Here is a 70,782-nt window from a genome sequence, read left to right on the forward strand (position 1 = left end):
GCCGTGCGAAAGTGACCATTTATCATGCGTGCTATTGGTTCGTTTCCCGTCTGGCTCATATTAAGTGTCTCCTGTGACGAGAGCAGTTAAGACTCTCAGACTTAGTTCCACTTTCCTGAGCACCGCTGAGACTTTGGCTGTCCCTCAGCGTTTCAGTGTTAATATTCAGAGCGGGATGGCGAAGGATATTTCACAGTCAAACCCTCAATCTCTGCCACATGCCTGCTATGGTAATTAGCCTACTTAATTAATCTCGGCCGAGTGGCGCGCGCAAGGGCAGGTTCTAATTTAACTATGTCAAAAATGGAGGGTAAACGCCGGGGCGCGAGTATATCGGTACTCTGTGTTCGATTTCTATCGTCTGTTTTCGGCCAGGGGAGACCGACGAGGGAAACCATGGCCACCGTTCGTCCTAGTTGCAACATGGTATCTCCGCGGCATAATGAGCTTCCTCCACGTGTTTTCAATTACGACATTAGGTAGACAGCCATTTTGAAGGCAAACTAATGAGCTGACGGCTGCGAGTCGAGTCTGGAATCCTTAAGTGGACCTGGGGAGGAGGGAGGCTGGCTTGTCCTGCTCTCACCCCCTTTCTCCGCCCCCAGCCCTGGCTCCTGACAAGACAATGTGCAGCAGATGAACAGTCGTGTCAGGAATGCTGTCCGCACAAAGCCTTCCACACTGTGGCTCGGACAAAGCCACAGTGTGTGTGAGGCCATGGGGAACGAGTGAGAGTCACAGGTACATTGAGATTCCAAGATAACAAGACGCAAAACAAAAACAAATGCTATTTCAGGAAGTACAGTCAGACTTCTCGATATGCCTTTGTTTATTAGCTCAAATAAGCAGTGTGGTTTATGAATGCATGTTGATAAAATCCAGGAGGGTGAGGTACGCAGTGGGTAGGTAATCTGCGACTACCCGAATCCGTGGGTGCCGAACCGAGCATTCGGGGGTCCACTAAATTATTTTCTATAACAATCTGAGTGTGTCAATGCATGTGAGTTGTTCCTGGTAGAAAAATTAGATAGTGATGATATACGTTCCAGACACATCTGTAATAAAATAATATTTGTCATACAAAGAGGGATGAAAACACAAAAAACACCTCAACTCCTGTCTATCTGAACACACACACACACACACAGAAATTTAAGTATAAAATGTATTGAAAAAATTGCACATATTTTATCTAATTAAGTGTAAGTCATATTTTATTTGTATAGCATGTGTTAAAACGCGCAGTCACAAATCACTTCACAAATGCATACACATGCAAAAGTGATACTGGATTCAAATAGACAAAAATGTACAGAAGGACGCAAATATGAAGCAAGACAAATAAAATAGAAAAAAAAAACAGAAAACTGGAACAACAACAACAGGCGTATTAAAAGGCTTAACCATTAAATTAGTATTTAGGTGAACATGATTTAAAACAGTACAAAGTTGTGGAAGATGGTTCGACAGAGTTGGGCCAAGAATGCCAATGCGCCACCTTTTGTGCAACCTTGGCGTGAGCTGTGGCAGAGAGAAGGTCCGCAACTGTTTTCCAAGTATTTAATATATGGATGAAAATTCTTGAAAAACTGTAAAAAAATTTTTTTATAATAATAGTAAATAAAAAAAAATAAAAAATTAATTTCAAAAAAATTATTAAAAAAAAAAAATCATTATAAGAACCGGAATTTAGCAGGGGAACAATGTTTAGGCTCCTAATTGCAACTGGGCGCTGCGACTCTCCTATCCCTTTAAAATCATATTTTGAAATAATAATAATAGATTGTTAATTTTACAGTCGATGAAGGACCTTCAAATCGCGCTTCCCTAAATGTGACAAATTCTCCAAATGCACATCTAGCTCCAGGCTGTGCCTTTCACTGCCATTCCTCGACATCAGCACACATCACTGATGGAACGCGACATGACATATCAGCTTACAAAAGCGCAGACCAGCTGTAAATGGTCCCTGAAGTGGGCTCAGCTTAGAAGGCGCACTCAAAGGGCATGCCACAAAGAAGCAGCTCTTGAGACCACTCAAGTTGAACATGGGATACTAATCAGGCTCAACGACTGTGCTGGTCGGGTGGAGACAACAAATATTAGGTTAAAAGTCTTTTGGTTGGTACAGGCTGCTCAGAGAAAACAGTTCTTAGCCGCAAGGTGAAATATCATTCAGGAGCTTCTATTTTACTAGATATTTGCAAAGGCTGTTTTTTTTTAGAGAGTAAGGGTTTCCGAACCACACATTTTTGTAGTCGACTATAATGTAATAAAAGTTGATCTGAAGTAGGAGGTGGTTACTAATTGAACCCGGAATGATTAATATAAAGTGAGTGCTGACTGCAAAGAGCCCATGAGTCCCTACTAATCACAGAATGTGTATTTACACTGACGGTGTCAGCCATTCATCACCAATTAATGTAGCAGATCCATCATCACCACACCTAAATGAGCATCGATAATGTAATCAACGTCGAGCTCTGAATGTGAGTTGGCGAGCAATCCAAACTCTGACGTGCATTTTTTATATTATATCTGGAATTGCTACAAAAGCTGTTCATTTCTTCCAATTTCATTTTCTTGAGCAAGCCAAGGCAGCACAGGTGGGCTTGAGTGACTTTCCTGTCTGTTGTTTGCTGTCAAGAAGTGACATGCATGCCACCTCCAGCGCTTCACGGCATAAACAGCAACCTCGTAGACTGATCTAATTCTACATGATTGACAAGATTCTTATCGAGCAAAAAAAAAAAAAAATCAACATTTGTCAGAGCCATCCCATTTTATGACCTAAATTTCAAGATGCTACAAAACACAGCTGTGTACAAACTTAGGAATTCCAGAATGTAGTCAAGTGAAAATTGACTTAACCAAAAGTGTATTTTACGTATTTTTTTCACCTCAGGGAAAATTTACAATCAGATTGTGACTGATCGGACTGCTCTGAACTTAGCCCTTTTTTTTTCCCTACCAGAATGTGACATGGAAGCATGTTTCTAATTTAAGGCATTCAAGGCAATAATTTTTCTTCTGATAAGAATGACACCCTCATGTGTATAACCCCGCTTGTCTTTTGAACGTCAGCAAACACACAACTTTTTAAAATTGAAAAGTTATTCCGGTCGGCCTCCATAACCTGAACAACAAGATAGACTAGTCGTGCTGTTAACATCATTGATATCGTTTCAGATTCACTGGCGGCAACGTCCAAGCCATAAAAATCACCATTTCAGCTCTTTATAACACGAGCAATTGAAAATTAATGACATACTTGCGAAAACAAGTCAGGCACGTGCATAGAGACAATTGGAAAGACTCGCATGTGACCACCTTGCAAGCCTTCTTGGGCTGCTCATTTTGTCAAAAGTGCACAAGTCATAGTGCAAAGCAGCAGCAAGATTTTGGGCTGCAGACATGTTACACACTTTGAACTACATTACACAAACGTAAATTAAGATACGGTGCTATATAGTTTTAGTTCAACTTAACTCACTCACAAAAAGCTAATTGGCAATCACTTTTTATTTTTCCATCAAATGAAATGTTTCGGTCCAACCCAAACTCTTCTCGTCCCACTTCCATGAGTCTGACTGTGCTAAAACTAAGTCACAATTTGGTGTGGTAAAGTGAGTCTTTCAGCTCCGCCTGCGGTTTGCATCATTCAGTTAGCGCGTGCATGAAATGGAACAAAAGCTAATCATATAGCCGGCGTACGCCGCCGCTATCAGTGTGCTCCCGTCAGCGGTCCGCTGCCATTACAAGGCTGCGCCCGTCATGTGACAATGTGTCAACGCTCATTTTGCGTGTCACTTTGCATTTCGAGCTTGCCGTGGGGACTCTTCTGCGAGACACGCAACTACAAGCCATGACCCAGAGGACAAGTTTTACTAAGCTTTGAAAGTTTGCAAAGGCGCACAGCTCATTCACAGGAAGCAGCAGCTACCGCACCAACACAACCAATCACAGGAAACGCAGTTAGAAAATTAAACTAATTAAATTAAACTAGACCACATACCACCACACCACAGTGCCACTGAACAACAGAACTGACTCACTCTAAATCGCCATGAAACCAATAAGTAGCATAGCTCCTTACACGTTGGTATAATATGCAAATGTTCCCAAAATAACTGACCTACACCGTACTACGTATTTGCACCATTATATTACTATTACCACAAAGCAGCTGCCAAGAGGGTGGAGCAAGATAAACTGCAGCTGAGTGAATGGTTGACATACTGTGTGCAGGATTCTAGACAACCACAATATATCCCACTGGGCTCACTTCGATTGTTTGTTTGCTTATATACAGGTGGTCCTCTGTTTATGACGGGTTTTGTTCCTACGGCAGTGGAGTCATCAGAATTTATATACAAGACGCAATATTAACCCACATGATGCACCAATATCACATTTTTTCAGACCAAGTAGTTGAATACTCTGCGATTGGCTGGCAACCTGTCCAGGGTGTACCCCGCCGACTTCCCCAAGACAGCTGGGATCGGCTCCAGCACCCCCGCGACCCTCGTGAGGAGAAGCGGTTCAGATAATGAATGGATGGATATTTGAATACTCACCGATATACAGATTACCAATACTTTTTAAATGCCATTAAATTTTGCAATTGTGATGGGAATATGCTGTAATTTAAATTCCTCCAACAAGCATCATACAAGTCAAATTTAAAGTAAAACTAACTTCCAATTGTCCGTGTTAGTCCATCTTGGCGCCACTGACGCTAGTTTGGCTCCACACATGAGCAGAGATTATAGGCTGCTAAACGGAGAAAATAAAACTACCTTAAATAAGTTCATTTTGCTTCACGCTTTTTTTTTTTTTAATTCATCTCCAAAGTTAACTCCCAGCTTCCCCCCAAAAATGTGGCCACGGGCAATATTGCATGACTACGACTGCTACTACTACTTCTATACTGTCATTTGGCAGCTGGCAAATATTTCTGATGCATTACCACCGGTGTAAATAGGGAGGCTGTAATGCACAGAAAGTCAACACGCTTAGGGAAATGCAATTTTGGATGCCGGTCCGAGCTCTAATTTTAATATAAACAAGTTGCAGCTAAGTACCAGTCGTGGGACCAGCCAAATTATGAAAAAAAAAAAAAAGTGACTTGTTGGCAGCAAAAAAACGGTAGAAATTTGTTTGAAAACAGTCATCCTTAACTTAAACATTTCAATTAAAAATGGTAACTACAACGGTATAACTGAGCGTTTCTTCTTGTGCTGTACGATGACAAACATTTTCTATTGACTCTTTTCCACATGGATTTGTGGACAGATTTTATGCGGCACGATGCAATAACATATTTTTACACCACTTTGCAAAGTACTTCATGGTGTACCGTTCATAACCTTGAATGTCGGGACTGTCATATATCAAGGACTCCCTGTATTTATATGCGCCGTAAAAGTAGTTCAGCAAAACAATAATGTTCCAATAAAAAGATCAGCTCCAATGAAACCGTTAAATGCCTGCTTGAACGCCATTGAATTGATGACAATACAAATGCCGTAACGTGTGAACGATACCATCGTTGGACAGTATTGGGAACCCAAGTATGGTTGCAAACACACAACATTTGAATGATATCCAAATAAAACCACAATCTGTGTTCTGCACACACCCCCCCAAAAAATCTGCGGCAGCCATGGAAGACAGATGAGTAAGAATCTTATTGCATGCCCCATTGGGATACAATCCACCAGCCACAAACCAAGAGTACAAAAGAAAGAACAGCTTCAACGTTCTTTCTTTTGATTACTGTGTCATATTTCATCATCAAAAATAACAAGGCACCAAAATAAGTGATCTTTAAATTGGCATTTTTTTTTTTTCATCTGTAATGTTAAACTAACACAGCTTCAAACATTCATTGGTTCAATTGTTTCATTTTTCTCTTTTTCTTGAAGTAAACAAGCAAAGAAGAGCGAACAAAAACGTGCGATATGCTGCATTGTCCTCTGCGTTCTTGTGTGTTCCACCGTGTCACTCGGCGATGATGTCACAATTTACAAAGCCGACAACCATAATGTCCACACACCACAAGATGAAAGCAGATGAAATCATATCAAATCATAGAAGAAGCAAGCTGAACTGGGTTTTAGCACTTATATGGGCGGGATTTGCCCGGTGTGATGTCACTCTCGCCAGAAGACGACGTGTCTAGCACCAAAAAATGTCGAGAACGAGCTTAACTTTATTCAATTAATATTCAAAGCGCCATCTTAATCTGATTCCAGCGATTATTGTCCTCCTCGATCAACAAAGACCTCATACGGGGGAGGGCATCATCTCGCCATCCCAATTTTAAACCATTTCCCTAAAGTGACTCTTCTTAATACAAAAAAAGGTCAGACTGGTCCTCTGGAGCAACATCCAATTAGCGTGTTTAAGTGTTACTAATTATAAATCTGACTATAGTGTGAAATGAAGTCAGAAAGCAGAATCTTAAAATGGTAGATTAAAAGACTTCATTATGTTCACTTTATAGGCCCAAGGTATGACGAGAAGAAAAATCATTTTAGGATAAATTACTAACTTGATATGGAATATTAGTTTTTAATATTTTAAGAATAATATTAAATATTTGTGAGAAAATGAATAATTTCACCAATAAATATTATTGCTATTTTTCTAGAGTAAAGTTAATGAGGATAGAAATGTACTCATTTTAAAAGAAAAACATTCGGAGAATGGTACAGTGATTACCAAAGAGAGAAATTTGTCTCACGAACACACTAATAAGCAGTTATGAGCAGTCTAATGTCATTAAACATCCGATCGTTAAAATTACAACTTTTTTTTCTAAAATAAATTCAATTTGTATTAATTTTATTATATATTGCTTGTTTATTTTACAATTTCTTTCTAAAATAAAACAGTTTGTTTTCTCATTTACTTTTTATAGGCGTTTGGACATTCGCTGATTCAAGTGACAAATTCTTATTCACCGACAAGTGTGACTTTTTATTCTGGGAGGGGGGAAAACACGACAATCTTGGAATATTACATTTTCATCTGAAATGTTTTTTCTTTCACAAAAAATACTGAATGCTGTTATTCAACTATTACGTCTTTTGTCCTGAAAAACTTTGTACAATTGCCATTTTGTATAAAAATTGTTTATTTTCACAAGATGACAAGGCAAGAAAAAAAACTCCCAAATGTATTCTTGCAACATTATTTTTAAATACTACTACTTTACTTTCTTAAATATTACAAGTTTAATCAGTAAAAATTAAAACAAATGAAAAAATATGACTATTCATAACACATGGTGGCTTTTGGATTTTTAACATGCAATTTTCACATAGCTCTGTTAGTGTGGCCCTCAGACATACTCCAACGTTCACACGCGACAACAACACAAACTAGGACTTTTGTGCTTCGAAACCAGCAGGATCCAATGCGAGAAAAAAAAGAACAAGTGATGTGAAAATTGAAAGTATTAATAGGGTTTTGTTAGGCTCTTAACATCAAGTGCTGCTTTGAGCCGTTTGGCTTCCAACAAAACAGAGCTCATTCCACAGCGAGTAATAAATGCACAGGCCACTAAACAGATTTAGGTGAGATTTTCTACTCGATGGACATGCAGGTGGGGGTTGTCCTGCTAAGAATGACCATGGAACAGCACCCGACATACCTCGAACATGGCCTGAGACATTACAGGCCACAGGCTGTACACACTGAGCCATAAATTATATGTTGAATAACGGTCATTGCCTCGTCTCCCCCACAGTTGCATGTGCGAACTGGCAAATACGACACACATCACATATGTTGTGTGAGCCGCATGCATTCGTTTTTCAATCCAATCACAAGAACAACGGAAAAGCACTGGTCAAAAAGGAAACATGCACTAGCAACAATGGTGACGGGGCGAGGTGTGGTGAGGTCCACCAAGCTCCGGGCTGAGGAAGGACCGAAGGAGCCAGAGGGGCACCTCTTTCTGTAGGAGCAGATGGTTCTCCTGCTTGTGCCCAACACTTCCTCCCTGTTGGAGCATCTCTCTAACAGATGGGCCCGGGATCCTGGACCAGACCAGGCTAATCTCTCGCACTCCTCCACTTAAAGGCACAGTGGAGCACGCCTGCTTTAGTTTCACTAGCAGGAGGAGGATGGACTGACTCAGTGTACAAATCATCATAGTCAAAGAAAAGAAAAAACTGACCTGCTTTTTTTAATTGTATGTGCACCAGTGAAGCAATGCATGTGAACAAAGGATAATAGGAGGAAATAAGGTGGAGCTTTGTAGCACTGAAGGTATCAACATGGATAAAATTGCACAGAATGTTGTGGCAGAAATTTGCAGTCTTGTTTTTTTTCCCCTCAGTGTCTGTGCTGGCACTTTGGTCGATTTGGCCAGCGAGCATGCAAACACAAAATGCCTCCTCCGCCTCCTCCTCCTCCCTCGCCGGCTCCTGACCACGTCTGCGCTCCGACGAGCCAAAGTTGACATGTCGACAAATTGCAAAAGTAGAAAGCACTCTCGGAATGTCACTTGCTATTCCGCCGCGTCGCTTCACAAAAAGCAAGCGAGTTTTTTTTTTTAAAAATCGCCTCTGAATTCGTTCGAAAGCAACGGAGAGGCACCGTGTCGGCACTTTGCTTGGCAAAATAAAAATGTGCAGCCGAGGAAGGCGACATTTCTCCGAATAGGCTGCTTTCGTGCTAAGCTAATGTCACGTTTGCAGGCGACACGTTGAAATCTTGTGGAAATAAAACAACTATAACGAGGCTACTTTGCCATGCAAGAAGTACACCAACATGAAATTAGACAGCCGTAGCAGCCGAACACTCGCGACCAGGGCTAGCATGCACGAACGGCTAGCTGTAACACGCGAGTTGGTAACAAAGTAATCAATCACAGTTTAACCCAAAACGTTTAAATTACTTACGCTTTTAGTGGATTCTGAATGACAGCCGCCATTTTGCTACAATGTAATGCAATATCGGCGTCTTGCAGTTCTGAGGGAAACCTATGGAAACGGACCAATCAGAGCTCGGGATGAATTCGTCGTCCAATAGACGCGCGGTTTGTGCAGATGGGGCGTGGCTTAGAGGTGGTAAACTGTCAAAATAATTTTAAAGGGTTTTCCCTTCACTAAGTAATTTCACTCAACTCACTGAATAACAGAATATGCAACTACAAAGAGACACAACTTGAGTGAATAAAAAGAAACATTCGTTTGGGCATCCCAGGAACACGTAACGACGTCAGAATGTGGACACACGAAAGCTGTTTAATTATTCATTCAACTAATTATTAATTATTTATTGGCATCATCAATAAGCTTGAAGGGAATGCTTTTCCTCACTTTATATGAGGCTGCAGCGGTGAGAGAAAAGTACAGCAAGGAATGCAAACACTGTCTTTTCCTCCCACATACGACTGCAGTTAGTGGTCAACACAAACTACGCCCCAAAAAACACATCAGAAACACAAAGGCGAGTCCCACTTCATGTTTTGACACGTTTTATCTTTGTCAAATATTGTTCATCTATACACACGATTTTAAAACACCACAAAAGATATGTGAAGCAACAGATAGCACTTTTTTTTTTTTTTTTAAATAGGAATGAACTCCAGTTATGTGACATGATGTAGTTCCTATTCTATCCTGTGCAATGTTGTATCATGTGGGAGTGCGATACATTTTGTCAAATCTATTTTGAGTCACACATTCAGTCTTCTCAGACCAGAAAACTTAAGAGGTAAAGATTTGCATGATACACGTTCATCAGTATCATATTTTCTTTGCCTCCTAATGTCTATATGTAGCTGTTTTTTTTTTTATTCATTGAAATTTAAAATAAACGCAAGCCTTTTTAAGGCGTTAATCTTCCATGACATTACGTATTAGGGTGAATAATGACACGTGACGTCTACAAGGTATGAAATGGTTTACAGTAAATGTCAAGTGGGGGAAAATACTGCTATATATTTCCAATGACAGTTAAAAACGAAAAAAAAAACAAAAGCATAAAAACAGATGTGATGGACATAGTCAGGGCATGAGAAATACAAATGGTAGAATTAGTTAAAAAAAAAAAGCATCCGTCAATAATTTTAAAAATCCAAATTAGCATGTGAAGTTTTTCAAACATACACTGTCTGGTAAGAGATGAAGAGAGCTACCACAGCCAAAACAACATATTCACACACTCACAAAGTAAAATACCATAAGGCTTTCATACATACGCATGCACATCAGACTGCTGTTTTTCCTTTTTTTTAACATCACTTCTCAAACATAAATACATTTCAAGGCGCTAACAGTTCTATGTCATCATACACCCACAACTGACTTGGTAAAATATAAATATACCAGCACGGACACAGTAACCTGAATGATTTGGCACGGCAGACCTATCCAAAACTTGGACATCTGTTATTTTGGCCATGGAAAGCAACAGCCTATAACAGCTGAAAAAAGGCATAGTGCAAAAACTAAAAATTTGCAACACGGCATGCAATGTAACCTGCACGCATATAAAACGTCTCTTGGCCATTACGTATACATTAAAGAAAAAAATGCTCCTTGACATAAGAATGGCTGGAATCTAATAACACTCTCAACTAGCTGGTATTTTTTTTAAATGATACATTTTTTTTTTTAAATATTTTCTCACAGTAGAAAAATAGCTCATCAACCATCTATCATACAAAAGAGGACATGAGTTCAAATATACACGTTGAATAATCAAGAGTGCAAATGCAGATTACACTCTGTCAAGTAACTCACAGATTCTGGCTGCTCTACAAAGGCCACATGGACGCTCACTTTTCCAAATTTGGTAAGTGTCCTCTATGTACAGTATAGCTAAGCACATCCTCTCCACAGATACAAGACAGAACCGCTGGAGAAGCAGAGGTATGAATAAGCGAGCGGTTCCATCCAAGTATTCTGCGTAAAGGAAGATCGTCTCTGTTAAAGTTCTCCGGCTTTTTGGTTGCAGCCGGTGCACACGCGCACCGGGTGGTCCCAGCCGCGCGACGGCACCGCTCGACGCTCCGGGGAGCAGTCGTCGCACACTCCTTGGCCACAGGCGCGGCAGTGGTGCTTGGACAGCTTGGCAGTGAATTCGCGTCTGCAGATGTGGCAAGAGAGAATGTCCTGGTCGGGCACCCAGTAGGCAGGACGGGCGGCGTCTTTCACCAGGCCTTCAAGGAGCACAGAATATTGATATTAATGCAGGGGTGTGCAACTAAAAGACATTGGGCAATATACGGCACACGAGAGGATTTGATCCAGACAGCCATGCAGTTCGAAAAACGAGTCATCTCAGAGGAACTGTTGCAATAAAAAAGCACTCAATCTACAATAAGAACAACATGTCTAAAAATGAACATTTATTGCGTTGTGCCCAGCCCTGGGGCCATGTGCAGTGATTCTCAACTGAGTTGTGGCACATTATCATGCTTTGTGAAATGTGACATGAGAAATCATCAAATTTGACAATTTTCCCCATATTTCATTTTCACAAAATATACTACACAAAAAAATATAGATATACTTTTTTTCCTCATCAATTTATGCCAGCGACCTATGGTGACAGGCAGTAAAATTCAAAGTTCTTCAAGTAGATAGCGGAAGGTACAATTAACCTGTGTTTTGCCATTCACACAATAAAATGATAGCTTTGCAATCAACTAAATAAGCGCAGAACCTCAACAATGTTAACATTTTTAGTTATTTTTGGGGAAAATATGTAGAAAATGCATTGTGCCCGTCATGTTGGTTTCTTAATAAGAAGTTTTGTGCCATCCTTGAATGGTATTTTTTATGCAAGAGAGCCCTTTGAACTGGCGGGAAAATTACAGTACGACATTTTGTTTACTTCAAACACTTCGTTGTTGAGTGGATAGGGGATCCTTTATACAGGCATTAAAAATATTGAAAATTAAATATATCAAGAGCACATATTTTGCACGTATGCACATATTTTGTCCATATTTAACATCTAGTCAGGTGCCCGCCAGTAGCACTGATGAAAAATTGTGATCCTCTCTAGCATTTAAGTTGCCCGTCCATCCCTGACATAGACAGTCCTGGCATGATTAATACAGCTGCCCATTACAGAAACATAAAGTAAAAAAGTAACAATTACAGCACAGTTTCAACAACAACATGTCAACCTTTGGGGAGGACTACTACAAGATGTCGGAGGGTGTCCAAGGGAATGCGTGTCTATTCATGCAGAGCACACTTATATTGGCTTGGCTCATAATCTACACTCTCCGGTAAATCTGAAAATTTTACCTGTATGTATGTTTGGGGCCTCGAAGATCAGCTCTTACGATAGATAAATGCCTTGGTCTTAATTTAGGCTTACACTAAAATAAGGGCAAATGAACTATGATTTTATATTAAATACATCTTTTGTTATCAACTCCACTTGGAGTGGTTAACTTACGAGACACTTTGACTTATCAAGCGTTCACTATGACAACTTCCAAGAAAAAAATAAACTAAACTAGAAAAATCAAACAAACAAGTGTGGTGGAAACTTAAATCAGTGATTAACAGCAATGCTAAAAACATCTGTGCATTTTCTTTGCATTTTGAAAATTACACTGCAATGTCGATTTGAATTTCATCGATTGTTTGGCTCTACTTTATGGATTCACTTTGGGAACAGGGGTACGGTCATGCTGGAACAGAAAAGGGCCTTCTTCAAACAAAGCATATGAATGCCCAAAGAGAAGAATTCAAATTATGGGGAGGTATGAAGTGTGCCTTTATTAATGATAAATTTCTGTTGTTTCCTGTTGTGTGCTCTCTTCTTGAGTTTATTGGGGTGGAGTGTTCGTCATACATTATCATTACTGTTTGTTTGACTGTTTATTGAAAGCGTCCCACTGCCATGATCTCCATATGGTGTCGGCTTTTTCGCACATTCACTGTAGCATCTGTGACAGCTGGCTCACTCCGAGGGGAATGGCAGAACACCAGAAGCAGAGTGTCACACTGAAATACTTGACTCCGTGTTATTTCCTGTCTCATTTGAGGTCCTCATTCTGTCGTTCCAGACAAAGTGCAACAGAGTATTGAGTTGAGTTAAGAAGATGGATTGGCTTTCAGGTATGAAACTGGAGGCCTGTTGATTTACACCTACCACAACAGCAAATATTATAAAGGACGTTTCTTACTATGTAAAGCTCTACTTTTAGGTGATTCTATCAAACTTACTTTGGATTATTATCACTTGGGTCCACTTTATGGGCCAAATCGAACAGCAAAATTATATTGCAGGGGCGGGTATCAAGACAGGGTTTTTTTTTGGGGGGGGGGGGTCCACCATTTTTTTCTTGATAACCATTCACAATGCAGTGTATATGGCACTTGCGGAAAGGTAAAAATGCACAATCTATGCAAAAGCTGCATTAAAAATATCTTAAAGATAATAATCACTCAATCACGTTTTAAGATGTTCTAATACGATGATTTTGAGTTGCACTGGTCTAGACCAGCACCGATACGATGCTTTCAAGATTTAGATTGTAAAAGAAAATAGCTGGTGAGTGTACAGGCGCAACATGACATTATTTACTGCTGCAGGATGTTTCTTATAGGAAATTCATAACACCTCAAATGCAATAAACTACATAAAGTTGTTGCATAATCAGTTGGCTGGGTGATGATTAGACTATGAGTGACATTTAAATTCTATACAGCGGGAATGAACTTGAAACGAGACCCCTTAAAATTAAATTAACTCAACAATTGAGCATCTGCTGAATCTCTCGATTACAATAAGACGGCGCAATTAATGACAGCGCGGAATGTTAAATGGCAGCGCTTGAGCACTGATGCCATGCAGCCACCATAAAATATTCAAAGATATTATTCAGAGTGCGTCAATTAATTACTTTAGGGACCATTTGGATATTAAAAGTGTTGACATTTGGGACATTTCAACTGACAAAGCATGTTAAATATCATCTCTCTATCACAATTTAGGAATAATGACATATTAAATTTCTTATCAGTGCAGATTTGCAGGCTGGTCATATTTGAGCAATGACGCACGCTGAAAAAGGATCCCACCTACTGGAGTGTAAAGACGATACGCCTCTGCCACCAGAGGGCAATGCATTCATACGGCAATGTTTACAGGGTCACTCACTCCTGTTACACAACAATCGTCTCCAGGTTTTGCTTTGGGCAACACTCACCAAGTGGGATGTCAATAGCGGTGACTACGACCCCTATGGTGTTGGTCACCGCCTCGCCAACCTTCCTGGCAAGTGTTCCACCTTCCTCCTCCTCTTCCTCGAGAGCTGTATGACGACAAAAATGCTGACTGAAGGGCACTTAACTGTCCTAGGAACACAGTGAAGTGAGAGTGAGGACATGTGAGACTAATGAGTGCGGTTATACCTGCGTGTAAGGCCCTCTGCTCAAAGCACACATCGCACACTCTAACAGGGCCGAGACCCCAGCCACGTTCGGGGACGGGGGCAGCTTTGGAAGAGCAGCCGTCACAAAAACCCTCCCCACAGGCACGGCAGTGATGCTTGGTGTCGTTCTCCAGAAAGACTGCTTGACACTTATGGCACAGCTTATGGGAGAAACAAACAAGCCGCTGTTATTGACCAAGACCTGTTTTGTAATCGAGGGGGAAGGGGGGGTGGGGGCAGGAGACGTAATGTCCACACTTTATCTTGTGAGCACACATAAAGATTGTGTAACAAGCAAGGAACACCACATAAACATCCCTTGGGACACAAAGTGTTGACTAAGGCTGCTGGCGTCGTGTGGCATGGGGAGGGGATATCATGGGTCGCTCACCAAGATAAGGGAATTGGGTTTCCAGTAGGTGGGGGCGATCTGGTCTGTCAGCCAGGAGGTGACGGCCTTGGCAGGCTTGACACTGAGCTCCGACACAGACTGGGCCACCAAGTTCACTCCGTCCAAAAGACGCTGTGCTGCATTGCTGTTGTCCTTTAAAAAGCCTTCCGACTGCACAACACAGGCATTCAATTATTACTACAAAATGAAAACGGTAGTTTTGTCTTCAACTGAAGCTTCACTCAAAATCATATTTACTCAGATATTAGCTGAGTGTCTTTTACTCAAGCGCAGAGAATCAATGGGAAGCAAGGTGTCTATTAACGAGGAAGACTTCATTTGTACCGATATTGCTGTAAGCGAATGGTGTAACGCTGTGGTTTGATGATCAGGTGATGGAGGATTGTTTGTTCTTTTACAAAGGGAATAGAATATGGAGCTGCTTTTTTTGTATCTATCAAATAATGTAACACAGTTAAAGATGGAACTGATATGTGCTTGCTTAAGTTGCTACATGTCACATATACAGTGAGAGACATGCCTGGGCAAAGTCTCTGCTGATATCTATTCAAGTCTGCATTTGTTGTACAGCTATGTTCTCATGCATATTTTTTGTCCTTTGTTTCATTAATTGTATGGTTGGTTTGTTGAAAATCCCTGTTTGGAGACAACATTCAGATAAAGTTTTTTGGCTTTTTGAATTCAACAGGGAAATATATCACCGTCCTGCTGTCATCATGTCCCACTATTTATGGATCTCGTGCAGCTATTTGATTCCTGGCTTCATACCGACAATCAGGGTTGTGGGGGGGTCGAGTACTAAACCAAACTGTACTACTCGATGCGAAACCTTGGTATGGTAAATACAATCTCAGCTCCTTAGGAACTAGCTAACTCCTGGATTTGATGGCAAGCTTTTATGGCCAAATGATTTTGAAAAATAATATACCATAATTGCCATTTTATTCTTCAAAATTGCGATTTTTTTCCCCCCAAGGTCATCTTCCCTTGTACTTTTAACAAAAAACAAGCAAAACAATTAATCTGTATTATAATAAACAAAAACAGATTTATTATACTTAAATATTTTGGTCTTAAAGGTTCGTCTTCTGTTAAAATAAAGGCAATCAGATTACAGCAATAATGCAAACAAATACTGTATGTGGCTTTATGATCACTTCAACTTTTCATGTTTCGTGTAACAATAATATGTAAAAATGTGGACTACACTTCTGAAGCAGTAAACTTATCTAAACAGTATAAAAATACAATACAATACAATTTTATTTATAAAAATAAATATGTAAGATATGTACAGATAAATATATTACAAATAAAGCCTACGGACCAACTGAAATGAAGCAAAGATGTTTTTTTTCCCCAAATCCCCTACATTACGATGTTTATTTGAATTTGATTAAGTGAAGGCTACTGTTTGAGGGTATACAATAATTAGGCTGGAACATGTTCCTCTTACCCCTGGCCAAACATGCTGGATCTCGGTGCGGACTACTGTATCTACTGGGTCCTGGTTGCCGTACCAATACTGACGGCTCCGATAGATCACGCCACAGTTGGGGCACTCAATAACATACCTGAACATGAATACAAAAAAAACATGCACAATCGGTTATAAATGTGACTTTTAACATACGGGTTGAGAGGTCGACTGCCCCTAACGGGTGGAGGGAGCAAACGCTCCACTGGTTCATGCTTGTGGGTGAACTGGATTAAGGTCACTGAAACACAAGTTCGTGCAGGGTAACAATAGCCCTGACAAAGCTCATTTATGACTGACCCTGCAAGCACCAACCCCCCCACCCCCTACTCACCCTGACCAGGCATATTTGGCGAGGCCCATCCAAGGAGAGTCTGAGGAGGCAGAGGTCTTCGGGATGACAATCACTTCTTTGCCTCCTTCATAACAAGCCTGGGGGGAGGCAACAGTCATTTTACTTCTTGACCTTGAATTAGTGAAATACAGTGACTTACACTATACATGGGCTTATTTGTGTTTTCCAGTCCAGGCATGCTACGTTTTGAAATTCCAAATTGTGTGCAAGGGACTAGTTTGCGCAGTGGCATAGACGCATGTTATCACATGGCAAAAGAGAGCACGCTTAATTATGTTTGCGTTCTAGCTGATTGGTTCATATTTATGTTATAGAAATAGTGTTCATACAAATTTACTGTAATTATGACCTTAGTTTAGGTGTGATTCACGTATGAACCCAGTATGGAAAAAAGTCTTGCTACACCCCAGCCAAAATCATGTCTTCATTTTAACAAGATGTTTTGAAATTGATAGTTACAAGCTTACAACTCTATATTTCTCAATTATTGTGTGCGATGGCTTTGTGTCCTTATAGTTTTGTCCAAATTTTGTGGGTCGTGTAACAGTGAGGAAAAAATGCAATCCACTGTGCTCACCTTACAGGTGTAAATGCGATTATCATGCTGAACAGAATAGCGACAACGATGCTTTGCCTCGTGGCAGACTCCTTCTCCGAGGTGGTTCATACTGTTCTTGCAACCAGATCTGTGATGACATCGGTGGGTGGGAACGTTAAGCAAGCATCAACAGTGCGAGACTGAAAGAGGCATAGGGGGGAATTTAACAGACACTGACCCACAACTGAGGCACAAGCTGGAGCAAGTGAAGTACTCATCAGGGAAGAAGCAACTGTGAGCTACCAGCTCATCTCCAATTTCCCCACTGAAGCGCTCGCTTAACGCCTACAAGGAAACCAAACAGAAATTCTACAAAACAGCTCAAAGATGCTACTTTTAAATAACATTAGCATAACATAGATGTTTGTAAACTGGTTTAACATATGAAGTTCAACTCTTTAATAGCATGTATGCAACCCTACCAGCAGGGCTTTGAAGATGACCACAGGGGTGCGTGGAGAACGCGTGGCGTTGTTATCCAGGAGCTGCTCCAGTTTATTTTGCAGGCCGCAGAAGTCAGTGGGCGGAGTCAGAGTCTGTGTGCCCAAGTACTGAACAGAACTGAAGGCCTCCGGGAAACGGGATACCTTCTTAAAACGCTCCAGCAGCAGCCGGTCAACTGATTCGTGTGTTTTATCTAAAACAAAAGATCATTTCAAGGTAATTGAAATCTAATAAAACTGTGCTCGTTGTGTAAACAACACAATTGACCAGAATTTCTATCTACTAATTGTTCCTTTCCCTGTCTCCAAAGTAGTAGGCATTACACCAAGAGGCACTTTATAAGGTAAACAATATGTTGCAATATTAAAATGCAAGCTCTACAGCGGCTATTCAAGTTTGCACATGCGGCATGGCTGTAAGACAATGCTATTTGGCATTGGCTTTATTAAACAAATTGATTATTTTTTCTTGCTGATTAAGCTTACCAGCTTATCTAACATCTTACTGTATTTTTTTCAGTATTTTATCTTTTACATTTCGTGTCAACCATCTATGTTCTTCTCGCACTGGCTCACTGGACATCACACCAAATATGACAGCGGTAATGATGCAGTGTGCCCCCTTGTCTGCTATATGTAAAAAGCTAACTAAATCTATTTAGCATTCCTGGAGCTGAAAATAATCATACATTAATTACAAAGTCCAAATCTCGTGTTCATTCATCAACAAAAGAATATAGGTGTTTGACACGAAATGTAAAAGACAAAATACCAAAAAATACCTTAAAATCCATCCATTATCTGAACCGCTTCTCTTCATGGGGATCGCGGGGGTGGTGGAACCTATCCCAGCTGTCTTTGAGCAGTAGGTGGGGTACACCCTGAACTGGTTGCCAGCCAATCGCAGGGCACACATAGACAAACAACCTTCCGCGCTCAGACTCATACCGAGGGACAATCCAGAGTGTCCAATCAACCTGCCAAGCATGTTTTTGGACTTTGGGAGTAAACCGGAGTACCTTGATAAAACCCAGGGAGAACATGCAAAATCTGGGAAAGGAAGGCCGAGCCTGAATCAAACCCTGCGCCTCTGCACTGTGAGGCCATCGCGCTAACCAGTCGACCACCAAAAAAAAAAAGTAACATACTCCAGGTTGAAGGCAATAGCCCAAATTCGATTTAGTATTACCCTCAGTGGACTAAAAAGAGAAAAGAATGGAACAGTCCCATCATAGGAACAAAAGGTTCCCCATCCCTGTTATTCAGAATATAAGTTGAGCTACCAGAATTCTTACCTGTACCAAGAAGCTTAGTGTGGACAGTTTCATGGAAGATGATCACGGCGGGCCCCAAAGTGGAGAGAGGAACATCCAGGCCGCAGCGAGCCGTGGTGGCCTTCAGTTCCTTTGTGAAATGCTTCAAGTAGGCCTTCGAGGCATCCCCAAGAAATTTGAAGAGGTCATCGTGGAGGCGGTCTGCGTGGGTGCGGTAGATGATCAGGTCAGAGATGGCCAGCACCTTGAGCAAGAGACGGGTCCTCTGGCCCTGTTTGGAACTGTTCCCAAGCAGCCCCTCTGTATCGATGACCACCACATTATGGAAGGGGTCGAAGGCCGCCCACACACCAACTGTGCAGGACTCCTGTGTGGGAGAAGTCTTGAACACCTCCCTGCCCATAAAAAAGGTGTGGTTGAGGGTGTGGGATTTTCCCTCTCCGGTGTTACCAAAGATGGACACCACTTTTAAGAGCTGGCTGGCGCCGCAGTTCAGCTTCTTCACAAATGCAGCGTCATCTTTTATCTGAGAAAATTAAAATCAAACGAATAAGACATTGATGAACCTCTATAATGCACTACTTCTGCACAGCTTACCTGCATTTCCTCATTTTCATCAACAAGGAGGAAACTGGACACATTTTCCAGGAGTTTTGCCCTCAGTGACTTTTTCTCATCAGCGATTTGGACGGCAGGCTGAACAGAAGCTTGGACAGACTTGAGCTCCACGTGCTTTGGTGGCAGAAGATACGATGCGAGCTGGTGTTTCTTCTTGTTCCCTCCACTGTGAGTGCGCTTTTGACACTCTTGGCACAGGTTCACTTTGCAGTTTTGGCAGCGGACCACCGACCTGCTGCGCTTTCCATTGTCCCCCCCTTTGCAGTTGTCGCAGTAGGGGACGTGGCCCGGGCTTATCTGGAGGCGCTCGTGGTTTTGGAGGCGCTCCTGACTGTGAAGCTCGAGATCACAACGAACACACTGCAAGGTCCTGCACTCTTCACACTCAAAGGCGGCCTCCTCAGAACCACCACAGACGTAACTCTCTTGACATGTTAGACTTGTATTGACTCCCTTTTCTGAAGATGATGAGCCATGCCCACTCATCGTTTCTGTCACCTTAAAAATACAGCTGACTGGCTGCCTTTTGGAAAAGCTTTAACAGTGGCACCAGCAATTTCCAACAGCACTTCTAAAGTACAACGTGTTACAAATAATACTGGCTAAATTACTATAAAATACTAAGTCAACTTAAATTAGCTGCATTATGATAAGGTTAATGTATTTTTTTTAAACAATAAAACAAGTTATTTTAACCGTTGTGCATTTCAAGCAAATAGTTCGATTGAAATTCTGCAAGTGAAATAATTTATTACTAGTGAGACAAAAAAAAAACACCTGACTTGCACCAAGCAGTTAGAATGCTTCTACCTAATAGGTTATCACTAAGCGCAAAGCATACACATTAAATTACAATAAACGTGAATAAAATATAGAAAGGTGCTTCCGAAGCCGTTAGCAAACCAAGAAAACGAACTATTCCCTGTGAATGATGATTGTGCAAATAATGCTAACAACAAGCTAGCTACCAGACTGGCCCTTAATCATAAAAATAGCTCGCCGGTTAAAACGACAGATAATTCTCTGGCATCCAAACAAGAAACGCCTTGCTTCAAGCTAGCGGTTAGGTGCGTATTGAAGCTTTGTCTAAATCAACCTCGTCGTTTTTTGTGCAAGCGATCCTCACAGCAGCAGCCAACAAATGAGCAGCTAGCGACATACACTTCAAAACAACAACAAAACTGCAGTCAGTCGATGTCAAAGAGCTCGGATAACCGCGGACACTATCAAGCGGAGAGGGGGGAGTCCTAACGACCTCGCTTAAAAAGTCTTGAAAAAGTGTACCTGTTTTGTCAAATCTGTCCGAGTCGTGTCATTGTTTTTGTTCTTGAGTCCCCTCCCTAAGAGATTTCACTAGCTACGTTATTTCGTCGCCAAATCAGGTCAGCTGATCAGATTATTTTCAGTCACAGGGTCAGCGGAGGACAGCCCGCTGTTGCATCACGGGAAGGGTAGTTCTACGATGGAAAGTACAGTCGTCGTCGTCACCTCAAACCGTACACAATTTACACTACATACAGTGTATAACGGAAGAAGACAGATGGGACATGTTTTATTCATACATGATGTGAAAAACATAAATAAATAACATAAAATAAAAATAAAATGTTTGTCATATTTTTACAAAGTTATGTACTTTTGTCTTTAACAGTTTCTCAGGATGCTAACCAACTCTGTTCAAATCGGCTAAAACGTTATTAAACAGATCATTAAATTCTACATCTAAAATAATATCATAAATCAATATAATCTTATCTCCATTTGGTTAAATTTTCTGTGTTGCCTAAGGGAGGGATGTGACTTTTATTTAAGTAGTGATTACACGTAAAATTTGTAATGTAATGATTTACTTGATAATTTTCACATGGTAAATTATCCTGCTTTTAATTGAGACGTTATCATGGGTTTATATGATAAGTTCCATGTTTCAACGTAATAATTATCATGTTAAAATATGAAATTTATCATATTAAAATGTGATAAATTCATTAAAAAAATAATTAAACTTATTAACGTGATGTGGAACCTTTATTGTGGTGTGGGTGTTATGACTGTGATACCATAATAAAAGTTTAATCACCTACACAAATTACTACATTTATTGCACACAACAAATTGGTTGCTAACTAGTTTTGAAATCAGAATTTACATATATGGCCCCCTGGCATTTGACACCTGTGATCTAACTACATGATAATAATACTTGAGCAAAACAAAAAAAGTCTTGCAAATTACCATATTAATTAAAATCTCCAAATATTTCAATGAGTTTAACAAATTAACAAGGCCTCAACCTAATCTACCAACAGAGGCTGACTTTAAATGGCCTTTGTCTTGTAAACAAGCACTTCAAAGTGTCAGCAGGTGACCATTTGTTCTAAATAACAGTTGCTTTGTGCTGCTTTCCCTCCAATTTCTTCACTGACAGTGTCCCGCACTACTTGTTCTTTTTCAATTGCATGTTGGCGAGAAAAAAGAAGCACAATGCTTTTAAAGTGCATTTATTATACACTCTAATACATATACAAAACGATGAATGACAAAAATAGCAACAAAGATCACAAGAGTTGAGGTTAAGAAAGAAGTAGAAAGTAACAAAAAAAAAATAAAGAAAGACAAAAACAAGAGGAGCTCCTATCCAAAGCTCGGAATGTTCATAATTTACACAACTTTGAAAAAGGTTTGTCTCCCCAGTCCTAGACAGAACAGCCTATCTTCTCACAATATTTTGAAGATTCTCCGCCATCCACATTCACAAAAAGTCTTAACGCATTTAACCAAACCGAGCGTTTTGTTTTTTTCTGTATTGCGCTTGTGCTTCATGGCAGAGACGATGGCGCAGTCAAACACTTCTTTGAGGCGATGCTGGGTCAGAGCCGAACACTCCATGTAGCTGTAAGCTTGAATCCTGCGTGCTAGCCTCTTGGCCTGGTCTGGTGCCACCGGTTTGGCACGCCGGCGGGCCAGATGAACGAGGATGTCCACGTCATAGCAAAGGTCAGACTGGGTGCCCACTAGCACGATCGGGGAGGTGGGGTTCTGTGCTCGTATCTGCGGGATCCACTTGGAAGCAATGTTGTCAAAAGAGACAGGATTGACCAGGCTAAAACATAGGATGAAGACATCCACGTGGGCGTAACATAAAGAGCGAAGATGGCCAAACTCATCCTGTTGAAAGACAAATTCATACATGAAATTAATTTTGGAAGACATTTTCAGTCGCCGTGGAAGGTATTTACCTGTCCAGCTGTATCTATCACTTTAAGTCGCGTTTGCACTCCATTCACATAAACCAAACCTGCAAATTCAAAAACATTAAACATCAGTTGTGTCCCATTAGTAACTTTATATTAATGATCTTGTCCTTACCGGTAAACACGTCAAAAGCCGTCTGCCTGTACTCATTGTTGTACCCATTGAAGATGTAGCTGATGATCATGCTCGTCTTCCCCACAGCTCCATCCCCGACCAGTAGGCAGCTCAACTCTTCCCTTGGCCAGCCTGCCTTCTCATGCCTCTGAGGACCTTGTAGTGCCATTTGTTTTGTTTTTTTTCCTATTCTGCACACATCACCGGCATGCCACACCACTCAAGCGTCCACACAGCATGGTCGCATTACTGTAATGAAGAGGTCTTTTGCCTGTGAGTGACCATCACCCCCCCCCCACACACACACACACACGCACATACACGCACAAAAAAAGGAAGAGGGACACTTTCAGTTCAAAAGAACAAAAGCAGCCAATCAGATGAGTGATGCCCAACAGTCACTGTCCGATTCCGTTTACTTCTCATTAGCATGACCACGCCCACTTTCACTGTTTGCTGTGGTTCTCAGATGTTTCTTAATAGCATCAAAAAATAAATAATTAAAAAAATACTGCATACAAACAGGGACAAGTACAAGACAAATGGATAAGTATGCGGATAAAAATCAAACAAACCATTAAATAATCACGTATGTTTGACTAGAACACAAAGAAAGAAAATACTTTAATTTTGCTTTAATTTCAACTGTTTCCTCCCGAACTATTTTAATGTGATTTTTCAAATCACTTTCAAGATCATTTTCCACACAATAAAATCATCATTAAACTAATAAATAATTATAAATAATTACACAAAAAAATATGGATGGAGGATGATTTAGCTCGACAAATACACTAATGCAAAAAAATATATATATGTATAAAAACGGAAAAAAAGAGGTTGGTTTGATTCCATAATGCAATGTGAGTTTTGGCCTACAGAGGGAAGTGCTGCTCTAGTTTGGAGACTCTACTGAATAGTATAGTAGAGTGAGGTGCTTCACTTAGCTCCACTTTAAACATAGCACCCAAAAGTTCAATTATCATCAGCAATTATCTTCCAACATGTATAATGTATTTATAAATACATTTCTCAAGTCACGTGATTATAGGGTTCTCAAACTGAATTTATGTCTGGGCCGCATCAAGTGCGCCACTAAAAAGTGTTTCAAGTATTCAAAACGTGGTGAGCCGTTCGTCAGAACTGACGGAAAGTTTGTTGGCACCGATGGAAGGTCCGTCAGTTCATCACATATGGACTCTCATTCCACTGGTGTACTGACAACTGACAGAAACTTCGAAACACGTCGCCCGAACCGTCACTAACAGGAATGTTAAGCTTGCGGGAAGGCGAGGTGCAGGAGGACCCAAAGATGCGGGGAAGCTGGGGACAAGGGTAACGTAAAGGGAGATTTATTAGTAAAACAAAACCAAAAGGCAAACTATCAGCTGTAAACGTGAACGAGAACAACGAGCATTAGGACAAGGCAACGCAAGGGTACAGTGATGTCCGAAGATAGGGTAATGCGCCGACGCAGACGCCGACGCGACGGCACGGGGTGTTTAAATAGTCCAGTCATTAGGGGAGCAGATGGGAATCAGGTGTGTGAGGCTAACGGGAAACAGGTGCGTGGCTGGTGGGGAACGAGTGCTGAGGGGAACGCCCCCACTCAGCTGACAGAGGGTAAACAAAACAAAGACAAGGCCTGGGAGAGTGAAAATAATAACAAAAAACCTGACATGACCGACACGGGTCATGACAAGGAAAGGCAAAGAAAGGGGTAGTTTGGGGAGGAGAAGCAGTAATAGTAGAAGTATTTTAATCGGTTAAAACTCTTTCTAAATAAAAAAGATTTTACTGATACTAAAAGAACAGTAACGAACTGTAATTTAGAGATGATAAAAGCACGGTTAAAAACGACGACAGAGAGACGGACTGTGCCGGCCAGAAATAATGACAGATGATGACGATCGGTCAGCCACTGGCGAATCACAAATGTTTAGTGACGGCCCATCTCTGCCCAGAAAAATAACATAACAGTTAAGAACATTAGCGGTTCTTCAGAATGTGAACAAGATTGGTGTTTCGGTACTCTCTCATCGCCGTGGTACTTTGCATACTCCTCAGAATGTCTAGCTGAGTCATGATATGTGATTTCATTTTCTGTTCATTCCAGACATGTTCATTTTTTGCTTGGAATAGGCCCAAAAAAGAAAAAAAAAAAAGCGGCGACCGCGCTACTTTACCTTAATGTTTAGGACGCAAAATATCATACAGCTGCCCCCAAATGGCCCCCGTGCTGTGTGTTTGACACCACTACAGGGTCTCCCAGAATGTTAAAAACATTTGCCTTTCCCATAAATCCAAGTTTTAAGATAGTAATGGATTAATATTTGGAGCTGATTCACCCCTCAGGGAAAATATGTTGCAACTGTCTTGGACTAGATGAGGTTCCACTGTTTTGTCTTGCTATGTGTTGTGTTAATGTGTCTTCTTGGAGGATAACAAATTTGTCGATTCACTTCCAAATGATTATAGTTTAGGAGAATTTTACGCGCATTGTTCAATGTGGTTTTAGAGCAGCGGGAAATGTTTGGGGATGAAAATATGACTTTAAAACAAAGTGTTGTCCCTTATCTGGCTTCTCCTGCAGGAAGCTGTGTGTGCATTGTGTTTTAAGGTCTCGGCTTCCTGTTTGCCGTTGTTTCAAACTCAATCCTTCTTTTGCCCCTTTCGCTCCCACTCTTTCCCACCACCTGTGGTGTTACACACTTTTAAGATCGGAGGGCAACATCTGGGTCCCCTGATGTCCATCATGTTACCAGCTCGGCTCCCTCGGGACACCCCTTGCCAGCTGTTGCTGACAATGCTGTTCCTTCATTCAAGGTAAAGTCCAGCACAGGAAATAGCCCCGACCACCACAACACTATCAAAGAGACCTTTTTCCTCTCTTTACGTGTTATTGGGGTGAATGAGTCACATGATTTGGCTTGAGCCAGATTTAAATAAGAAATTTCAGGACTTGGGACTTGCTCAGCAAAAACTTGTGAGTCAACCTGACTGACTTGGAGACAGTACTCGACTTTGACTTGAACTACTCAGCATGACAAATCTTGCCGGTTAACATTAGAAAATCTGAATTTTTAACATACTGTGCCGAATCTTTCATGTTTGAAAGAGGTGACTTTTTTTGTGTTCCGAGCAGAAATCTGATAACCCAAAAGGCCACCTCACAAAACAAGAGAGAGCTCTGAAAGTAATTACATTTAAATTCAGGCATCATGCTTTTCAACAAATCTGGGAAAAGATAATAGTAACATGCAAGTTTTGCAATTCAAAGATAAGAAACATAACTTTGACATTGAATGTTATCCATTGCTATAAAACCTACAAAGACCGGTAAGCTACATTAATGAAGCAGTTTAGCAAATTGTTAGCTTGTCAAACATGAAGTTTCAGCAATTCAGTTAGTCCACAGACTCTCCACACTCTGCTTTTTGGGCTACAGGTTGGAAATGAAAATATTCAGAAAATGGAGTTAAGGGTTATTGACATGAAAACTGGTTGCAGAGGCCCGTGCACAGTTTAACAGTTGAGTCGCAGCGTGTGGCGGCAGGCCTACACGAGACTTCCTTGTGACTTATTCCCATGGCTGTGGACCATTGGGCTGTTTTTCTTGCTGCGTTTGGAAGCTTTGCCAGTGCCTTGCAGCAGATGTCAGCAGTGCACCAATCAGTGTTGGCAGCCAGCTGACTCAATGTAAACATGTTGTCTGTTAGCATTCTCACGCACTGCACGAGTGTGGCTATTAGTTATGCTGTAGAAATGTATCCTGACATAGAATGAAAGAGGTAATCTTAGTAAAGGTCTGCTGATTTAGGAAGGTTCACTCTTTGTAAAACGCCCCCCAAACATTGCCAAATTCTTCCTATGATTTTAACCCCAAAATATAAATACAATATGTACAATTGAATTGGTTGCTGTTTGTGGTTTGAATTGTTTGAAGCAAACATGGTCTCACAACAAATCTGACAACAATGGAGAAATCTGTCAGATAGGTGTTAAAAGATTAAGCCCCACCCTAAGCCTGAGATCAACATGGCAGACAGCACACAAAACAAGTGGCTGGCACACAGATGAAGTGATCAAGTCCCCATTTGAATAACATCTCCCCCCCATAATGTCACTTTAAGTAGATATTCCCTAGCCTCTTAAAGGCTGGGGATTACGAAGGGTTGGGTGCTTCCATCACACGGAGACACCGCGTCATGTCAATGGTCCTTCCTGGACTCTAGGTGTGACTTGAGGGTCGCAGCCGCTTGCTGTGCGCATGTTTTAACCTAATCTCATCTGCCATTGTTTACAATCATGAGGTCAAAGGTCTCGACCTGCTTGCTTGAATTCTACATAGACACGGTGATGGATTAACTGAAGTGCTTGCGGTCGCTTGCTTTAATTGCCCTTTATGCATTGCGTGACATGTGCATGGCGATGGACTGGTGATCCAACAGGGTTCACTCAACCTCCAGCTTCAGCTTCCACATGACCCTGAACTGGATAAGCAGTATAGGAAATGGATGGATGGATGGATGGAGACATTGCGTGACAGTTGCATGACCTATGTGTTTGGATAAACCTCCGTTTACATCATCTGTATGTTTTAACCTGCTCTTATTCTAGGAAAAATCACCATCGCCCCCATACTGACTGAACATTTATATAATAGAGTGTCAATTCTGTGAGCTTTCTCGGATGCTACAATATGTGGCTCAATGTTAGTAGAGGAAGATCTCGCATTGGCCGCTGGTGTCACAAAAATTGTGTGGAGGAGGTTTGTGGATGCAAACAGGAACGCGGGATTGTGGGGTGGACTTCATTTCATTTAAGGATAACAAAAAGGAAAACAAGGTAATTGGATGAACAAAAATGCAAAAGTTAATACATCTACCATGATGGGGTCCGTTGAGCAGAACTCCAAAGTAATTACCCCACATTAATACTATAGAGCAGTGGTCCGCAGTGGACGAGGTTGCGGTGGGCTGCACAGATGAAATAATGAAAAAAAAAAAACTTGGAGTGTGTCAGGTTTATTTATTATTCAAGGCTGAAAAATATTTTATTTTGAAAAGTGATCGACTTCTAACCGTGACGTGGGAATCTTAACGCATGTCAAGATGCCAATTGCCTCGGTTGCATTACGCTAATATGAAACCCACAAGCTAGCAAAATGAGTAAAAAACAGACCATGTACGAAGCCAGTGCACAATATACGGCGAGCACCTCCACTTGCAGGTCCGCAAAAATTATCGACTCGCATGAACCGGTCCGTGGTTGAGGATCACGGCTGTAGTGGCCCTAATAAAGTGATACTTTCTAGCAACTTAATTGCACCTTTGTCGTTTTATCTTGAAACATGAAACTGGAAAATTGCTGGTAAATACAGTCGCCTGATGGGAAGGTATTGGATCTGCCAACGGAACAGATTTCATCGGGAAAAACTACCAAAGTTCGCTCACAAAAAATAGCATCGAACATGAGACACCAGCAGCAATTGTGCTTAGCGGTGCCATTTCTATGTGGTGAAAATGGCTCTAGTGGACCCGCTTTGTTTGTGCGGACCATGCCAAGTGCATCTTTAGTTCTCGCATCAGGTTTGCTTCTAGTTTGAATAAACATTCTGTAATGTTTCGCAATTTCACCCTTAATCACTGTGAAGTCAACAATCTCTGGCAACGTAATTGCAGTGATCCATGACCTCATCGGACGGTCGGAGGTTTTCGTAAATTGTTGCCCCCTATCTCCAGGGAGGTGCCCTCTCGTGGTTGTCTGTGAAGTTACGTTTGTTTTTCATGTATAAATCACTTCAGAGTATAAGTCACAGGACCAGCCAACCTGTGAAAAAAGGACGACTTATAGTCCAGAAAATAATCTCTTAGATATTTTTGTAAAGGTAAAATGTATTTTATACTAAATTTTTTTTTGTTACTAAAAATTATTTTTCAATTGGAGTTTTAGTTATTTTTGTTGTAACAACTATAACAACAGCAATTTCAGGTTTTTCAGGCATTTGCATGTGACCGATTGACTTTGTTATTGTGCAACTTTCATCTTTTTACGAGACTGCGGAAGTGTAAACATTTGTCTGGTCATACATCAGTGAGTCTCCTCCCACTGGCTTGCACCGCCAACCAGATGCATGTTTGACTTGGATCCAAGAAAACAAAATAAACTACATCTGTGACAGGAACGTAATCATATAAATCAGGGTGCATACTGCCTTGCCTTTTTTCGGTGGATCAGTGCATTTGCAGGAATGGGAATTAATTTGATAACCGGTATTTATATCATTTGGATGGGAACCAGCTTAAAGTAAACCAGCCTGGCCCAATTTCAAAGTGACGTCTTAGTGTTTTGAGGCCTTTGTTGGCCACCAAACAAGCATCCTCATCAATTCAGTCACTCCTGCTTCATTAAACCCCCGCAGGAGCCCAGAGGCGGCAGGACTAATCCTACTTTACCCTCCAGAGAGCACCGCAGGGGGTCTGTCCTTTTGACTCGTGGGATATGCAGCAGTCCTGCTCCACAACTGTCATGCATGCAGCCGTCGTCGAATGTGCCATATGAATTGGACCCTGTGAATATGCATCTAAATTACATTAAGGGATTGATTAAACACTCAATTAAATTGTTCTTAATACTGTCTTGTGCGAGTGGGTTTACAAATAAAATTTGCTTATTTCTGATATGAATCTTTTAAAAAGACAAGATGGAATAAGTGTCCCAAGCAATCTTAAGTATCATTATAAATGCTCTATACAATCTTTGACCTGTTAGATGAATTGTATAATAAGTTTTAGTTCAGACATTAAGGAATGATATTCTTACTCAAGCGGCATGGTGGCCCGACTGGTTAGCACGATGGCCTCACAGTGAGAGACAGCAGCGGGCGTGGGTTCAATCCTAACTCCGGTCTTCCTGTGTGGAGTTTGCATGTTCTCCCCGTGCCTGCGTGGGTTTCCTCAGGGTACTCCGGTTTCCTCCCACATTCCAAAAACATGCTCGGCAGGTTGATTGAACACTCTAAATTTCCCCTACGTATGAGTATGAGCGCGGATGGTTGTTCGTCTCTGTGTGCCCTGCGATAGGCTGGCAACCAGTTCAGGGTGTCCCCTACCTGCTGCCCGAAGATAGCTGGGATAAGCACCAGCACCCCTCGCGACCCTCGTGAGGAGAAGCGGTAAAAGATAATGGATGGATGGATGGATGTTCTTACTCAATTTGTAGGATTTCAATCAAAAATGAACAAATTGTAATTAGTACAATAAATATGATTATGGTTTACTATTACTAACATTATTAATAACTTTTGAAACAAGTTAAATGGTGCGTCGCATAAAAACATATCTAGCATGAGCAGACCTCATCTCTCTGAGTGGCAGCTCGCTCCCACTCAACTGTACACTACTGCCAGACACGTGACGATTTGGCAAATAGTTCCAACAAATAAATATTTTAACTTTTTGTATCTTTGTATATTTTAAACAAATTACATCTATTATATGCATAAAATAATCACACCAATTATATTTAACAAAATTATTAAAGATACAAATAAAATATATCAACATTACATGATATATATACACAACAACAAAAAATTACCAATACTCAATTGGTTTGTACAAGGAGTATGATACCAGGTAAAATGAACAAGTGAACAATAAAAAAAACGAAAAAGAAAAAGTTTAAGGTCAAACAATAAAAGTGAGTCTCATGAAGAGATTTGATACCAGACAATATTTGTGTCTGCCTGTGATCTCCCAGGAGGTCATTCCACAGCTTCAGGGCCCAGACAGCAAAAGCTCTGTCTTCTTTGTCAACAAGTTGGAGCCCAGGAACTGACTTATAAAATGTCTATCTTGCAAATGGGACGGAAGAGGCTGTTTCTAAATCTTCAGAACTCCTGTTTTAATGAGAATGCTAAACGGAGCAGACTATTGCTGCCCAAACAAATTGTGTCACATCATACCGATGGTTTGCATGAATGTAGGTCATGGCAGATATCATGTAAGGTTCTTCTTTAGATCAGGTCATGCTGATTTAAGTCTTTGCATGCCTGCATGTGTTCAATCTGGTTCTTCCTGTGTTGTACAAAACAAAATATAGGGCCACGGCATATAGAATGAATGACTATAGCTTGAATCAAAATAGCTGCTTGTGAAAATTACGGATGAAACACATGTTCACACCTATAGACAAGTCATAGTCCTCAATTTCTCGTTTTGGAATGTGGGAGGAAACTGGAGTACAGTGCATCGAGAAAATAAATGCACGCAAGCACTGGGTGCACATGCAAACTGAGAGTCAAACAGTGCAAACCACCATGCTGCCTATGTTACTCTAAACGTTGCAGCAAAAATGCTATGCAAGTGGACTGCAGCGCTTAAAACGCTTTTCCTTTAAAGTGTATTTCCGACATGAGGTCATATTACTTGCAGGTGGTTTTATAATGCAGAATATTAAAAGTGATTTTTCTGAAACTGAAATTAGGCAAGTTGACAGAAATCCTTCTCAAAGTTCTTTTAAACAAAGCTATGATGACAGGTTTAGGATCGGGAGAATAAAAGACTTTGTTTTCGGCATGTTTTTGTTCTCATGTCAACTCTCATTTAAAAACAATTTCCTCATCGAAGGTAAATCGTCACACCTCTTTTTTTTATTGTTTTTTTTTTTAGAAGGCTTTGACTCTTACATGCCTTCTGTATTCGTCATCATCAACCCTCAGCAATCATCATGACCTAATTCAAGAAATGTACACCGTGGGCTGCCGTGTTTTAGTAGTTCCCCGACATATAATTTAAGATGAAGAAACAAGGCGTGGTGTTTATCTGTTAGTACTACGTTGACACTGGAATGAAATCAAAGTTTTATAGTCATATAGAACTTTCTGAGCAAATTGTTTGCCTCAAATATTATTCATGACTAACCCTGCAAGACAAACAAGAGAGTGAAGGCTTTAGCATGTCTGCTTTCCGGTTTTGACTTCATCCCCAAAAATGCATGTTAGGTTCATTGAGGACATTAAATTCCATGCGACTATGTTTGTTTATGAGCACTGTGATTGGCTGGGTACCAGAACAGGTTTTAAACTGCCATTCTCTCAAAAGCAGCTCGAATAGGACAAGCTGACCAGAGAACGGATGACTGGGTGCATTGTGTAATGAGATCACATTTAGATTTAGTCAAAACGCCTCAAATGTGTTTTTGTTTTGAAGTCAGAAATAGCTGGTGGGAGGACAAACAGATTGTAAACATTATGTTTAAAAACACAATTTTACTATAAAAAGGAGTGAATCATTGGTGTAATTAGAGACTAAAACTAAGCTGCTGCAGCTGCTGCAGCGCCGTTCTGATAGCAAAGATCTGTGAGCTTGCGGGAAACACCAAGTGGCTTTCCGTTTGCTTGAGAAAAAACACTTGAGAGAAAAATGACAGGAAATCTCCAGGGTCTTTTCATTCAGGCTGACATAGTGGTCCAAACATGAGAGACACAGGGACCTCTCATATTTGGTCACATGAAATCAAAGACATCTATCAAATGTGAAGGAATAGTTTAAATTTGAAGCAACAAAATGCAAGATCCGACTTGAACGCAACATTTCAGATGGTTAAATGAACTTTGAATTATATATATATATATATATATATATATATATATATATATATATATATATAAATGAAAAAGAAAAAAAACTGTAGTCAGGTCAGTTTTGACTTTAGCATACATAGTCTATCTATCTATCTATCGGTTATGTTAGAATTATGAATTATACATCATGAAGCACTATTTTTTGTGTGTGAATTAATTTGAGTAAGTTGACAATATCATTTATGTTTACAGTCTGGGACCATTTATTTTCTGGACGAAATGTAAGATTAAAAAAAATCTTATTGACACAAATATTGACCAAAAGTAGTGCTCTGCCACCATACAGTCACCATTCAATATTAGAATCCACATTATATAGTTAAATATTGTTATTACGAGGTAACTTTATCAGCTACAGTATGGTAGACTATTTTGCATTATCTTCTCAAAGTGTCAAAATCATTATTATATGATCCCCGACTAAAAACGCAGTGTAAAAGTAACTTAAACTAAAGCAACTGAGTTACTCTCGGGTCTCCCCATGTCGAGTATTAAAAGTCTGCAGTTAGTTCAAAATGCAGCAGCTAGACTCTTAACTAAGACGAGAAAGTTTGATCATATTACCCCGATATTAGCCAATTTGCATTGGCTTCCGGTCCACTTGAGATGTGATTTTAAAGTTCTGCTACTTACTTTTAAAATATTGCACGGCTTAGCACCTTCTTATCTCGTTGACCTCGTGGTACCATATGTTCCGTCCCGAAACCTTCGCTCACAAAATGCTGGTCTTTTAGTGATCCCGCGAGCCAAAAAGAAGTCCGCAGGTTCTAGGGCGTTCTCTATTCGGGCACCAATGCTTTGGAATGCACTTCCCTCAGATATTAGAGGCGCCACCTCAGTAGAAATGTTCAAAACACTATTAAAGACGCATTTATACTCTTGTGCATTTAGCTGAAATATTTGTTGGCCTGTTTACTGCCGCTTTTTTTTCTTTTGTTTTCTTTTCTGCCCCCTTTTCCCCCGGCTGGGGGATTAGGTGACGGTGACCCACTAGGAAGTTTAAGGCATTGACCAACTGGGCATGCACCTGTTCCAGTGATGTCGTCTTCCTGCAGCGCGACATTTGATCAATTTACTTATATACTTTAGCATTTAATTTAATTATTTGTTGGCCTGTTTACTGCCGCTTCTTCTCTTTTCTGCCCCCTCCTTCCCCTGCTTGGGAATTAGGTGATGGGGACATGCTTTGAAGATTACGGCACTGACGAACCGGGAAGGGACCTGCTCTGCCGAAGTCGTCTTCATGCAGCGCCTTTTCTGATTTCCTTATATTTCAGCACTTCATTGAACTACTTGTTGGCCTGTTTGCTATTTCTGTTCTTTCTTTTCTGTTCCCAATTCCCCGAATTAGGTGATGGCGATTCACTTGGAAGTGGCTGTACTGAATTTACACCAACTGACCGGTACAAGATCGAAGGCTCATCTTCGGATATGCTGCCATGGATATTACGGCCCTGGATGAGGACCCACTCCACTGAAGTCATCTTCCTGCAGCACTTCATTCAATTGACTCTTATATTATCTCATCTATTATTGCATAGCATCATTGTATGTGTCAAATGTTGCCCAGTTGGCATCCATTGCAGCCTGGTCATCCTGGAAGGGGGATTCCCCCATCTGTGGTCCCTTCTCAAGGTTTCTCACTTTTCCCCTAATGAGGTTTTGTGAGTTTTTCCTTGCCCTCCTGGGGGTTAAGATCGGGGATGTCGATTGTGGCTATGTAAAGCCCTTTGAGACTGTCTGTGATTAAGGGCTATACAAATAAAATTGACTTGACTTGACTACTCTACTAAGACAGTAATGTTGTAAAGGGCTGCTAACGCTGTAGCATGCTAACGGTAGCATGCTAGCGGACTAGCGCTAGCGAGCTAACGATAGCACACTCCTTTCAACAGTTTCAAACATAATAACAGAAAGAGTGCAAATTACCGCAAATTGGTTACCTCATTGGCCTTATGTACTACAGAAGGGTAAAAAGCTCCCTTTCGAGGTAGTTGTAAATCTCTCAAGTGAAGTGCATCAATCATTAAGGTCCACATGCAACACGCACATGACGAATATTCATTCTGCAATAGGAAAAAAACAACGCATTACATCAACAAAATTCTTACAAACACATAATAAATATTGACATTCTTTATAACAATGATAAAATGTAAATGTGCTTTTTGTAAAGATAACTGATGGCATCTACACCTGCGATTATTTCATAGTATTCACATCCAGATGTGTTAAACAACTCAGAACACAGTACTTTTATTTGAAGCCACCCACTTTTCAAGTGAGCAATCCCAATCCCGTGATAAAAGGTAAAATTGACTCCCATCACGTGGGAATTCCCGCGACCTGCAGAATGTCCCCCAAAACGAAAATACTATTATTTTGTCTCATATACTAATTACATTTTTTGTCTCGCTTATTATTAGTATTGTGTGTAATTACTTTACGTGACGCAAAATGTTTTGATTTACCATTTTCTGAACTTACTTCACACGAGGTCTTTAATTCCCTACATGACACAGAGCAGCCTTGGTTGCTGGTAGTTGTTGTAATAATGACTTCTATTAATGAGTGAAGCTCGTTTTATTTTGCTTGCAACATAGATTACCATATTTGTTTAATCAGAATCAGAATAAGCATGCCCAAATGCATACAGTCTCCCTTCAAGTCGTGTTTGCTTATATGGTATTCTGTAGCAGCTCAAATGAAATCAGCATTTCCTAGAAGGTTACAGCTGGACATTCCTGAGCCACGTGATTTCTCAGCATGAGCTCGACAGAAACATATAAAGAATTCCAAGCAGCACCATTCAATTAACGCATGTTTAATATTAAAATAAAATTAATGATTGCATACAGTAAATAGGAAATGTAAAACCATTTAGTCAGGTAAAAAAAATCACATCCATGAAAGAAAATTAAAATATAAAAATGAAGTGCTTATATTTCAGGTGATAGCAACTGCGACAGACAATTCACGTGACATTTAAACTGTATGATAAAATAAAGTGCTGTGTGTCTTCAAGACAGATTTCACAAGGGGGGATTGTCACAGTTGGCAGTAATCTTCAAAACGGCGGCCTCAATAGAGAAGAGATGCTCGTCCTCCACCTCTGGGCAGGAGCGTCGCATGAAGTCGGCAAGCCGGAGCAGATATTCAATATTGTCGCCCGCCTTTCCCCTGCAGACGGCGATCTGGGCGGCAATCTCTTGCTCCGGAGCGGGGCCCAGGAAAGTGGGGTTGTCGGGCGTGGCCATGTACACAACGGCCTTGATGGTGTCCTTGCCCTCCTCCCGAGGGATGAACTCCACCATCTCCATGACATATCCTCCATTCTCCACTTCTCTTGTGTTGAGGTGCTTGAAGGCCTCTTTTATCTGAGCATTTGGCACTTCATAGGCCACGCCCCAAGTACAAGCCTGCGAGGGAGAGAAGTGGACAGGAACTAATCATTAAGTCCCGTTATGTTGTTGTCGAGCTCTGTTATTAAAAACAAATAAAGTGTCTCTGCAAAGTGGCACGATGATTGCTTTATACCAGTCGACCACCTGGGGATAGGCTACATTCCCCCCCAACCCCCTTCACCCTGTACAGGATAAGCGATGTGGATGATGACACACCGTTGACCAGCTGTTAAATATAGAGGCAATTTTTTTTTCAGTTTATAATTTTCAAATTGATGCGCTAAATACATAACGTGAGTTCGATTAACGGGTGTCAAAAAATATTAAGTGAAATCTAATTTTAAAATCACATATTTGAAAAAATTTCAATGAAATCAAAATTTCAAAATGATATTTCTGTTTTTCAAGAAAATAGCTCCCCATAATTTGAGGCATGCATATCATACCCCATTTTTACGTTTTTCATAAATTTCCCATAAAAAAATAAACTAATTACATATTTCCATATTTCCCCGGATGAATCAAACCGACTCAAATTTGTTCCACTTCAATATAAAACCGTCCTTGAATTGCGTCCCACCCAATCAATCAAAATCAATCAAAAAATGTTGTATCAAACCTTCAAAACATGAAAGGGAAATTTGTGAAACTTTAACCCTTTTTGTCCAATATTCTAACTCATGAATGGGCAACTGGCGACCACATTTTAGTGGCCCCTTGATTACTAATAATTATATAATAATAATAAAAATTAATAACGTTTTTTGTATATATATATATATATATATATAAGTGAGTGTGGGTGTTATTTCTCCATACTTTCCATAAGATCATCGAGGTGGCTGACACGTGTCGAAAGCAAAATGGGAATGTTATGCTGCATGCTATTTATAGTATATATATATGTTTTTACAAAACCAGTTTCTCTATGCATGAAGACACTTACCCCCTCGTCCACCACCAGTGTCACCGCTCTTCCTGGCTGAGGAAATATATAACACATTTGGGCTCAGTACACATGTAGCAACAATTTTAGAAGAAATATATCTAGTTAACAGGGTGTCTTACATTCTCCTTGTCTCCTCGATAAAATTCATCTCCTTGCCAGAAACGCCGTTTGTAGCCCTTGATGTAGCCTATTTCGCTCCTCTGATAGACAAAATCCGGCTTCCACACTAAGGAGCCATAACCAAAAACCCACAGGCTTCCCTTCCATTTGAAGATGTCTTGAGGTTTCATTGCAACTAGCAATTTTTTTTTGTCCCCAAATGTTTAAAAAACAAAAACGAAAGTTTCTCCCTGAAGCAATATTCTGCACGTATAATTCTGCAAGTATAAACTACAATTCGGAGGTACTTAGAAGATCTTTTAAATTCCACACCGCAGCGTAAGACGAGTGCTTCCTCCGTTTGTATTTGTTGATGATGTGACGTCACCGTAAGGTCGCGCTGACCAATGGGAATGCGACGAGATCCACTTAGAAGGGGTGCTGATGCTGTTTCCTGCTTGTGCACACTCAAAACGAAACAAAAAACATCTCCTGCTCTCATCCAAAAGTGAAAGGAAAATCCAATTCTTTTTTTTAATTGTGATGACTTTGTGTCTTACCAACTTTTAGAACAGTATAAAAAGTCTCAATTGTCATTTTTGGTGCAGTTATCTCAAGTCTGTGTTAACACAGTGATTCCTTCACATATCATTAAAAGGTGCCACTAGTGTTTTTTTTTGCTCCTCACTTTGAGAATCACCAAAGGAAATTGGATGATACTACAATATTGCAATATTTTTCAATACTTCAGCAATATCACTACTTGATGTTTCAACGCTGCACAGTGAGAGACAACAATGCAATATATAGTGCTGTGATATCCATGTTTTACATTTATTCTACTCATGTGCTTATGCACACTTTGCAAAATGAGTCCGTTCCGTCATGTGACTCAAATATTTATTTGAATTAAATTGCTGACTTAGTGGTTTTGTTTTGACTGAGTTGGATTGAAAGTTGCAGACATGCCCAATGACTTTTGCATTTGTCAAAACGAGCCCTTGTGTGATCTTCACATTCTTTTTACTCCTTTTGTCCTGTGGGTTAAAAAAGACCCACACTAACAAAGCCCTAAAATAAAGCAGCTTCGTCAGAAAATGTTTATTAATGCAATTATATAAAATAATTACTTATGAAGTCATTATTTTCAAGGAGGAAAAAAAACAGTCAATAATCTGGGTCCTTTGATTCAGGTATATTTATATCCTCTATATTTGATTTATCTCGGAGACAGTTTTTTTTTTTTTTGGTTGGTTTGGTTAACTTCAGAACAAAAGTGCAGGTGCAGGTCAAATAGAAATTCAATTCCTATATAAATCCAGTTTATTTTATGTGTGTGTATGTGTTTTATGTTTGTTATAAAAAAAACAAAACAAAAAACAAACATAAAACACATAAACAAAAAAAAAGTATAATTTTTTCATAGTCGAAAAAAGATAGTTTACGTAATTTCTTCCACAGCTAAACTTTGGACTCGCAAGACAACACAAGGACGAGGCTTGAGATGAGGGTAGGGCCCAATCATTTGCACAAGTACACATATATAACATATGGAAACCAAGTTCGACTCAGATGTTTCCTGACAGTTTCAGATAGTGCAGGAAGCGTGTTTGCCACATCACCCCCCATTTGTCATTGACCACGTTGATGTGTAAGGTACAAGGGACGGTCTATCATATAATGACTAAAAATGAAACAGAAAGCAGAATAATAATCCCTTTCCTATAATTCCAGTTCCTATTCGATGAATACAGCATGTTGTTTTGATTTCAGTTTCATTCTTATTCAACACACGATGGCCAACTGATCCTCTCCATTTCTGGCACAGTCCCAAAAATATCTGGGAGTTTCCACGGTGTAATTCCCCCTGACACTGGAAGATAGTCGGGAAATCCTTAAACAATTTAGTGCCATCTCTCCCCTGTGCCATTTTAAATGTTATGAGGACGGACTTCTGCCGCTGAAGAGTGATGTTGTTCACAAAGAATACGTCACAGCAAGCAAACAAATTTTTTGAGATGGTCAAGCCGTGGTGAAGGTGACACACAAACCATTCACACCTCAGCCCAATTTCAAGTGTTCCATTAACCTGTGGGAGGAAACCAAAGGACCCGGAGAAAACCCACGCAGGTACGCGGATATCAAGCTATCTTCACGCAGGATGGAATCGAACCCACGACCTTAAAACTGCGAGGCGGATGTGCTAACCAGTCAGACTTCGATGATGTAATGTCAAATGACTATTTTTCTGGATATGAAGGTCCTCAAATCACTTCAAATTGGCATGATGCCAGTCGGTGGTACAAAACAACAAACAAGTTTAAAAAAAAGTCTGCGAATTGTCGAAATAATAAATTCAAACAGTCAGTCAGTTTAGATAAATTGAGTTGACATTTTAACTCTTTAATGCACTTCCAGGCAAACCTTTAGCTTCCCGCTAACCAACCCAAGGTCAAGGGTCAGGGTTCAGGCCTGGTGCACATTAGCATGCGGGTGGGAATTGAGGAAGAATAATATTTGGGGTTTTTGGCTGCTGATTAGGTCATGTCAAGTAAAGTGTGTGTGTTGTGTCTTTTTTTTGTCACCTTATCATGTTCCACTCAGGTCGGGACGGCCGGTTAGCAGTTCAGCCTCACAGTACAGAGGTGTAGGGTTTGGGCACCGGCATCCCTGTGTGGAGTTTGCATGTTCTCCCCGTGCCTGCGTGGGCTTCCTTCAGGTACTCCAGTGTCCTCCCACCTTCCAAAAAAAAGAATGTTAGGTTGATCGAACACTCTAAATCAGGCGTGGGAAAACTACGGCCCGGGGGCCACTTGCGGCCCGTTAAATGTTTTAATACGGCCCGACAAACTTGAAAAAAATTAAACGAATAAACCTTATTTATGTTTTATTTTCTAAATACTGTGGTGTGTCAAAGACAGATATTTTGTTGTAATGCTTTTGTTCATTATCATTTAAAATGAAATGTTTTTTTCTCCGATGAGGTGAGGTCACCAAAACACACCCTCCATCTGCTCCTGGTCCGGCCCCTCTGTCAAATTTTAGAACCCATTGTGGTCCACCAATCAAAAAGTTTGCCCAACCCTGCTCTAAATTGTCTCTAGGTGTGGTTGTGAGTGTGAAAGGGTGTACCACGCCTACTGCTAGAAGTCAGCTGGGATAGACTCCAGCACGCCCGCGACCTTTGTGAGGACAAGCAGCTCAGATGCATATCACTAGTCAAAAGTTTGGAAAAATTCTCTAATTCTGTTTTTTGTTTTTATCATTTAAACATTTCCTGAATTGTAGCTTAATACGTAAATCGTCTATATTATGAAGAAATATCATTGCAATTGTTTGTTTTAAGAACAAATGTTAATGATATGTTTTATAATGGAGATTTTTCAATCTGTGCACATTTTGCAGCTTTGCACATCTTGGTATTTTCTCAGTCAATTTTATGATGTAAAGGATGCTTTATGACCTGGAATTGCTTCCAGTCCAGATCTCCGCATTATCAAATGTTAATAGGGTGACTTTCTTGACCTGAGACTATTTAAATTCAAAGGTGTTTCCAAACTTTTGACTGGTACTGTACATAAATGAAAACTTCTTGTCAAGTGGCAACCATGTTCTAACGTCAGTTGCCGGATAATGTGCATGAGAACCGTGTATGTACAAAAACCGCAAAGCCTCAAGTGCCAAATGCTGATGGCCCCACGTCTGTCTGAATCATACTTGAAACCAAAACGAAAAAAGAAGTGGTTCTCTACTTTTGGGACAGCTTGTACTCTAAATTGTGTTAGCTGGGTTGACAAGTGATAAGGAAGGAAACAGCTGAGAATTGTGCAGAATATTTTGCATGAATTAGGAACTTTTTTTTTAAATGAATGCAAGTAATACAGTAATGTGAAGCTTACACAAATATTTTTGAGCATTTTTTTAATGCTGATCTGAGAAATGTACCAAAGCGACTCAGAAGAACTGCAATTACCTGATAAGTAACTGTAACAAAAAGTCCATGTGAGAGTTTTGGTGTTTCTTGTACAAGTACATTTGTTGATAACGGCAGAAGTAGAAACAAAATAATTTAGAATGTAGGGTAATTCTCTGAGTCATCTGAAATGCATGTGTTGTTGTTTGCACCGGTGCTGGTTGTGAAGACAAGGAGATTCTTTTAGTTAGATTAAAAAGATCCACATAGAGCAAGAATTGTTCTCATTCGTTCTCAACAGTTAATGAAATATGTGTATTGCATAACCGACCTCTGGCATACTTGGATTTGCTACACAATAAACAAAGTGGTGTGCCACAGAAATTTTGTTTTTGCTGTATGCTGCAGGCTTCTTTATCTACAGGTGCAACTTTTTTTTTCAAGTTACGACCTTGTGAGTAAAGTCCATGCAGGGGGACTAACATTAGTTGTGCTCCCACCCACTCTTCCGCTTAGCACAAACTGTACAAGCAGAAGTCTCCAAACCTCTGTTTTTTTCGTACTCTTGTTTTTTTTTACGACAGCTCATTTAAAGGGAATATAAACTTTATTTATGCCTTTAGTGTGGACTTATTATAGAAGGAAAAATTCAGATGCGGTGAGTCTCCAGTCAGAAAGTCTGTTAGTTTAATAATAAAAAAAGCCTCTGTTTAATAAGGTAATGCTTTGCGTGTAAAACAACGATGTGGTTGTGTAGTGTGTACGTACACGTATATACGGTGTCCCAAAAGAATGTATACGCCTCTTGGCAGCAGATAACTCAGTTGTTTGTTTTTTTTCTTTGCACATTGAACCTATTGAAGCAAACGAGTATGAATAGGAGGGAATTTCAAAAAGAACCACCAACACGAGTCACGCGATTCATTCGAATAAGAGAGTCTACCAGCCTCACCTCACACCATAAAAGGCGGTGAAAAAAATAATAGAATGATGTTTGTAAATTATTTCACCTGTTGTAAACAAATTATAACAAACACAAATTTATATATATATATATGTGTGTGTATATATAAAGCACCGGGCGGTGTAGATGTCCGACAGTGAGGGGAGAGGACAGCCAATAATCCTTTGCGCTGTTTTGACCGTCCACTGGAGCCTCACTCTGTCTGCCTCAGTGCAGCCGCTGTACCAGGTGGAGACACAGTACGTCAACAGGCTCTCGATGGACGAATGGTAGAAGGCCAGCAGCAGCTTCCTGTCCAGGTTGAATTTCCTGAGGACTCTCAGGAAGTGCAGACGCTGGTGGACCTTCTTTACCACTGCTGTGGTGTTGTGTGTCCAAGAAAGGTCATCGGAGATCTGTACTCCCAAGAACTTGAACCTGTGGACCCTCTCCACACACATGCCTTCGATGCAGAGGGGGGGCGGCACCGTCTTGTTCCTCCTGAAGTCGATGACGATCTCCTTTCTTTTTGCAATGTTGAGTTGCAGTCTGTTGTCCTCACACCAAGCCGTCAGTCTCTGGACCTCCTCTCTGTAGGCTGTCTCGTCACCTTCCGAGATCAGACCGACCACTGTCGTGTCGTCAGCAAACTTGCCGATGGTGTTGTCACCGTGGGCCGGGCTGCAGTCGTAGGTGTAGAGGGCGTACAGGAGAGGGCTCAGCACGCATCCTTGAGGGGAACCGGTGCTCAGCGTGCGGGTGGAGGACGTGTAGGGGCCGAGCCACACAGTCTGGGGTCTGTTGGTCAGAAAGTCCTTAATCCAGATGCGTGTGAGGGCAGGGAGGCCGAGAACGTCCAGTTTGGCGACGAGGATGTCTGGGATGATCGTGTTGAATGCCGAGCTGTAGTCCACAAAGAGCATCCTTGCATAGCTCCGCTGTTGTTCCAGGTGGCCCAGTACAACATGCAGAGCAGTGTCGATGGCGTCCTCAGTGGATCTGTTAGCCCGGTATGCAAACTGGTAGGGGTCCAGAGTGGGAGGAAGGCAGTCCCTGATGTGCTGGAGAACCAGCCTCTCGAAGCACTTCATGATGACTGGCGTGAGAGCAACAGGACGGTAGTCATTCAGGTGGACGGCGGGTGACTTTTTGGGGACAGGAATAATGGTGGAGGTTTTCAAGCAGGAGGGGATGACTGCTTGAGCCAGGGAGCGGTTGAAGACCCTGCAGAAAACATGTGACAGTTGGTGGGCACATGCTCTGAGGACCTTGCCTGGTATTCCGTTGGGTCCAGTAGCTTTCCTGGGGTTAATAGCCAGGAGCGTGCGCCTCACATCGGGTGAGTGGCCTTATGTATGGCCTAATCCCTTGATTACGGTTAAAATTGATTCCCATCATACGGGAATCCCGCGGGAGTCGAGGGTCCTGTAAAAGTCCCCAATAACGGTTTATATATATATATATATATACGGTTAATTGTCGTATTAATGACTGATATTAATGAGTGAGGCAAGTTTCTAAAAACATTTGTGTGCTTTTATTTTTTTCCTTACCATATTTGTTTAATCCTTGCCCCATTAACATACACTGTAATAGGTAGTCCAAAATCCCAAATGCAGAGAGTCTCCCTTCAAGTTAAGTCTGCTGATACAGTACTGCCCAGCAGCTCAAATGAAGTCAGCATTTCCTAGAAGGCTGCAGCTGGACATTCCTGAGCCACGTGATTTCTGAGCATGAGCTCAGGCAGAAACATAGAAAGAATTCCATGCAGCACCTTTCATTTAACGTATGTTTAATATTAAAATAATGATTGTATACAGTAAACAATAAATGTAAAAGCATTTAGTCAAGTTAAAAAAAATGCATGACATCCATGAAACAAAAGTAAAATATAAAAATGAGGTGCTTATATTTCAGGTTATAGCATCTGCTACATTCAATTCATGTGACATTTAAATGCATGATAATATAAAGTGCTTTGAGTCTTTTAGGCAGCTCTCACAAAGAGGGAGTTGTCACAGTCTTGATAAAGGTTCAAAACGGCGGCCTCGATGGAGAAGAGGTGCTCGTCCTCCACCTCCGGGCAGGAGCGTCGCATGAAGTCGGCAAGCCGGAGCAGATATTCAATGTTGTCGCCCGCCTTTCCCCTGCAGACGGCGATCTGGTTGGCAATCTCCTGCTCCGAAGCAGGGCCCAGGTAAGTGGGGCTATCGGACGTGGCGATGTAGACGAGGGCAAGGACGGTTTCCTCGCTATTCTCGCAAGGGATGAACTCGACCATCTCTATGACGTATCCTCCCATAACCACTTCTCTCATGTTGAGGTACTGAAAGGCCTCCTTTATCTGGGAATTTGACACTTCATAGGCCAAGCCCCAAGTACAAGCCTGCAAGGAAGAAAAGTGGACAGGAAGTAATCATTAACTGGAAAATATTGCCGGTCCCGTTATGTAATTGTTGAGTTTCGTTATTAAAAACAAATAAAGCGTCCCCAGATGTTTGCAAAGTGGCACGATGATTGATTTATGGCAGTCGACCAGCTGTTGAATACGGAGGCAATTTTTATTACATGGTATAATTTTTAAATGTATGCACCCCATGACTAATATAAGATGGTGTAACAGGAATAAAAAAAAATAAAAAGTAAAATCTAACTTTCAATTTGAAATAGCAACTTTATTTGAAATAGGAACGGAAATAGAAATCGTAAATGCAAAATGCTTTTTTTCTGTTATTCAAGAAAATAGTTCTCCATAATCTGATGCATGCATGTCATGCCCCATTTTTACATTTTTCGTAATTTTCCGGTGAAAAATGACAACAATAAACTAATTACATCATCTCCTCTCGAACTGAGCTGTACCCAATCGAATTGAAACATTGCTGAATCAAACCGACTCAAATTCGTTCCGCTTCCAAATCAAACCGTCCTTGAAATGCATCACACCCAATCAATCAAAATCTATCAAAGTCGATTTTTTTTTTTTAAAACATTTACAAAATTAGTTCTTGCACCTATTATAGGATTCCTGTTCAGCAGTTTTGTGCTGTCTTTGAATGGTACTTTTAATATAGGCGAGCCCTTTGCTCTGGAAAGAAAATTGGTTATTTTGTTGTCGCACCCTTTGTTGTTGGGTTAAGAGAGTGGATTATTTTTTATTATATAAAAAATAGATATCCATCCATCCCGCCATTATCTGAGCCGCGTTTCCTCACAAGGGGCGCGGGCAGCTAGAGCCTATCCCAGCCATCTTCAGTCAGTAAACGGGTTACACCCTGGAGTGGATGCAAGCTAATTGTAAGGCAATCAAACACGAACAACCACTCGCGGTCACAATCACACCTTGGGCTAATTTAGGGTGTCCCATTAACCTAGTATGCATGTCTTTGGAATGTGGGAGGGAATCGGAGCACCCGGATAAAACCAAACTCCACGTGCTAGCCAGTCGTCCACTGTTCATATATATTTCAGACTTCTTCTAGTCCATATTTAAAAAACTGTGGCTCACCAAAAGGCAGAATATTTCTAGGTTTCCTGTCACCACAGCAGTCATCCTTCGTAATTGAATCCATATTTTATTTTTGTTCGAGGTCCTTTTACCATCACAACTTTTGCTTCCCCGTATTAATTAGTTGTATCATGATCTTCATGATGTTGCAGTTTCTTGTCCACAACGCTTGTATCTTTTGTTTTCTTAGATTGCTTGCCTGTCGTGCAATTTCAGCATTTTTTTTTTGTCAGATGTTCATTTAAATACACACCAGTTCCCTTTAATTTATTCGAACTGCTCTTAATGTTGAGAAAACTGACATGTATTTGTTGTCGTTATTGTTCCACACTTTCTATAAGAAATCCTTGCAACTCCAGTGTCGTCATACTCAAACATAGTCTTTGACTTTGCATGCAACAACATGACACCTGATTTCACAATTTCAACATAACTGCTGCTCTAGTGGTGAGGATATTTAAAAAAAAAAAAAGGCACGGCTGCGTCATGACAAGTATAGCTCAATTCGAATGGTGTAGTATGAAACTATTATACTTGTGCTATAATTTTCACGTCGCCACTTTGTTGTATACAGCACACGAGTGGGATCATCGAGGTGGCTGACACGTGTCGAAAGCAAAATGGGAATGTGGCATGTTATAGTGCATGCTATTTTTAGTATATATACATTTACAGTTCTATGTTAGATATCCAATGTCTCTATGAATGAAGGCATTTACCTCCTGGTCCTCCACCAGTGTCACCACTCTTCCTGGCTGTGGAGATATAGAACATATTTGGGCTTAGTACACATTATGTAGCAACAATTTTAAAAGTAAGTCGACAAAAATGGGTGTCTCACATTCTCCTTGTCTCCTCGATAAAAGTCATCTCCGTGCCAGAAACGCCGTTTGTAGCCCTTGATGTAGCCTATCTCGCTCCTCTGGTAGACAAAATCGGGCTTCCACACTAAGGATCCATAACCAAAAACCCACAGGCTTCCCTTCCATTTGAAGACGTCTTGAGGTTTCATTACAACTAGCAGCTTAGTTTTTCACACTCAAACAAACACGTTTTTTTTTAATCTCCCAAAGTACTTTAAAAATCGATTTTTTTCTCTAAAGCAACATTATGCGAATATAAACTACAAGTCGGAGACGCTTAGAAGATCTTCCAAATTCCCCTGCGGAGGCGTTTAACGAGCACTGTCTAAGTCTGGGCGAACACGTGTATTTGTTGTTCATGTGACGCCACAGCAAGGTTTCGCCGACCAATGGCAGTGCGACGGGGGCGGGGTTTGGGATAATCATAACCACGTGGAAAAGAGCTGATGCTGTTTCCCTTCAATTCGCACTCAAAATAAAACGAAATACGACTCTTACTCTCATACGAAACATGAAATCAAAAGCCACTGTTTGTTTGTTCGTTTATGACTTTGTTTGTGTCTTTTTTAGCAACTTTTAGGACAGGATAGGAAGTCATTATTGTCATTGAATGGTGCATTTACTTCAAGCTTGTATTATCAAGAATGAAACATAAAATATGAAAAAAAAATAATATATATATATATATATATATATATCAGGTGCAGAACAATCATTTCTGCAGCATCTGAAATGTCCTTTGCTTCTCAATGATGTCATGACCTTTGAGGAGTTTTGGATTACAAGAGTTCTTTTCTTTTTTTCTTTAACTCATGTAAAAGCTAGTGCCCTCGAGTGGTGAGTGATGACATTATTGAGTGACCTCAGGTGGGTTTTATTCCTCCCACATTCCAATCACTCAATTGCAAGACAAGTGAGTTTATTGAATTTCTTTTCCACCCAACCCAAGTTTCAACTCTGGTATTAAATCTCAAGGTGTAAAATTGCTAGGTTGACTACATCTTAGTGACAGCACTCTTCGTTAAGATAAGCGTCATGGAAAAAGGAGGGCAAATGCTTGCAATTCTTTTTGTATGCAGTGTAAAATGTAAAGAGGATTACATCAGTTTTGGATTTTTAATTAGAATCAGTTTTATGTCATTTTGATATAAAAAATAAAACATTTGAACAAAAACTATTAATTTGAATTAGTTTTTAATTGCCATTGAGGCAGACAGCTCCTCCGCCCCACGGGTCCCTCTCCAGCCACTGGCGGAACGACTGGGGGGAGGGTCACTGCAAGCCCCCCGAAATATGCTTGGGACCCTCCGGGTGCCAAGCCAGATAATTGACTTTTGGGGGGTTTTTTTCGATTTTTTCCGGGAATTGTTTTCAACACCCCCCCCAGCAGTTCCTCAAGTGAATTGCAAATAGACACAAACATCACTTGAAAGGAGTGAAAAGACCACAATGATTATTTATTTATGCATACAGATTTTTAAAAAAATGTATATATCTCTTTCTATATATTTATATTTATACTTGATTGAGTAGATTTTTACATTGCTGCCAATTACAGAGGAGTCCAACCCGACGATGATTGCTAGCACACTGATTTCACATCACACTCACAATGATGTCATTAAACACAGACATGGAACCCATAAAATGCTACCAAATAGACTCTAGATGACTTGAAATCACAAACCTCTATTTGATCACTTCTTCACTCCACCACTGAAGACCAACAAATAAACAGTGTACCAGATATGTAGTAAGGGTTTCTGTCCTTATATATCTATATAATAACAACCAAACAATAATAATAATTAAACATCAAAATCACTTTCAAAATAAAAATTCACACAGTTGGTGCATCACCTTACAAACATACCTCTAATCTTAACATATAAATATACACTATGTACAAAATAATCTTATAAAAAAAAAAGGAAGAAAAGATCAGTGCGTCATATTCTTAAATAACTAATTAAACACTAAAATAACATTATTGGTTCAGTAATTTCCATTGAAGGCGTTCTTGGTACAATAGTCACTTATTTCTTTGTGTTAAGTTTGATTTTTGCATAAGATTTAAAAAATGATCAAGGCCTTATCATGAGTTTCCCTGCATGTCACTCATAGCGTCGTGTCGCTTTGCATGTTTTTTTTCCTTGCGTGCGAAGGAATCAAGATAAAATAAGGCTGGGGGCACAATGTTTTGCTTAAAAAACATATAAGGCGTAGCGCTTGAGGCTGCATACTGGACATTCCAGACCTGACCACCAAAAATGAACCGTTTTCAGTAGGCTTTAAGACAGGAGGTGCAGGTTTTTGTTTGCGTCAGGGGCCATAAAAGAAATGGTAAAATGCCTCTTCCTTGAGGTTTGTTGCACATTCTTTCGTATGTTGATTGCCGCAATAAACCAGCGGGGATCGCGTCAACGAAATCCTCGTGTCCTCGTTAACATGCAAGTACAGTATGCCCCTCCGGGCCTCATGGTCTCTGATGAACACGGATGTCGGAAAAAAATCGCAAACATCCGGAAGCACAACGTTCACTCCCAAAGTCTTTACATTCTTCCAGAGTTTAGTAGCTTTAGTGCTATTGCATTTGCAGAGAGCTCGGGCTCCTTCCAGTTATCAAGTTTTCAAGAGCAGCAACTTTGCATTTAAATATATCCAAGTCTCTCCCCACGCTAGTAAACAGTCCACAAGAAATGGTGGTCATGAATCCATGTATGCATTTATCACACCTAAAAACACAAGAGAAAGATACGATGTTAGTGAGCTAATTGACACAACTGGGATGGACAGTGAAAAAATGGATTAATAAAAATAAATATAGAGGGTGGGTGTCCCAAAAACAGCGACAATTTCAAATATTCCAAACAGGGCCGAATAATTTTGAAAAAAAAAAAATCTATTTAATGATTTAATCTACGATTATTTTTATTTTAAGGTTTTGTTGAAAATGAGAAAGCTACATAAATCAGCAAATATTTTGGGCCCTGAATGCATTAAGGAAATGTAAACTTAATATAAACATCTGCGGACTTGGTTAGAGCCCAGAGCTTTTGGTTGTGTGAAGCACATTGAGTTGCCTTGTTTATGAAATGTGCTATATACTGAAAATAAAGTTGAATGGCCTTGCTTGTTCCTATGTATTTTTTTTAACAAACAGAAGTAATAAAAAGTGAATCAGAATAGCAACGACAACAACAACATCAGATTTCATATCAATAAATGTTTTGGTTTATAGGTTTGGTTACTCTAAAATAGGGCTGGGCAAACGTTTTGGTTGGTGGGCCACAATGGGTTCTAAAATTTGAGAGAGGGGCTGGACCAGGAGCAGATAGATGGAGTGTTTTGGTAACCTCACCTCATCGGACAAAAAAAAATAAAATAAAACATTTTTAATGAAAATGAACAACAGGATGACAACAAAATATGTGTCTTTGACACACCACATTATTTAGAAAATAAAACATTAACAAGGTTAATTCATTTAATTTTTTTCAAGTTCAGCGGGCCGGATTAAAAAGTTTAACGGCCCGCATGTGGCCCTCGGGCCGTAGTTTGCCCATGCGTGCACTAAAATAAAGACAGTTTATTTTTCAATTTAAATTAGAGCTGTTAATTTACAAAACACTTTGACTTGTAGTCTTCTTTCACTGCGACAATTTTGCAAAATTCTACCAAACTAAATCAGATAACAGTTATGATAATATAATAATAGACGATAAGCTTGCACGTCTGGGACATCTGGTGGATTGGCATCTCTGCAAAAATTCAGTGAAAGGAATAAGGGCCTTCCATGTGACCCTCTCCACTACCATGATGAATACTGGCACGATCCACCAGAATCTTTTAGCACTAAAGTCTTTTGGGTTGAAATGTTAATTCAGTAAACATGGAAAACGTACCTCAGTTGCAATGATGCATTCCTGTTTCTCTTCGGTTATCACAAAGACCGACTGGTAAATGGACTCCCTGGAGGAACATATTGTTGATATTCTGCATTCTGGCCTTTCACTGCAAAGACAAAACATGGTGGTTATTGGTCATGTTGCCCTTAACGACAGAGGTACCTTGACCTACGAGTTTCGTTCCGCGACCAAACTCATAACTTGATTGCAAATTAAAATGATGGGAATTGCAATAATTGGCTTCCTGATTTAATTGGCAGACATTAGCTCTTTTATTTATTTTTACCCCCCCCCAACGCAAGCATTTGCTATTTGCGGGCCGGCCTGGCCCTATTTCCTGTGAATAGTGTGGATCGACTCTATAGTGGAGTGATTCAATTCCGAGAAAAAAAATAATAAAATCTGACAATTTTCTCTCTGTTGTAAAACACTTCAGGACAAAAGACTGTAAAATACGCAAATGTTCAACCTGTAATTCATGTCTTTAATATTTATAAGCATCACGGCACCCAAAAAAACAATCATAATACTTTTTTTTTTTTTTTTTTTTTAAATAATCGTCTCATTAATCGGTTAATTGAATTTTATTCAGCCAAATACGGATTTGGCAACAGCCTCAAAATATCCATATCTGACAAGGCTTCTTAAGTCAAAGTATAGCCGTATTCACGTGTGTGGTACACCTACCTGTACATTCTACTCAGATGCTTTTTATCTTCTATCATCTTTTCACAGTTTCCATCTTTGTCTAGGAGGCATTGTTCGTCTTTGTACCCCGTGGAGGTTTTATAGTCCATGTGGAAGTGATTGATATGTTTGTGGTTGGACTTCTCGCTAGAGCAATCCACCTCCAAATCCATCTTCTTGTTGGTATTTTTGAGCTCTAGTGTGGATATAAGGTTGTCTTTCTGGAAATCCGCCTTGGAAAGGTTATTCATGGTCTCGGAGGCCTGCTGTTTGCTTCTCTGCTTCTTCATTTGCTTCATGACAACAAAGAACATGCAGGAGAGCAACAGAGCCGCCACCAGGCCGACGCCCGAGCTGACAGCCACCAAGTTGAGTTTCTCACTGGACTCCCAGCCCGTATTCGGACTGTTGGATGAAGGCACATGCGTGGACTGGCACTGGGGCCCGCTGTAATGGGCGGGGCAGAGGCAGGAAGGCTGGCCTTTGGTGCCGATGACGCAGGTGCCGCCATTGAGGCAGGTCCAAGAGGCGCAGCGGTCAGTGGGCCTGTCGCAGTGGCGTCCAGTGTAGCCGGGCAGGCACATGCAGGTGTAGTCATTGATGCGGTCCAGGCAGGTGGAGCCGTTGGCGCAGGGATTCGTGGCGCACTCGTTGACGTTGATCTCGCAGCGGAGGCCTGTGAAGCCTGCGCGGCAGCTGCACATGCGCAGGTTTCCGTTCATCGTGCAATGGCCTCCTAATAGACAAAGAACATTAATGAGTGTTAGAGTCAGTCACAAGAAGGTGTCATGCCAAGTTACCTACAGTATGATGAAACTACTTTCATTAATCATTTCATTACTTTGTGACAGTTGGTGCTGGGCCCTCCGAGTGCCGTTTCAGTGTGCTATCTGAAGTTTTAAAAGCATGTTTCGCAGGATGGCCCCCATACCACCGATTGCTGTGTACTTGTTAAATGAATGAAAATGGGGCTTTTATGCGGTTGTTGCCTTCCCCAAAATTACACATGAGAACATTTGAAAAATGTTTTTTATTAGATTTGTATGCTGATTAAAGCTATAATTGGCATGCTAATTCCACAGTTGCAGCTAGTTTATTTCTAGCACGTTAATTTTTTTCCTCCACACCGTACACTCAAGATAAGCAAAATTATACTGATTCGCTGTAGTATGACTGTAGAAAGAGCTGATTACGATTGGACTCATCTACAGCTACGTTTGTTTGTGAAGTCACAATTGAAACAGTGCGGTGAGAGGTGTGTGCAGCTCCCAATAATTTAGTACTAAAATCTGCAAACAGAAAGCAAGCATGTTAGGAATTAAGAGGTGAATGCGGTCTTTTCTCTTAACCCCATAACCATCAACATACCATTGCAATTTCTATTTTGTTTTATGTTGTTATTTTTGTCTTGTTTTTTCAAAGCTTATAACTATTCTATACTACAGTGCAAAACTTGACGCGATCCCAAAAATAAAACTAGATCGTTTTTGGATTCCACATCCACAAATTTGTTAAAAAAAAAGCTGTCAGACCTAACTCAACAAAAATTGTGCTCCTCAGGTGCAATCGATTCATTTTGTTACTCGGTTATATGTTTGTTTGTCTCTTCCAATAACACTTGCAATTCCATCATTTCAAACTTCCTCTTGGAGTTTGTTGTATAGGGCAGTATAAGACCCAGTGCAAGTGCAACTGAGCCATGCCTGCCATCTAGTGGTGAATGGTGATATTACAACTTAAAACTGCACAGTGACCAAACAACCCATGAATGGAAGAAATCCATATATAATTGACGGGGATCAAAATATTCTACCCTCGAAAAATCTTTTCATGAAAAATAGGTTTTTACGCCCCTCAAGGGGCCACTCAGAGCGTGGTCGGCGGCCACATGCCAGTTGCCCAAGCCTGCCTTTGATGGATGGACGAAATACGGCAGAATCAGAATAAGCAGAATCACCACAATCATTCGGTTGTTGTAGGTTAAAAAAAAAATTAAAATCTTGTAAAAGTGTAAAATGTTGTGGTATACGGCACTTCAAATGGTTTAGTAAATAAGGGATAATTAGATCACAGTGTTCTTCAACCGCTTAAAAAATGTGGCACCGCAACGTACAGTACCCAGTAATTAGATCAGCATCTGGCGCGTCAGACAGTGAATCACTTTCAGCACAAAAGAGCTGAAGGAGAGTGTCAAGTGTCACACTTCACACCCCTGTCCCGCCTTTAAGGCATTCCCTTTTAGACAAGCACCATCCCGCCTTTTTGTTCTGCCTTCGAAGACAGAATCATGGCGGGATGTACCCCCCCATCAGTGCCAATGCTGCTAATGGAGACCCGCCACCTGGAAAAGTGAAGGGCGTGGTGAAGCCTTACCATTGGTGCATCGCAGAGAGGTGCATTTATCCACTTTCTTCTCACAGTTGAGTCCAGTGTAGCCTGCTGGACACTCACACACGTAACTATGACCGTTCTCTCTCTCTTTACACTTGCCGCCAAGCAAGCAGGGCGTGTCCTTGCACGTCAGCGTCCGTTGTTCACAGCGCGGCCCGGTGAAGCCCAGCAGACATTCACACCTGTGTCCACTCTCCGTCTCCTGAAAGCAAAGAACGATATCAAAAAGCTCAGCGTCAGATGTTTTCTTTTCATGTCCTGTTTGCAAATGGCCCCCGAACTAGCCCCCCTCTATCCTTTAGTTTTCATCCTATTTACAGTACACTGTAAACTGGGAACTGGGTCATCCAGGACTTGACAATCAATGGCATCCTCCTGGACTCGCAGATAGGCAAAGGCAACAACAAAAACAGGAAAGTCTGTGTTGTGGGAAAGGAGAGCGAGGGACTTCCGCACTCACTAAGCAGTTGCCTCCGTTGCGACAGGGCCGTCTGTCACACTCCCTGACCTCCGAGTCACAGTTGACCCCGGTGAAGCCCGGCAGGCAGGCGCAGGTGTAGCTGCCCTGGCCCGTGTTCATGCACGTGGCCCCGTTGGCGCACGGCTTGTGGTGGGTGCAGTAGTTCAGGTCTGGAGAAGAGAATGTTCCGTTATACTGTGGCTATTCCCGCCGCTTGTCCTGGGCTGATGTTGCTTCCCTGAAAGAAAAGTCAACCCACCTTGGTCACAGAGTATACCCCCCCAGCCTTCCTTGCAGGCGCACTCCCACGGCTCTGTGCAGGTACCATGTTTACATGATGGATGCAGTTTACACACATCACAAAAGACACCCTGCCAGCCTTCTCTGCATCTAAAACAAAGACAAGTAAAACGCCACTATTATTAGTGGCCCAGCACTCACAACAGAGATGTACGAGGGAAAAACAATATCACAACCATTACCTACAGCGTTTCAACTTTTTTTTCATTTAAATCTCATGCAGAATAACACCTTTCAATGTGATTATTATTGCCATCAAGGTGATGGTATAGAATCTATACCATCTATACTATAGATGAAATATTATGGTTATTTATATATATATATATATATATATATATATATATATATATTAGGGCTGTCAAAATTAAAGCGTTAACTCAGGTGATTAATCCCAAATTTTTCAACTTGGTTAAATATTTGAAATCAATTAACTCAGTTTGATTTACTTAATTTGCATGCTTTGCAAATATTGCGCCATATTAGCTGTACATCTTTAGCAAGTCTCAGAACAAAACACTGTGTTCAAGTTACCACTGGCCCTTGCAAACCAAAAACTGGAGCTTTGTTTGGAGGTTTGAGAAATGTTTCGAAGAAGAAAAATGGCCATAAAGATGTCTCCATTTAGATCGTATTTGTTACAAGCTTCGCAAAAAATAGTAGTTGGAAAATGTGACTAATCGTGATTAATCATGGATTTTTTTGGGATTAATTAGTTAAAAAATATTAATCACTTGAAAGCACTAACAAAACAAATGTGACCAAAGTTGATGCTTTGAAAAAAAAAAAACTCAAAAGCATCATCATGTGTGAAATCATGCAAGACTTCAGCCCAAAAAACTGTGATTAAACTAAAGTGCGTCAAGAATGTCACATTTTAACGTTAATGTCGCACAATTTATTTCTTTAGTCGTTTGAAAGAACGAAAGACTTAATAAAATGAGCTGTTTAGTTCATCAAAGCTTTATGATGTGACAGTTCACCAATTATATCTACACTCGCTTCTCTTCCATCTCCTCCCCTCCGGAAAAGGCCACAGGACATTTAAGTCCAGAACCATGAAGCTTAAAAACAAGTTGGGAAATGCGACCCAAAAACACACACAGTAAGAACTAATGACTACACCCCCCTCTTCACACATACATGCAATATAATAAACAAAATTCTGCAATATTGTCTGACCCCCCCCCCAAAAAAAATGGGAGCGATACCTGAATGTAAATAATCTACTACCATATCATAATATAGACATTCTACAAAATGAGAATAACTTCATATTCTACAAACAAGTGTCTTTTTGATCGTTGTGAACTTTTATTCCTTTAAACTCAATGCTGCAAACTGTGAGATGCAAAACAGATTTTATTGTTCTTGTGACAGTGACAATAAAATTCTATTCTACTCTAAATATCAAATAATTACTTTCAGTTTCTGTGTGAAACATAAGGAGCAATAAAATACTCACTTGCATTCTCCAGGTATTGTGCAGTTTCCATTATTTTCATTGCATCCTTCCAGACAAATCGCTGTAAAAAAAATATAGAATAGAAGGATGTTAAAGCTTAACCTTTTGCTTGTATAGGGTCTTCTTAGTCAAAGTTGCTTCCTGGTGTTTGAATGGAAAGGCACAATTTGCCCAATGTGTTCTGCATGTGACATTGATTTTGCATGCTGTTAAATGGCTGCTTGCTTTGGTGCAGAGCAGATGCTGGTTCTTAAAGCATCAAAAAAAAAAAAAAAAAAAGCATGACAGCTGCCCCATTGTTGTCGGTGGGCAGTTCGAGCCCCGTTTGCAGCTGCTGCCCTGTACCACCGCAACAATAGAGGCCGCAATTTAGTGGCGCGTGGCGGCCTATAATGCCGCGATTAACCCGGCGTGTGCTGCTCACAGAGCACCTCACTGGATTAAACACTGAGAGAAAGTGCGCCAATTCGTCACATTGTCACCTTAACTACCACTGGCCTTGCAAATACAGCATACGTCTAATTTAGCGGTGGCCAAAGTAAGGCTCGGGTGACATTTGCAGCCCGCCGCATATTCTGAAAATAGAACTAAACTTGGTTCTGAGAAATGGTGACAATGTTGAAAGATAGCTCATGTTTTTTTTTAAAAATAAAAATGGAACCAAAATTAAGGGTTATAAAGACATCACACTTTCTATTTGAGTGTTAATTTAAAAATTGCTGACTCCAATTGATAAAACGCAAATCATTAAAAAATAAATAGGCAAAAACAAAGTCAAACGCAGAGCAAACTGCACAAACTGAATGTCTACTACTACAAAGCCGACCGAGCAAGCAAACAACTGACTTGTGCCTTTTTAAGACAAACAAAGAAAAAGTGCCCATATGGTGTCTTTACTCGTGCTTACGTTCTTGGCAGTATTGTCCCTTCCATCCTGGCAGACACGCTATTTGCCCGTCAGGCTTGCAGGTGTAGTGGCCAAAAAGGTCGTCTCTGGCAGCGCATATTTTGGAACAAGTGTCCCCGTAGTAATTGTCATTGCAGATGAAGCGGTATGAGTACCTTAGCTCCGTCTGCGTCCCGCTCTGCACATCCTGTGACCACTCATTCCCTATTCCCAACTGTCTTTGGATGGCAAAAGAGCCAATCAACAATTCAGGGTTGGTGGTGTCTAGAGGAAAGAATACAGGAGTTTGAGGATCTAACGAGTATTACATTATTATTAATATTATATATATATTTTCATATCCCAACAATGACCAAACATTAAAACACAGACATCAAAAACGTTTTTTTAACCCCAAAAATAGACATTACAATATTATACAGTTTAGACATAAACATAAAACAACAACTGAAAAATATGTACTCAAAAAATTCAATTAAATGCACTGGACATGAGTTAAAAAAAAGTACCTTCATTAATTATTAAATGCAAATGTATGGTTATTAAAAGTTAAATACAAGTGAACCCTAACCGTATTTTAAACTGTACATTCTGATATTTTCTTGCTATCTGTTGATAAGATGTTTTCATTCATTGGAAAAGAAGGCATTTCATGTTTTAACGTATTTTATGGATTGTATTTAATTTCCTGATTAACTAAGTGAGCTGGGTCTAAGAAAATGGCTCCAGGAAGAAAAGCATTAAATGTGATAACAAATAAGATAATTCGGGTATGTAAAATTTACTTAAATTGCACAAAAATCCATGTCTGTCTATCTATCTATCTACACATATACAATGTTAAATAATTAGGTCATAAAACTTGATTGACGTGATTTTTTTTTACTTGAAACATTTCACCTTTTGCTGTTACTCTGTTATTCCCAAAAACTACAAAAGAGTAAAAAAAAACAATTCCAAGCTTTTCGTCTGTTATTTGCTCTTGAGCGCCCCCTCATGGTTGTAGTGCGCCAGACTTGTTCATATTTGGCTTGTGGCTGATTTAATACATTGTTCATGATCAATATGATCATTGTGGCGACTATGTGAAAGGGTGTGGATACTTTTTTGGCAAGACTTCATGTGCTCACTTAACACGGTGCACTTTCCCACGCAGGGCCAAAATAAATCAAAGGAAGTTGCGATTGTGTTGGGAGAGTTTTGCTTGCGGCGTGAGTCACAAGACATCCTAGTGGACACAAGTCCAAGGGCTCGGACAATGCCAGATGGATTTATTGTCACGTGACCTTCCGTCTGAAGACTGCTTATTGAATTTTGGGGAAATAGGTATGATGTAATAGGCCAACGAGTGGTGTTTTTGCAGATGTCTCCCTCTAGTGGTTATAAACGATCTTTTTTTTTCTTTTCCCAAATTATTGTACGATTTATATATTTATTTCATTTACCTCCAGGCTCCTCCGCAAACGAATGCCAAGCTTCAATAATGAGAGAGAAGGCACCCTGGGGAAGGACAAATTGGAGAATATATCTCAGCAAAAACGTTGCATTTTTTACAGTTGCACCTGGAATCTAAACTCACACTGCAGTCTGGCTATCTATCGTAGAAAAAAAACTTTAAGGAAATACATAAATGTCTATATAGAGCGAGAGGGACGAATGGACATAAATATATAGACCTGGAAAAATATAATAATAGCTGTAGAACAATAGATGAATAAATATAAAAATTGAAGTAGATACCTAAAGATAAAAAAATAAATGTAGATACTGTAGATCAAGAATAACTGTAGCTGTAGATAGACAAAGACTACAAATAAATGTAAATAGTTTGGAAAGAAATCATCTCCATAAATATTTAGATACAATGTATAGAAATTATTAAAAGCACGAGGGATAGTAAGGCTAAGTAATATGATAAAATGTATAGACTGACTATAAAATACTACTAATACTTCTTAAAATGAATATTGTCTGATAATCGCAATTAAGTTTACATTCCTTACCGGCCAGGTGAAGTTAAGGGGCAACCGCAGCCTGGAGTCCGGCTGCATGCTGAACGAGTCGGTGCCCAAAACAGGTGTACTGGCCTTGGCAAAAAGACAACCTCCGGGAGTCACCACCGTTTGGAAATTCTTCAGGCAAACCGTGAAAAAAGTCCTACAGCCGCTCACGCCGCAGCTCCTTCCACTTGCCAGCGAACCTTTGGAATTGTCAAAGTGATGCAGATCGATCTCGAACACACCTGATCCCAGAACCTAGACACGAGGCGAAAGTTCAGCAAGAAAAAAGCACGTTTTCACACAAACCACCTCCTTTTTCGAACAAAGCGCACACCGTACCTGAGTAAAACATGTTACAACTATTGCGAGGGTAGATGTGAACCAAACGGCCATCCTTTAGAGCTTGATGTGCGTATCCTTAGAAGTATTTAGTCCACAAATCCTAGCGCTGGGAGGGAGATCCGAAATGCAAATAAATAGAATCCCGCAGAAGGAGCTCCAGCTCCGGGGGAGAGTTATCCAGTGCAAAAGAAGAGGTTAGACTAATATCAACAAAGTCAATATCCACAAGTGAGTCATTCTGCGGTCTTTGTGATGTCCATCCATCGTGCCGGTCACTTGTGTTACTTTGTCGGTGTTGTAGGGCTGCTTCAGGGACACTTGGGTGGCCGATAGTGATGCGTGTGCATGCATGTGGACGAGCATCAGTGCATAGTGTCACCCACTGTAGACTCAGTCACGTCTCCCCTCTTGCTTTTATATGCCCCAGCTGGCAGGGACTTGACAATAAACACCGCCCCCCCCGCTCATATGTGCCCCCCACCCGTCACCCCCACCTCCCATCCTTTTTTTTCTTCTTCTCCATGTCGTGAGTGTGCTTCAGTGGCTGTGGAATAACACTGAGAAAACAAATGATGAAGTAACTTTTATTATGTCGTTTTAAGATAACTCTATTCTAAATTGATTAAAGTCCCACAACGTTGAAATTTATGGAAATCATTTTGCAACAATCAGACATTTGACACGAGACTTCAAATAATCACCACGCAAAAATAAAATACAAAAACATGCACTTGTGTGCATTCTAGTTGTTCTCAGACAAGATGTAACCGTCTCACTCTAAAATGGACTTTTGTGGGCTATGATGAAAAATCAATTAAAATAGTAAAGCATTTCATATATATATATATATATATATATATATATATATATATATATATATATATATATATATATTTATGTATATATATATATATATATATATATATATATATATACATATATATGTATATATATATATATATATATATATATATATATATATTTTTTTTTTTTTACCAAATCAAAATAAGAAAAAAATATATGGAACCGCATCAATTCAGTAACCTACCGTCTTAGCTTAAATTCAACTTGTTAGCGGGCTCATTATTAGCATAAGGCATTTTATTGTTTTTCTGACCTGATAGTGACTTCAGTGACTTGCTGAGCGGCTAACACCAGAGCTAGCATGTCATGTCACAATTTATTTTTTCATTCTACACCATGTATCAATTCTGAGGTCTTTAATCACGTAAGTAGTTTCCACAATACAATCTTATTGCATATGTTGCACTGAGGCGACTGGTCATTTATTTGAATTCTTTCTCGTTGGTTCGGCGGCTTCTTCTCCGAGTCGGGCGGCAGACTGGGCTCAAAAGCATGGTTCTTGTGCGCTCAAAATACAATTTTGTACTCAATCTCGACATACATAATTGTAGTTGTGGCACAAAGTGGCTGTAATGGCCACAGAATATCTTGCAGTTCAGGAGCCTTCATGTTTTTTTCTATAAAATATTCTTTATTGATATCGATCACAATTGAGCTGCGATCTATAAATATATGGATTTTGCCATGCCCTATGATGACTAAATATAAAATATAACAGATATAATACAATTTAAATCAGCATATTTTTGGTATTACTTTGTTCATGTTTAATCAAGTAAAAAAAAATCATTTTATGTCTTAAATAGTAGCAATTATGCTCTTAAATTGAAGCCCTGGTTTTAAAACCTATTTCGCTATTTAGAGGAAGACGGGGAAAAAAAGTGAGACACAGCAGAAATGGCATCATCAAGATAATTTCGCTGATCTTGGGTAGACCAAAGATGAGGTTTTCTCTTCTGTCTTTCATATTTTTTCCCCAATGTTTTCAGCCATTTTGGAGTGTCACTCGAACCAACGCAACCCTGTTACTCCTGTTATCAAGTAAGGCATAATAGCAATGTTGATTTTGAAAATATATATACAGCTTAATTTGACCAACTAGCGTTGCGGCTAACACAACTAGCGTATACTCTTGAGAAACAACCTTAACACTGGCATTGTAAAAAAAAAAAAAATGTAATTATATTTTTGTAATTAGAGTAAAACTATAATAAATTAGTATTGAGATTTATTTTATTGTAAATAGTAATGCAACTCACACAGATAGACATTTTGGTTACGAAAAATAACTTGTGTGAGAAAAGGCCATGACTATACGCCATTGTTCATGGTGAGTAAAAAAAAAAAAAAAAAAAAAAAAAACAACTCCCATACAATAGTAAGCACCCTGCTATTAGCGTACATTATTGTACATCATAACCAATAATGTCAGCAATTTAAAAGCCATTTGTATCAATTGAAAAGTGTCGTGGCACTGTGTTTGCTGAAATAACATCCACTCACGCCACTTTAAAAACACTTTCATCTCCTTTTAAGTGTGCGCAATTGTTCCAAACGAGGAAGAGAAAAATGAAGTGAAAACAGTATATAAAGCTTTCTGAGCAAATTCGCATGCCTCATACTGTACACGTTTTCTCATCTCATGCTGAGCACAGGGCATTGTGTGCTTTATCACTCCTGCAACAGGCCAAACGTGTCCGGGCGGGATTTAGAGTGAGGGAACAGGATTTTGCCACCGTTCCCTGGCCATGAAGGAGCATGGCTCCACAGCTCTCCTACAGCGATGACTTCATTGGCAAACCCCCACTACCTTTGAATTACTGCTTGGAAATGCCAGTTTAGGGACGAGACAATGGACTGTTAAATCTAAAGCAGTGTGAGTAAGAGGACTGTACATTTCATCCCTTGAAATGTTTGACATTCCCACCACTGACTGGCTCATTAACATAATGGCTTTAAATAGTTTCACACAATTTTCAGGTTCAGATATGTGAAAATGACTTATTAATATTGTCCCCATGGGGGCATAGAGGTGCTATAGAGAAATGGCTGTTAATAGCAGGTGTTGTGGGAGCTCTTGGGGGTCCATGAGTCGTACCTTGGGGTTGCAGAATCATTTCAAAATATAATCCCCAAATTTCTGCAGTTAAATTAAATTGGTATTACAATTATGAGTGGTTCCTTTGAAACATATCTCCGCTGCAACGGTTCTATCGACCCAAAGGGTTTGAGAACCATTGGGTAATAGAATGTAGGTGGTCTCACATTAAGATGATAGACAGAAAGACATTGAACCATGCTAATATTTGATGCCAAATGGTGCAGGTAAGAGCACAGTACCAAATTGATAACAAATATCAAATTTCCTTTCTTTTATTGGAGAGATGCACACCCCTTCGTCATTTTGTTCATTGAAGATTAAAGATCCGAATGGGTTAGTTCAGTGGAGTCCAGATCTCCGCCCAGGCAGAACGGTTGTCAAAAAGACATACAGTATGTGTACTGTCACATTTGTGTTTGTTTGGCCATCTGTTAGCGAGTCAGTCAGTAGGCTTTCTGGTTCACGGAGAAGGCGAAGAAGGCGCGGGTTGCCGTTGTAATCTTGGGGGTGGACAGTTCGATTGATGCTCTAGTGACTTAGATAGTATGGATAATTTGTGTTTCTCGCTTTTATCCAGATCCATACAGAAAGATACCGTGCCTTGAAAATGTTTTATTTTATTTCTTTTTTTTTTTGCATAATCCTGCAAACGGCAACTGTTCGACTGTTTCCTCTATGTCTAAACAATGCTGTGAAAAGGATGACTAAAGCACACGCTAGTACTGGCCAAAGAGTTTTGAAATCTTTGCCCTGAGCAGTTGGGGATTTTGGTGCATTGCTCATGCAGCTCAAATGTCTTTGTTTTCTGTACATAATTGATCATTCTTTGCACATCAATCTTCACAATTGATCATATTTGGACTGTATAAATGGGCGTAAACATGGCATGAAATGAGAGTTCATTCAGCATTTGGGTTATTTACTCTGGGCCAGTGCAAACAATCATCTCACAAGCTCTTTTCTACAGTGTTGCTCTAGAATAAACAGCGTTTTGGAACCTCTTACAGTTCCATCTGCACTCACAATAGGAAATCATTTTTCTCTGTGACAGTGTTTTGTAAAGCTGACTTGCAATTGTTCTATGGCCTTTCACTTGGCGCCCAGATCTTAAACATAGCATGCTGATTGAGGGGAATGAAGAGGGACATAATGGCCTCTTGTGTAGGATGGATTGCATACATTATTGGAGAGGTGAAACTGCTTGATTCAGCTTGTTTGGTTCGTCTACAAACAATATTCTTCAATTGGGGAATTGAATCATGGAGGTGCCAGAGTCAAGATGTTAGGAAAGTTCAAGAAGAAGTTTCCATCTCCTCACAATTTTCTGAGTTTATTCATCCATCCCTCCATTTTCTTCTACTTATCCGGGGTCAGGTCGCTTCTTCATCCCCAGCCACTTCATCTACGTCTTCCCGGGGAATATCAAGGAGTTTGCAGGAATGCCGGCAGCTAGTCTTGGGTCGTCCCGTAGCCTTCTTCCAATGGGATGTGCCCAGAGCACCACACTAGAGAGGTGTTGAGTTTCAGATGCCCAAGCCACCTCATCTGGCTCCTCTCAATGCAGAGGAGCAGCAGTTCAACTCTGAGCCCTCCCCGGATGACCAAGATTTTCACCCTATCTCTAAAGGCTTCGACACACCAATCCGACGGCTGTCGGAAAGTTGATACATGGCATCTGATTGGTGTAGCGACCAACATTGGGAAGTCTGTGCTGTTGTTGAGGCGTCCGGGGGACGTGTTTGGACAATTCAACATGTAGAATCGGGTCGGCCTGTCGGGAAAAATGAGCACTATGATTGGCTGCCAGCTAGCGAATCAGTGCACTGATTCAGTGATGTGAATACTCCTTGGTTTACGTTCCTCCAGGTTGAGGCTGTGCCTGTTTTTTTTTTTTTTTTTTTGCCTTATAAGTGCCCCAGAGCTCAAGCAATCAAGATCTCAACGAGGTGGACTGTTCCACTTTGTCCACATCTCTTTTTTTTTATCCAACATTGTGTTGTCACCTATGGCGGTTGAAAAACCAGACCATTTTCACAAAAAAGGGAGTAGAATGCTCATTTTTCATACAATGTATTAACCTTTATTTCACATATAATATCCCTTTGAGATGAATAAACGCGTTTACCATGGAAATCTGGCAGCACCAAAGTAAACAAAACTCTAATAGACTTATATAACATATTTACATAGATATGGCACACGTTTCCAAGAAAAACATGCGCATATAGTGGAATTGGTCTCAACAACGTACTGTTTGTATTTAAACGAGCTCAAAGAAATTAAATCAGTCAGCATACTGTTTGATTCACCGGAAAAGGAGCAGAGTAAACAAAAGACCTTTACCCAACTCCATACATTTATAAGCGACAGAAATGATAAATCTTGTGACCGATGACAATACGATTCAGCATTTCTCAGCAACAGCGTTTTTTGATTGGCTAAGACATTCTCGCTATTGCTAATCTCTCATCATGGAAGGAAGTGCAAAATGGGCCGACCGTGACACTGACATATTGTTGATAGTAATATACGTACGGTATTTTGAAAACACATGGGCCCTGGTCAAAGCTAGAGAAAATCATACTTTAATGCCATGACCGACTTCATCTTGCCTCCTCAGTAGCTGGACTGTGGTGACCTGATATGGTAATGTTGGCCCTTTTTCCAAATAGCGCCAACAGTCTTGATGCCAAGTCCAAAAAGGAATTGAGCCTGCAGTTCCAACCTGCCATGTTCAATGAGCGGCAGTTTACCACTTCTTTACAGCACATTTGATCTCTATGCCACAATCTGTCCAGCCAATCAATGAAGCTTTTGATATGCGCTGCCCATGGATGTCGGGCATCTAAGCATATTGACTCCCTCACCATTGAAGAGAAGCACTTGCCTTCTGTCATAACTGGAGAGCAAAAGGCTTTTCAAATCCTGCCTGGAGTGAAAGAACATGAAAATATTGAATTAATCTGAAGGCAGTGGTTCTAAAACTTGTAGCGCCTCAAAAAATTACTTGGCTCATCAAGGACCAGACAGCAAATCTGGCTGAGACTGTATAAACAGCTCCTCTGCAGATTTAACCCAAGCGGTGCACGCCATTTGGACTCGATTATCACATTCTTAAATTACTCATGATGATTATGACTTATCCTAAAAGATATCGTGTCAGTTCATCAGTAACTCCCTTCAAAGGAAACTAGGATGTGGCTAAGCTCAGAAGTAACCATCCATCCATCCATTATCCGAGTCGCTTATCCTCATGAGGGTCACATGCTGATCAAGTAAAGGTATATTTAGTAGAAAAATTTCGTTGTACTTGCAAGACAATCGTAATGTGTGTGCGTGTATGTAAGACAGATGCCCGTTTGGCAGTTACTTATGACCGTAAAATAGCGCTAAAATGATACTTAATCACAGCCATAACAACAACAACCCAAAAACATCTGTTGTTTTTTTGTTGTCTGAAATGTAAACACGCCGCTCAGTCATGCCATCCTCGGAAACATCAGCAAAAACGTTAGCAGTCCAGAAGTCATTTGATCGGTGAAATGGAATCAAATGTGACGAGTTGTTTGCACCAAAACCAAACAGATTGCGACAGGCAATTATTCATTGATATATAAAAGTGATGAGCAATAAAATAATAATATAAAATACTCAAGCAGAAGTATTTATTGAAACTATTCTGTAAGTACAATTCATTCAAAAAGTTCTAGCAACTTTACTATCCAATTCTGCAAATCACTCTGAACTTTTACAATTTGTACGACTTGGTAAGGCTGACTTGTCAGTGTAATAAGAGCATGTGGAAGTTATGGAACTTTCCAGACACCCTCTTGCTTGTGTGTTGCCACAACACGACAATGTCACTGCTCCTCTATACCCTTACACTGCCACTCACAACATACTGCTTACTTAAAGTGCAAAATTTTGGTGGAAGATTGTTCGTCAACAAAACAGCTTGATGAACACATCATGACATCAGTTTGACTTGCGGGTGTAATTCACACACAAACAACATGTCGTTGTATGTTGGTGCCAGCTTGCTAAAGACTGTCATTACGCAGGCCAGAAGGATCACCCACTTGCTCAATGCTTTTATTGATCTTACAGACCTGCTCCACCTTTGACACACATCACATCTGCTACTCTTACTCTAAGATTATTTCAATCCCTGACCAACTATGCAGTTTTGTCACAAAACAGTTCCTCGGTATCTTAATAAAAGTAAGCAGTGGGCTTCATTCTCACGTAACTGCAAAAAAAAAAAAAAAATGTTCTTGTAGCCATGCGTGCAGCCTTGTAATGATTCCTAATGGCAAGACTGAGAACCCTTACTGAGGAAATCCTTCTTTTGCTGGCGCCACAGCATCGTGTCTTTGCAACAAGACGAGCCCTCAGCGACAGGAAATGGACAAGGGAGCTAATGGACGAGAGGGAAGAGCGTGCTGGTGTGAAAAAGACTGTTCGGAAGGACCGTGGGGTGAGTGCCAATAGTCGCTTGCCTGCAATTCTCACAATGCTTTACCTGATGTGAACATGCTCACTTTAAAATCTACGTTCTGAGCAGGGTCTTGCATGCACAGATTTGGTATGAGGGACGAATGAGATTTTTATCGCACCTTTGCAGTGTCTCAATTCTTAGTCAACTCAGAAAGTTCTGATGTCAGAGGCACGGACAGTTTTACTTCTATTTCTTCCCCAAGGGTTTGGAGTTGACTTCAAGTTTATAAACACAAAACACAAAGATCTTTGTGCAATGGCTGAAAGTCAAGCTCCGCCAGAAAAGCATAGAATGCTTCAACATGTCTTGGTAAAATGAGGGATTAAGGGGTTGAGTTCAGTGAGTCTCAAAGTGTGGTACAAGTAACACGAGTGGAATGCGAGAATCACTGACGTAAATGTTCAAACTGAGCATAATGTTATTTATACAATGCATTACATTTTTCAGTGCAGTTCAATTGTATTTTATTTTAAATACTGCAACACCCCAACGCTGCCGCCAGCCCCCAAATTATATTTAATGGTGAAATTTTGTAGACTTTTACAGTGACTTATAACAACATTAAATATAATTTTTAGAAATAAAACCTGTTTTGTTTTTTTCCCCACAGGCCACAAATTTGTTTTTTTTTTTTTTGTTGTTTTTTTTACAAACACAAAAATTGTTCTTTAAAAAAATTATGAGAAATCAATGTATGGAAAAATGAAGGGGAATGGGGAAATTAAAATTCATCAATAATATTAACATTTTCAGTGAATTTATTTTGTGAATTCCTGCACTTAATGTTGCTTTCTTGTTAAGCAGTTTTTGTGCCGTCCTTCAATGCTAATTTTTATGCATGAGAGCCTTTTACGTTGGAAAAAAAAAAACACAGTATGTGGTATTTTATTGATTGGTTCAAACCCTTTGTTGATGGGTTTGGACAGTGGATCTTTTATACATGCAAGGTAAAATTTTTGATAAAAAATGAAATATATAAAGTGCACTAATTTTGCACAATTGCGCATATTTTGTCTATATTTAAAGTAGCATTTTTCTCATGCATCTGGTTAGGAAGTGCGTGGTCCAGAGTGGCCCGACCCCCCCCCCCAACCCCCCAGCACAGAAGAAAAATTGTGGGCCTCTCTTGCATTTAAATTGCCCTTTTCTGACTTAAGACTACCGTGCTACTGTATTTTAATCTTGGTCATGATGATGGTACCTTTTGAGGTGATGTAAAATGTTGAAGAACTGGTCTACTTTAACCCTAAACTAATTAAGCGTGTCGCTAAACATCTGTCCATGCAGTTCATCTCATTACCTAGTATCATCAAAGTAACATTAATCATGGAAATACTTTGATATCTGTGTAACCGCAGGAAATTCACTGGAAATTGAACTCTATCAGTGTGATTAGTATCTGGTTACTTAATCTCGGCCATGTTACTCACTGATGGTGTTTTTGGTGTGATCCGGGTCTGCTTTTATTTTCAAACAGCTTAATGATGTCTTATCTGTTGTTTATCTAACATTTCCTGACCAAGGGCACATGACCTCCTTAGCTCCTGTGGAACATTGTTTGTTTACATGCGGACATGTAGAAAATGCCCTTACTTAAATTCCCATTTTCCCATCATTTAGTTCTCGGTCACCATCCTTTTACTTTTGCCTTGGTGGAATTTGACTTGTTGGGTGCCAGATGTTAGATGAGGCATGAGGCTGAGGGAGTGAAAATGATTTATGGGATTTTAGTGTTGCAACCTACCCTTGACGAACTGTGAAAGTGGTTCTTCCCATTTATGGCACGTTTTTTTCAAGCTTTTGAAATATTTACAATTTTCTTTTCTTAGAATGATCAAGGACCTAAACAATCGCTATTAATATCGCTATCATTCTGTCCCAATCCAAACAATATTTTCATATTGAACAATCTAAAAAACATAAATCAATAAAGTAACCAGTTTTATACTTGGATGCTCGAGTGGACTACAGATAAAATATATCTAAAACCAAATGATCAGTGAAAAATGCATTCTAGATTCTAAGAGCAAATTTAGAATGTCTTTAAGTTAAGTTAAGTGAGTACTAGTAGAGACTGCAAAACAACTTGTCGCTACATTTCCAAACTGCCCAAGTCCTTCATTTCTTTACTTTTATAAAGGCTAAATAGTAATATTTATAATATAATATTCACATTAAGCAGTTTTGGTATTTTTATGTCATTTTCCAAAAACGTTTGGATTTTAGACCCGTGTTGAATTAATTTAGTTTTTTTTTTTAGGCCTCCAAAACATTGAGACAAGCCATTTTGCTCTGTTTGCAGCTAAAAATTGCCATGTAAGCTGCCCCTTTAGTGAGGCTGAACTGTAATTGACCTCATAAGTGTGCCTTGTGTACATACTGGACATTCACTCATCTCCACTCGGAAAAGACAAACAATGCATGCAAATGCTTTAGTGCTGAGTAATTGCTATTCAAGTCAGCATGATGGCCAGATGGAAGATCCTGAGTTTAGTGGGCTTGATGCTGCTCATGCTTACTCAGCAGCGCACTGAGATCGCACTCTTTCACGGCCGATTTATCCTCCCGATGGGAGCCTTGTGGTGACGGGTCCGAATGCAGTCTGTTTGTCTAGTAAAGGCTCACTGACGTTGGATTGCCATAGATGACGTTCAGTGGAAGGGCCTCATGTTGATGGCAATGGAGCATTTCCCATAAGCGGGCTGAGGTGGCCACGTGTTCGGCCCCATTACTGAGGTAACTCCAGAGGTGTTCCCTCCTCCACTGGGCCCGGAGACTGAGGGGTGTTATTCCAGCCCGACCCCCTCCACTTCCAAGTTGCTCACGTTCATACTCCTCTGACGTGGCTCTGAGATGCAATTTTCTTGTCCTAGCCCAGCAGTTGACATCTCTCAAGAACTCTGGATAATCTCCATGTGTCCTATTTGCTTTTGCACCATGGTGGCATTTTAGCGGGTATGCCACTCATTAAAAATGCAGCCCTTGATTAACATTAAACTGCTTACAAACAAAAAACAAAAAATCTTAGTGTTTATGTTGTTTATCTGTGTATTAGTTAGGACTAGTTCATTTAGAATGATGTAAAGGGGGCTACACACAAATCAATAATCGGTCCAAAAAGTCAATGGGTTTACCACATCACATCTGACCAACAAAATTACCAAAAACGTCACAGTGAACCCAATGAAACTGTCCCAAGTCCGCCCTCATAATGAATATTCATCCGCCATTTGCGGTTGGAGTGTGGAGGTCTGTGTGTGTGTAATGCTATGCAGCTGCGTGGGAGTGAATATGGAGGCTATAGTAGAGTGAAAACCAGCATTTTATGTCTAGTTTAAAGAGCATAGGGAACAAGTGCCATAAATACAGTCCCCGTCTCTCTGTTGTTTGTTTGGCGACTGATTCCCACCATCGCAACTGACGACAGTGTTTACGGCTCGCCACGGACGACAGCATTTCTGGCCATAGAGCGACATCCCCTGCAGCTCCCAAACACGACACAAACTTTCCAAAGGCTGGATACTAGGACATAAGAGATGCGTGTGATGTCCTGTGTTGGTCACCTCAAGCACACTAAAGATTTTAAGAGCAGCAAGAGCACATCAGTTTTTTTTCTCATCAGCTGTAGGTTCTCTTACATTTCAACCATTGGTTGAGAGGTTCAAAAACGTTAGGCCTTTGTACCCTCCTTAATATTTTAGAAGAGGGATGGGAAGAATAGGAAATTTGGTCCTGTGTCATCTTTTTTCAGATTGGTACCATATACATTGAATGGGTTTGTGGCCCAATGCATTATGGAAATTGTTGAACAATGTCCCTCTCATCCTGCGAATAGGCAAAACCAGCAATCAAAACAAAACCTCTCGCCTTGCTGTTGTGCTAGGCAGAGGTAATAATATCTTTCGACCTTATGTTAAAGAAAATGACTGAAGTGCTGTCAAGTGTGAAATATCAACACATTAAGAAGCGACATTCAGACAGAAAGTTGGTATACTTCCAATGTAGTCAGACATATAATTCACCCCATTACGCATCTCAAACTCTCTGCAAAAAAAAAAATAAAAGTCAGCTCTCACACATTCCACAATGATTTATTACCCCGGGTGATGAATGACACCGATAGTATAAGTGCACGTGTGGCACATTTACTGTAGACTCTAATTTGTTTATCTTACAAGCCACATCTGCAGGAACAGGACACAAAAATGTGGTGCACTCAATGTTTTGCAAGGAGAGAAAATATCTTATATTTGTCATCTGCTGGGAAAAAGGGGAAGAATCAGAACATGACCATTTATATTAACAACCATATTTTAAGGATAGATACTCGAAATTGAGGATTTATCAAAATATCTAATACAAATAAATACTGCGCACAAATTCAGTGTAATATGTCAGTGGTGATAAGGCTCTGAGAGAGCTGCCGTGTGTACCCTCTCACGGTAATTATAAACAGTGCTATGACAAGCTTATGTAACCTCTGAGGAGAATTGAGCTAACCTGGAACACAATTGTTTGTTTGTTTAGGGAAAGGACCAGTCCGGTTTTGTATGGTCCCGTCAC

The 70,782-nt window shown here is 40.3% G+C and overlaps 6 protein-coding genes and 1 long non-coding RNA gene across 11 annotated transcripts in view; 1 reads left to right on the plus strand and 6 right to left on the minus strand.

Moving 5' to 3' along the window:
• Window positions 1-9,000, minus strand: part of LOC148343098 (zinc finger protein DPF3-like) — a 23,972-nt gene extending 14,972 nt beyond the window's left edge. For all 5 annotated transcript variants that reach the window (XM_088315404.1, XM_088315390.1, XM_088315399.1 and 2 more), the window contains exon 1: window positions 8,916-9,000. In XM_088315404.1, the coding sequence (XP_088171530.1) occupies window positions 8,916-8,947 (32 nt within the window). In that variant the 5' untranslated portion in view covers window positions 8,948-9,000. The remainder of the gene's footprint in view (window positions 1-8,915) is intronic.
• A 904-nt stretch (window positions 9,001-9,904) lies between these two features.
• On the minus strand, window positions 9,905-20,986 carry LOC148343099 (zinc finger FYVE domain-containing protein 1-like). The gene is made up of 11 exons (XM_088315417.1): window positions 19,579-20,986; window positions 19,003-19,507; window positions 17,687-17,901; window positions 17,443-17,549; window positions 17,244-17,352; window positions 16,646-16,743; window positions 16,291-16,408; window positions 14,814-14,984; window positions 14,403-14,583; window positions 14,198-14,302; window positions 9,905-11,182 (listed from the first exon to the last, which is right to left on the minus strand). The coding sequence occupies exons 1-11, from the start codon at window positions 20,083-20,085 to the stop codon at window positions 10,950-10,952; spliced, it is 2,349 nt and encodes a 782-aa protein (XP_088171543.1). The 5' UTR covers window positions 20,086-20,986; the 3' UTR covers window positions 9,905-10,949.
• Window positions 20,987-22,084: 1,098 nt separating this feature from the next.
• LOC148343100 (rho-related GTP-binding protein RhoV-like) lies at window positions 22,085-33,392 on the minus strand. Its single transcript, XM_088315429.1, has 4 exons — window positions 33,251-33,392; window positions 22,969-23,239; window positions 22,839-22,897; window positions 22,085-22,767 (listed from the first exon to the last, which is right to left on the minus strand). The coding sequence occupies exons 2-4, from the start codon at window positions 23,135-23,137 to the stop codon at window positions 22,318-22,320; spliced, it is 678 nt and encodes a 225-aa protein (XP_088171555.1). The 5' UTR covers window positions 23,138-23,239; window positions 33,251-33,392; the 3' UTR covers window positions 22,085-22,317.
• Window positions 23,143-34,398, plus strand: LOC148343101 (uncharacterized). The gene is made up of 3 exons (XR_015846518.1): window positions 23,143-23,241; window positions 25,688-25,794; window positions 33,788-34,398. It is a non-coding gene; the product is annotated as an uncharacterized LOC148343101 (long non-coding RNA).
• A 787-nt stretch (window positions 34,399-35,185) lies between these two features.
• On the minus strand, window positions 35,186-37,440 carry LOC148343102 (glutathione-specific gamma-glutamylcyclotransferase 1-like). Its single transcript, XM_088317447.1, has 3 exons — window positions 37,090-37,440; window positions 36,968-37,003; window positions 35,186-36,036 (listed from the first exon to the last, which is right to left on the minus strand). The coding sequence occupies exons 1-3, from the start codon at window positions 37,258-37,260 to the stop codon at window positions 35,650-35,652; spliced, it is 594 nt and encodes a 197-aa protein (XP_088173573.1). The 5' UTR covers window positions 37,261-37,440; the 3' UTR covers window positions 35,186-35,649.
• A 6,260-nt stretch (window positions 37,441-43,700) lies between these two features.
• Window positions 43,701-46,634, minus strand: LOC148343103 (glutathione-specific gamma-glutamylcyclotransferase 1-like). The gene is made up of 3 exons (XM_088303905.1): window positions 46,275-46,634; window positions 46,153-46,188; window positions 43,701-44,311 (listed from the first exon to the last, which is right to left on the minus strand). The coding sequence occupies exons 1-3, from the start codon at window positions 46,443-46,445 to the stop codon at window positions 43,913-43,915; spliced, it is 606 nt and encodes a 201-aa protein (XP_088160031.1). The 5' UTR covers window positions 46,446-46,634; the 3' UTR covers window positions 43,701-43,912.
• Window positions 46,635-47,732: 1,098 nt separating this feature from the next.
• On the minus strand, window positions 47,733-59,131 carry LOC148343104 (delta-like protein 4). Its single transcript, XM_088315448.1, has 11 exons — window positions 58,754-59,131; window positions 58,418-58,669; window positions 57,860-57,914; window positions 56,415-56,678; window positions 55,508-55,568; window positions 54,002-54,132; window positions 53,743-53,912; window positions 53,265-53,484; window positions 50,892-51,627; window positions 50,202-50,310; window positions 47,733-49,031 (listed from the first exon to the last, which is right to left on the minus strand). The coding sequence occupies exons 1-11, from the start codon at window positions 58,805-58,807 to the stop codon at window positions 49,026-49,028; spliced, it is 2,058 nt and encodes a 685-aa protein (XP_088171574.1). The 5' UTR covers window positions 58,808-59,131; the 3' UTR covers window positions 47,733-49,025.
• Window positions 59,132-70,782: the final 11,651 nt, after the last annotated feature.

This window comes from Idiotropiscis lumnitzeri, chromosome 1 (assembly GCF_059441095.1).
Source record: "Idiotropiscis lumnitzeri isolate Australia: NSW breed Sydney's pygmy pipehorse chromosome 1, RoL_Ilum_1.0, whole genome shotgun sequence".
Classification (NCBI taxonomy): Eukaryota; Metazoa; Chordata; class Actinopteri; order Syngnathiformes; family Syngnathidae; genus Idiotropiscis; species Idiotropiscis lumnitzeri.

What these genes read in the sequence shown, in the direction of transcription:
- LOC148343099 (XM_088315417.1), bottom strand. Translation starts at nt 20,085, where the DNA reads ATGAGTGGGCATGGCTCATCATCTTCAGAAAAGGGAGTCAATACAAGT. An exon ending in ATCGCATTTACACCTGTAAG is followed by an intron (nt 16,744 to 17,243) that starts GTGAGCACAGTG and finishes GCCTCCCCCCAG; the next exon opens with GCTTGTTATGAAGGAGGCAA. An exon ending in CGCTATTGACATCCCACTTG is followed by an intron (nt 11,183 to 14,197) that starts GTGAGTGTTGCC and finishes TGCTCCTTGAAG; the next exon opens with GCCTGGTGAAAGACGCCGCC.
- LOC148343100 (XM_088315429.1), bottom strand. Translation starts at nt 23,137, where the DNA reads ATGGCACTACAAGGTCCTCAGAGGCATGAGAAGGCAGGCTGGCCAAGG. An exon ending in GGCTTTTGACGTGTTTACCG is followed by an intron (nt 22,898 to 22,968) that starts GTAAGGACAAGA and finishes TTGAATTTGCAG; the next exon opens with GTTTGGTTTATGTGAATGGA. An exon ending in TGATAGATACAGCTGGACAG is followed by an intron (nt 22,768 to 22,838) that starts GTAAATACCTTC and finishes GTCTTTCAACAG; the next exon opens with GATGAGTTTGGCCATCTTCG.
- LOC148343102 (XM_088317447.1), bottom strand. Translation starts at nt 37,260, where the DNA reads ATGAAACCTCAAGACATCTTCAAATGGAAGGGAAGCCTGTGGGTTTTT. An exon ending in ATCGAGGAGACAAGGAGAAT is followed by an intron (nt 37,004 to 37,089) that starts GTAAGACACCCT and finishes ATATTTCCTCAG; the next exon opens with CCAGGAAGAGCGGTGACACT. An exon ending in CACTGGTGGTGGACGAGGGG is followed by an intron (nt 36,037 to 36,967) that starts GTAAGTGTCTTC and finishes TCTCCCTCGCAG; the next exon opens with GCTTGTACTTGGGGCGTGGC.
- LOC148343103 (XM_088303905.1), bottom strand. Translation starts at nt 46,445, where the DNA reads ATGAAACCTCAAGACGTCTTCAAATGGAAGGGAAGCCTGTGGGTTTTT. An exon ending in ATCGAGGAGACAAGGAGAAT is followed by an intron (nt 46,189 to 46,274) that starts GTGAGACACCCA and finishes ATATCTCCACAG; the next exon opens with CCAGGAAGAGTGGTGACACT. An exon ending in CACTGGTGGAGGACCAGGAG is followed by an intron (nt 44,312 to 46,152) that starts GTAAATGCCTTC and finishes TCTTCCTTGCAG; the next exon opens with GCTTGTACTTGGGGCTTGGC.
- LOC148343104 (XM_088315448.1), bottom strand. Translation starts at nt 58,807, where the DNA reads ATGGCCGTTTGGTTCACATCTACCCTCGCAATAGTTGTAACATGTTTT. An exon ending in TTGTAACATGTTTTACTCAG is followed by an intron (nt 58,670 to 58,753) that starts GTACGGTGTGCG and finishes CCTCGTGTCTAG; the next exon opens with GTTCTGGGATCAGGTGTGTT. An exon ending in GCAACGGAGGCAACTGCTTA is followed by an intron (nt 53,485 to 53,742) that starts GTGAGTGCGGAA and finishes CTTTGCTTTCAG; the next exon opens with GAGACGGAGAGTGGACACAG.